We start from the raw sequence: 72089 nt of genomic DNA on the forward strand, positions 1-72089 counted from the left end.
AATCATATTACATACTAAAAAACATATCCAGAATATGACCATATGTTACACAAGACACTGCAAAAATATGATCTTCCTTGCCAAATGTTAATCGTCTGTGTCTCTTCTCTGTCAGTCCCTCCATTGGTTACCTGTATTTTACCGAATTAATATAAAATACTTTTACTTACAAATAAGCCTAGTAACCAAACTACATATCTTCACTTATCTCAGAATATCTCCCAACCGACCTCTGTTCTGAACAAAATCTCCCATGCACATCCATCACTTGCTCCCATTCACAATTACAGGACTGTTTTTGGGCTGCACCCACCCTGTGGAATGCCCTCACACACACAATAAGACTTTCCTCTAGTCTACATACCTTCTAGCATCCCCTGAAAACCCTCCTCTTCAGATAACCATATCAAATTCCAGAACAACCCACTTAGCCTCTATAAGTTATCCTTCCCCTATATACAGTTCACACATAACTTTAAATATTTTATTTTTCTACACCCACACATCTTACTGTCCCCAGGCCAACATTCCCGTGTGACTGGATCATACAGCCCAACAATAACCTCTGCAATATGGCTGGACCATTATGCAATAGAAAACAAACAGAATTTCACACTCCACTGAAAGGATATTATAACGTATGCAATAGTATATACAGGGCTTGATATTACCCTTTTCCTCCTGTTCCAAACAAATGTCCTGTATTTCAAATTCCAGAAAAGTTATCTCCAAGAATATGAAAACAAAAGAAATAAAAAAACATCTTATAGTGTAGTAAGTTTAGATCATAAGGTTCTCTATAAGAAAGATCAGTCCAGAGTCCAAACAAAACAGCCTTTAACTGTGAATACTTAGACTCAGCCAGGAAAACACCCAGGGGTAAATATACTAAAGTGAGAGTTTTTAGAAGTGAGTTTTAAAAGTGATGTTGCCCATAGCAACCAATCAGATTCTACTTAACATTTAGCTAGCACCTTCTAGAAGATAATAGCTATAATATGATTGGTTGCTGTGGGCAACATCACTTTTAAAACTCACTTCTACAAACTCTCAATTTAGTAACTTTACCCCCCAGTGTGTATATTGCAGCCAAATATTCGTGATGCTTTACATCTAACCAGATGTTTCATACAGTACATATAATGGTATCTTTGTAGCCATATGGTCATCCAGATAAAACGGAATCGGTATGAAATACCGATGGACGGGATGCAGGCTGTCAGCATCCCGATGGTTAAAAATCCCGACAGGGGAACATTAAGTAATGTTCCCCTGTCCTATTTACCCTCTAACCCTCCTTTCCTGTACCGTAATACTAACCCTCCCTACCCCGCACCCTAACCCTCCCGGTAAGTGCCTAACCCTAACCATCCCCACTTAATCCCTAACCCCAGCCTGAACCTAACCCTCCCTGCCTGGAGCCTAATGCTAATTCCCCCCTGGCCGGCAAAAAGTCCCCCCTTCACGGATGATGCTCACCTTTCCACGGTGTCCTTACGATCGGGATGCCGTCTGTCAGTATTCCGAGTCATGTCAGGATTTCGGTGCCTGTGTTGTCTCGCCGTTTGGGATTCCGATGCCAGGGTTCCGGCAGACAGCATCCCGCTTGTCAGGATCCTCACCGCATCCCGATAAAACACCTTGTGCTCATAATGTGCAGGTACAACTACAAAGACTCACATACTGTACAGTATATGCTCACATGTATGCTTACATATGTCAAATTCAGTAGGTTCCCATAAAGGTTTCTTTAGATGTCCTCTTGGAAATTCCTTTTATGGACTAACAGACTCAAATCCAATATTATAAGTATGAATATTTATTTGAACAAGTGCCATAAAACATAAGCATATTAAAATAAAAATGAATAGCAATTCCCTGCCAGTACAGATCTTGTAAGACAGCTGATATAAACAAAGTGCAATAAAGGGACCCCGATGTTCTCACCTCGTAACACCCGCTTCTAGTAGTAAGAAAGAGAAGTATTAGAACAGAGGACATGTTCTAAAACTGGAGGGTGGTAGGTTCAGGGGAAATTTGAGGAAAAATTACTTCACAGAAAGGGTAGTGGACAAGTGGAATAGCCTCCCATCAGAGGTGGTAGAATCTAAGACAGTAGAGCAATTTAATCATGCATGGAATAGACATACGGATAAATAAGGGTTGAGGTAACAATATGTTTAAAAATGGGGCAGACTAGATGGGCCAAGTGGTTCTTATCTGCCATCAATTTCTATGTTTCTATGTTTAGTACATGGCTTGAAGCTATTCTAGGGAAAAACACTGCACCACCAACGCGTTTCAACTTTGTAAGTCTTTATCAAGGTGATGGTGTTCTGGCCAAAGTAATCCTTTTATTATAAAATAGGTCCTACCCCTATAATTAGGGAGACAGCTTAATTTGATCTCTTCCAACTCTCCTTTCTAACCCAACTTTGTGTGGGAGGGAAATATAACCTTCCTTACCTATAATTTAGGTTTTAATATCAAGAATTAGTAAGTAAATACAGAACTTCACTTACCTCCGGTCCACGATTGTTAACCCGTTTGCTATGGAACCCACATTCCGGCCAATCAGCTAATTCTATTCAGCGATTACAAGGGCTATGTACATGCAGCTTATTAGAAGAGATGTCATTGTCTGTATCTTCCAGCTTGCATTCCAAAGTTATACCAGATGCAATGGACCTCGTCTATTGCACTAGACAGACCAGTCTCTAGTGAATGGTTCTTCATGCTGTCTTAACATAGTGTATAGGGGAACAACAATAAATATAATAAGGGGGGCACATTTATTCATTTTGGAGGATGTAAACCTTTGTTTATATTAACCTAATCCACTTTTATATTTAAAAAAAAATCATCATATTTCCCAGGTAAAAACATTAATACATATTATAAATAAATAAAATATAAATGTTCATAATCAGTAAAAATACATATAAAATCATCATAAAATACAAAATAATACTTATCCATAAAATCATTAATATTTCTATAATAATGATTAAAAAACTCATTGGTAATAATGTTAAATATTAACAAACAAAATCTTCAGATTTAAAATCATAGGATGTTCTCCATCTAGTTTTACTAATAACACCCAACATTGAGGCCATATGGGATGGTCAATCACTTGTGAGATGGAGTCGATGGAACATGTGTACACCTCATTAAAATGGTTAGATAGATTATGTTTTTCAAAGCCTTTTTTGATGTTCCAACTATGTTCACCCCATCTTTCTCGTAAAGTGTGTGAAGTTCTCCCTATATATTGGAAATTGCATTCACATTGAATGAGGCAAATGCAATTTTTACTGTTACAAGTTATGAACTCTCTTAAAACATGTCCAATAGATGTGGTTTTAAATTCTAGCACTTTGTTAGATGTTCCTTTATGATTTTTGCACATGATGCAATCTCTACATTTATGGAAACCTACTGTATTGATGTGTCCATTTCTTTTTTTGGGTATTAACAAGACGATTTTTTAACTATCCGCTCTACTGTAAACAAAAGACACGTATTCCGGAATGATCATTTTCAAAATTGGGTCCTTAATATGTGCCAATGTTTTTTTATTGCCTTTTCTATACTTTTGTATTGGCCATTAAATTTTGGAATAAAAGGTAATGTTTTTTTCTTTGATGTGATAGTTTCTTTATATTCTAAAAGACTGGATCTATCCACACTTCTCATTTTTTCTACTGCCTCTTCAATTTAGATTGTATCATAACCCTTCATTTTCATATCTTCTACTTGAGTATTCAATATCTCTACAATTTCTTCTCACTCTTTTAATTTGGCTCTTTGGAACACTTTTTACCATGTAGGGTGATGATTGCTGGATACTGGGATGTATGTATTATTATCTGTTGGTTTGGTGAAATTTTTAGTTTGTATGGTGTTTCCTCTGATATATATACAGTCAGGTGCATAAATATTGGGACATTGACAGAATTTTCATATTTTGGCCCCTATTCATCACCACAATGGCTTTGAAATGAAACAAACAAGATGTGTTTTAACTGCAAACTTTCAGATTTAATTTGAGGGTAATTGCATCCAAATCTTGTGTAGGAATTACAACGGTTTCTATATGTGCCTCCCACTTTTTAAGGGGCCAAAAGTAATGGGACTATCAACTCAAAAGCTATTTCATGGACAGGTGTGGGCTATTCCCTCGTTATTTCATTATCAATTAAGCAGGTAAAAGGTCTGGAGTTGATTCTAGGTGTGACATTTGCATTTGGAATCAGTTGCTGTCGACTCTCAATATGAGATCCAAAGAGTTGTCACTATCAGTGAAGCAAGCCAACATTAGGCTGAAAAATCAAAACAAACCCATCAGAGAGATAGCAAAAACATTAGGAACTCTTTATCTACAAAAGAAAGTACAATGCTTAGGTACAGAAATTGTATAAATAAAAATGATTACAGATTACATAGACAAACACGTGTTGCATTTTCAAAATAAAAAGGGTCATGGGAGTGCTTAGACGACCGATGTTCTGATCCTGCATCTTCAGACACAGCAGCGGATTAGAGAAGCCGGCAGGAGGGTGGCATCTTTTACTTAAGATGCCTCCTGCAGATATTGCACATTTTCGCCCAGCCTGCTAATTACAAATACACAGGGGCTGTGCTTGTCCGTAGCTCTCTAAATCAGGCCCTACATTTTTATATGGACCTTGTCCATGCACTCCTTATATCCAGCTCTCCACACAGGTGTAATTAATACATGCAGTATGGCAAGGGGCTTTTTTAAGTGCCACAAATTAATTAAATTTATCTCTAAATAGGCCTCAAATTTTAGATTTTAGTATTATTACTTCTATTTTAGCCTCAATAGTCTCATGACAGCAGCTATGTCCATTGTTCTACCATAGAACGTTATCATCTATTTAGAGCACTGGTGGGCAATAATCAGCCACAGTTTTGCTATTTGGCCATGTTAAAACTGTGGCACGGCATGCTGGGATATGTAGTTCATCAGCAGCTGGAGGGCCACTTTTTGCCCAACCCTGATTCTAATCTTCTCCTCTTTGCAGTTGTCCTTTCTATTACTGTAATGACTTGAAAAATCAAATAGTGGCCCATATAAATAAACGTATACATACCAACAGTAAATAAAGGGGGGCATGCATGCTAAATGAGAATTAAGTATCATTTTAATATGTTGGTCATGTCTCGCAACAGAGACCCCAGGATCCTACCCCATCACTTACCTTTGTGGGCACCGACCCGCAGTGTCTCGCGGGTCCCACGATGTGCAACGGTCTCTTCTCCCTCTGGTGTGGGTACCGCTGCTGTCCTCTCTCTGACGGGTACCGCTGTCCTCTCACTTCCACGCCGCCTCCTGCTGACTGCTCCGGCTCCAATACTCACATGCTGGAAATACTGCCCTCCGGTCCATGGGTGTGGCCATCTTGGTTTTGCCCATGTGACTTCACTACTACCAATGAGGATATTTCTCCTTCTTTCTCAGCCAATTAGCGTCATGTGGATCCTATAAAGGATTCCCTGTTGCACTCACAAATTGGCAGTGCAACAAGTCCCTAATGCTGGCCATACATGGTAAGATTTTCTGTCCAACCATCCAACTAGTTGGAATGAAAATCTGGTAAGGTATGAGAGAAAATGACAATCAGCAATTTGCTCCCAAATGCAGGAAAATGGACAAAAACTGTTGTTTGAACAAATTGTTTAGAGCAAACATTTAACAAACTTATCTGAACGACCATTTTAATCTATTTTATGGCATTTAGGAGCAAATTGCTGATCATCATTTACTCCCATACGTTACCAGATTTTCATTCCAACCAACCAACTAGTTGGATGGTTGGACAGAAAATCTTACCGTGTATGGCCAGCATTAGTCTGACTAAGTGAGCCTCTTCACTGAGCTCCGTGAGTATTAACTACCATCCATCAAATACTTCTCCAAACGGCTTCCCAGCCACTCCAAGCATTCCGTACTGCCACCATTCTCCAAACGGCTTCCCAGCCGCTCTAAGCAGTCCGTACTGCCACCATTCCCCAAACTGCCTCCCAGCCACACCAAGTAGCTCCCGTGCTATTACCATTCATCTTATGGCTTCCCAGCTGCACCAAGTAGCTCCCGTGCTACCACCATTCACCTTGCGGCTTCCCAGCCACACCAAGTAGCTCCCGTGCTACCACCATTCACCTTACAGCTTCCCAGCTGCACCAAGTAGCTCCCGTGCTAACACTATTCACCTTATGGCATCCCAGCCACACCAAGTAGCTCCTGTGCTACCACCATTCACCTTACGGCTTCTAAGCTGCACCAAGCAGCTTCCATGTTGCCACCAGCTTTCAGCCATGGGGGCACTGTTAATGGGGGCATACTACTGGGGACACTGCTAATGGGGGCACACTACTAATGGGGGCACTGCTAATGGGGGTACTGCTAATGGGGACATACTACTGGGGGCACTCATAAGGGGGCACTGCTAATGGGGGCACTACTAATGGGGCACTACTAATGGGGGCCTACTACTGGGGGCACTACTAATGGGGGCACTGCTAATGGGGCATGCTACTGGTGCACTACTACTCTGGCTCTACTACTGGGGGCACTGCTAATGGGGCATACTACTGGGGACTCTGCTAATGGGGGCACTACTACTGGGGCACTGATAATGGGGGCACTGCTACTGGGGCACTAATGGGGGCACTGCTAATGGGGGCATACTACTGGGGGCACTGCTAATGGGGGCATACTACTGGGGGGCATACTATTGGGGCACTACTACTGGGGGCACTGCAAATGGGAGCATACTACTGGGGCACTACCACTGGGGGCATTACTACAGGGGGCATAACTTTTGGGGGCACTACTACAAGATGCATTACTACTGGGGGAATTACTACTGGGGGCATTGCATAGTGGCCCCTACTACTAAGGGAACTGCATAGGGGCATCACTGCTGGGGGCATTGTGTAAGGGACACCACTGCTGGGGGTATTGTGTAAGGGACACTATTGCTGTGAGCATTGTATAAGTGGCACTACTACTGTGGGCATTGTATAAGGGGCATTACTACTATGGGCTTTGTGTATATGGGGCAATACTGTGGGCATTGTGTAAAAGGGGCACTACTGTGGGCATTGTGTAAAAGGGGCACTATTGTGTGTTGTAACATAAATAAGAGACACTACTTTATGATGTAATGTGAATCAGGGCACTATGGAGCTCATTCAGTGCCGCTTGCGAGCGCACAGCGAATGCAAGCGGCTCAATGTGTGTGAGCTGTGCATGCGCCGAGTCCGGCGTGCGCATGTGGGAGCCCTGCTGAGCGACTGAAGGTCAGTTGCTATGGGGCTCGCAACAAGACGGGGTGGCTGTCGATGTTTATTGACAGCTTGCCCCATTTTGTGGGTGGGTAGGGGGAGTGGCCGGACAAACGCAGGTGTTCCCTTAGGAACGCCTGGCGTTTGTAGGAGGGGTTACTGACATCACTACTGATGTCAGTAGTGGACTTCCTGCTCTATTAGTGCAGGAAGCCTACTTGAGCTTGTGGCAGCTAGACCCTACCACAGGGTCTCGTCGCAAGCCCGTTGGTCGCGAATCACGACTGTCTCCAGCCCGCTCGCACAAGTTGTGGGTGGTCACCCACAGCTTTGCGAGCAGCCGGAGACCAAAAAAAATAAAATAAATAACACGTCCACATGCCCTGTGAGCGGCCGCCAGCAGCGACCGGCTCTTAATTAGAGCTACTGGCGTGTGCTCGCTCTGAATGTGGGCATTTTTTTTTTTCTCCTGCAGCTCGCTAAGCTGTGGGAGATCACCCACAGCTTCTACGAGCGGCCAGGAGACCGTCGCGATAACCGCGACCATTGGGCTTGTGATGAGACCCTGGGGTAGGTCTGGTAGGTCCTGTGTTTGTCCGACCCCCCCCTACTCGCCCACAAAATGGGGCGAGCTGTCAATCAACATCGACAGCCGCCCATCTTGTAGCGAGCCCCATAACGACTGAACTTCAGTTGCTCAGCGGGCTCATGCATGCGCACGCCGGACGCGGCGCATGAGCAGGGCTTTAACATCGAACCGCTTACGAGCGCTGTGCGCTCGCGAGAGGCTCTGAATCAGGCCCTATGTGCAATGTAATGTGAATAAGATTGTGCACTGTGACTCCTTGGGCTGTAGCCCACTTTGTAAACAAGTACTGTGATTCTGCTGGCCGTACCCCACTGGGTGGGTGGGAGAGCCCAAGGACAATACCATCTTGCACTACCTTTCATTTCTGCCACTGCTGTGTGCAATGCTTCATAGATGTGGTTTAAACTGTGGTGTCTGTGTCGCTGCTCTGTCACTTAGTAACCAGTCAGCTCACTGCAACCTTTGGCCAAAAATTGTGAAAACAATATTATAAGCTGTGAGGTGGTCTAAATTAGGGGAGTGCAGCGGCCACTTTTCGTGTTTTGTGTTTTGGTTTTGGATCTTTCTTCGTGTTTTGGATCTGGATTGGTTTTGCCAAAACCATCCTTCCGTGTTTTGGGTTCTGGGTTTTGTGTTTTGGATCTATATTTTTTGGGAAAAAAGCATAAAAACAGCTAAAATCACAGAATTTGTGGGTTTTTCTGTTCCTATGCTATTATTAACATCAATAACATTAATTTCCACTCATTGCCAGTCTATTCTGAACACCTCACACCTCACAATAGTGTTTTCATGTCCAAAAGGTTGCACCCAGGTAGCTGGATGACTATGCTAAGCGACACGAGTGGGCGGCACAAACACGTGACCCATCTAGGAGTGACACTGCAGTGGCAGACAGGATGGCAGTTAGAAAAACTAGGCCCCAAACTGTACATAATGCAAAGAAAAAAAAGAAGTGCAAGATGGAATTGTCCTTGGGCCCTCCCACCCACCCTTATGTTGTATAAACAGGACATGCACACTTTAACAAATCAATCATTTCAGCGCCAGGGTCTGCCACACAACTGTGGCTGAAATGATTGGTTCGTTTGGGCCCCCACAAAACAAGCTGGCAATTAATGTGTCCCTGCACAAACTGGCTCTACGGAGGCAAGATGTCATCCTCATCCTCCTCATCCACCGATTCCTCACCCTCTTCAGTGTGTACATCCTCATCCTCACAAAGTATTAACTCGTCCCCACTTGAATCCACCACCACAGGTCCCTCTGTACCTTCTGGAGGCTGGTCTCCCTGGAAGAGCTGATAATTCATTTTGATGAACATCATCTTCTCCACATTCTGTGGAAGCAACCTCCTACGCCTTTCGCTGACAAGGTTCCCGGCTGCACTAAACACTCTTTCGGAGTACACACTGGAGGGGGGGCAACTCAGGTAAAATAGAGCCAGCTTGTACAGGGGCCTCCAAATTGCCTCTTTTTCCTGCCAGTACAGGTATGGACTGTCTGACATGCCTACTTGGATGCTGTCACCGATGTAATCCTCCACTATTCTGTCAATGGTGACAGTATCATATGCAGTGACAGTAGACATGTCAGAAATTGTTGCCAGGTCCTTCAGTCCGGACCAGATGTCCAAACTTGGTCCTGCCTGCCCTGCATCACCGCCAGCGGGTTGCTTAGGATACCTAAGTTTTTTCCTGGCAGCCCCAGTTGCGGGAGAAAATGAAGAAGGAGCCGTTGACGTGTCACGTTCCGCTTCAGCTGACAGTGTGTTCACCAGCAGGTCTTTGCACCTCTGCAGGCTTGTGTCGGCCGGAAAGAGAGACACCACATAGGCTTTAAACCTAGGATCAAGCACGGTGGCCAAAATGTAGTGGTCTGATTTCAACAGATTGACCACCCTGGAATCCTGGCAAAGCGAATGAAGGGCTTCATCCACAAGTCCCACATGCCGAGCGGAATCGCTCTGTCTTAGCTCCTCCTTCACTTTCTCCAGCTGCTTCTGCAAAAGCCTGATGAGGGGAATGACCTGACTCAAGCTGGCTGTGTCTGAACTGACTTCACGTGTGGCAAGTTCGAAGGGCTGGAGAACCTTGCACAACACGGAAATCATTCTCCACAGCGCTTGAGTCAGGTGCATACCCCCTCCTTTGCCTATGTCATAGGTGGATGTATAGGCTTGTATGGCCTTTTGCTGCTCCTCCATCCTCTGAAGCATATAGAGGGTTGAGTTCCACCGCGTCACAACCTCTTGCTTCAGGTGATGGCGGGGCAGGTTCAAGAGTGTTTGCTGGCGCTCCAGTCTTCGGCACGCAGTCGCTGAATGGCGAAAGTGGCCAGAAATTTTTCGGGCCACCCAAAGCGTCTCCTGCACGCCCCTGTCGCTTTTCAGAAAATTCTGCACCACCAAGTTTATTGTGTGAGCAAAACATGGGACGTGCTGGAATTTGCCCAGATGTAATGCCCGCACAATATTGGTGGCGTTGTCAGATATCACAAATCCCCAGGAGAGTCTAAGTGGGGTAAGCCACTGGGCGATGATTTCCCTCAGTTTCTCTAAGAGGTTGTCGGCGGTGTGTCTCTTACTGAAACCGGTGATACACAGCGTAGCCTGCCTTGTAACGAGCTGGCGTTTCTGAGATGCTGCTACTGGTGACGCTGCTGCTGTTGCTGCGTAAGGTGATGCATCTACCCAGTGGGCTGTCACAGTCATATAGTCCTTAGTCTGCCCTGTTCCACTTGTCCACATGTCCGTGGTTAAGTGGACATTGTGTACAACGGCATTTTTCAGGACACTGAGGACACTTTTTCTGACGTTTCTGTACAGTCTCGGTATCGCCTGCCTAGTGAAGTGGAATCTAGACGGGATTTGGAACCGGGGACACACTACCTCCATCAATTGTCTAAATCCCACTGCACTAATGGCGGATACCGGACGCACGTCTAACACCAACATAGCAGTCAAGGCCTCAGTTATACGTTTTGCTTCAGGATGACTGCTGTCGTACTTCATCCTCCTCGCTAAGGACTGTTGGAGGGTCAATTGTTTAGTAAAAGTAGTGGTGTTCCTACTTCCTCTCTGGGATGATGAACGACTCCCAGCAGCAGCAACAGCAGCGGCAGCAGGAGGCGTAGCAATGCAGGATCCTCCAGAGGAATCCCGGATAGGAGAGTCAGTCATGCCAGTGACATGGCCTGCAGGACTACTTCCGATCCTGACTAAGGAGGAAATTGACGAGGAGGGAGTTGATGGTGTGGTTTGCAGGCGCTTGGATACAACAGGACAACGGGATTTAGGTGTCCCTGGACTGCTTACGGTCTTAGCCAAAGTTTCTGAACTTGACAGTAACTTTTTATGAATGCGCTGCAGGTGCCGTATAAGGGAGGATGTTCCTAGGTGGTTGACGTCCCTACCCCTACTTATTTCACCTTTACATATGGTACATATGGCAAGACAGTTGTTGTCCGGATTTGGATAGAAATATTGCCAGACCAAAGAGGTGGAATGTTTGGTCTTCTGCCCAGGCATGACCGTGATGGGCTTTTTCATCCCACGGACAACAACTGTCTCCCCCGGAGCCTGATTTAAACAAACCACATCACCATCAGAATCCTCCTCGCCAACTTCCTCCTCAGCGCCAGCTACACCAGTATCCTCATCCTGTTGTACTTCAACAGTGACATCTTCAATTTGCATATCAGCAAGTGGACTGTGGGTGCTCCTTTCAGCACTTGCAGGGGGCGTGCAAATGGTGGAAAGAGCCACCTCTTCCCGTCCAGTGCTGGGAAGGTCAGGCATCGCAACCACCACCACACTTGGACTCTCCTTGGGGATTTGTGATATCTTCTTAGAAAGCACAGTTCTTCGCTGTGCTTTTGCCAGCTTAACTCTTTTGATTTTTTTAGTGGGAGGAGGGCTTCCATCGTCATGTGAAGCTGAACCACTAGTCATGAACATACTAGGGATCGACCTTAGCCGTTCCTTGCCACTCCGTGTCGTAAATGGCATATTGGCAAGTTTACGTTTCTCTTCAGCTGATTTAAATGTCTTTTTCAAGGTCATTTTCCTGAACTTTGCCATTTGGGATTGTATGTGCCCTCTACTATGACATTGGGCATCGGCCTTGGCAGACGACGTTGATGGCATGTTATCGTCTATGTCATGACTAGTGGCAGCAGCTTCAGCACTAGGAGGAAGTGGTTCTTGATCTTTCTCTATTTTATTTTTATCGGAGAAAGTTTGGTCCTCCATTTATGTTATATCGATTTGATATATACGTGCGGCTAAACACAGAAAATTATTTTTTTTTTGGTTTGGACTGGAGTGTACTTTGGGGGTTACAGCACCCTTTAACGGTCAAGCCAGCCGGCCCTTATGACACAGGCGCACTCTTGGCACTACTTTGTTGATGCACGTGCGGCTACTGCGCACACGATTCACAAACACAGAAAATAATTTTTTTTTTGGTTTGGACTGGAGTGTACTTTGGGGGTTACAGCACCCTTTAATTGTCAAGCCAGCCGGCCCTTTACTTATGACACAGGCGCACGCTTGGCACTACTTTGTTGATGCACGTGAGGCTACTGCGCACACAATTCACAAACACAGAAAATAATTTTTTTTTTGGTTTGGACTGGAGTGTACTTTCGGGGGTTACAGCACCCTTAACGGTCAAGCCAGCCGGCCCTTTACTTATGACACAGGCGCACGCTTGGCACTACTTTGTTGATGCACGTGCGGCTACTGCGCACACAATTCACAAACACAGAAAATAATTTTTTTTTTGGTTTGGACTGGAGTGTACTCTCGGGGGTTACAGCACCCTTAACGGTCAAGCCAGCCGGCCCTTTACTTATGACACAGGCGCACGCTTGGCACTACTTTGTTGATGCACGTGCGGCTACTGCGCACACAATTCACAAACACAGAAAATAATTTTTTTTTGGTTTGGACTGGAGTGTACTTTCGGGGGTTACAGCACCCTTTAACGGTCAAGCCAGCCGGCCCTTTACTTATGACACAGGCGCACGCTTGGCACTACTTTGTTGATGCACGTGCGGCTACTGCGCACACAATTCACAAATACAGAAAATAATTTTTTTTTTGGTTTGGACTGGAGTGTACTTTGGGGGTTACAGCACCCTTTAACGGTCAAGCCAGCCGGCCCTTTACTTATGACACAGGCGCACGCTTGGCACTACTTTGTTGATGCACGTGCGGCTACTGCGCACACAATTCACAAACACAGAAAATAATTTTTTTTTTGGTTTGGACTGTACTTTCGGGGGTTACAGCACCCTTAACGGTCAAGCCAGCCGGCCCTTTACTTATGACACAGGCGCACGCTTGGCACTACTTTGTTGATGCACGTGCGGCTACTGCGCACACAATTCACAAACACAGAAAATAATTTTTTTTTTGGTTTGGACTGGAGTGTACTTTCGGGGGTTACAGCACCCTTTAACGGTGAAGCCAGCCGGCCCTTTACTTATGACACAGGCGCACGCTTGGCACTACTTTGTTGATGCACGTGCGGCTACTGCGCACACAATTCACAAACACAGAAAATAATTTTTTTTTGGTTTGGACTGGAGTGTACTTTCGGGGGTTACAGCACCCTTTAACGGTCAAGCCAGCCGGCCCTTTACTTATGACACAGGCGCACGCTTGGCACTACTTTGTTGATGCACGTGCGGCTACTGCGCACACAATTCACAAACACAGAAAATATATTATTTTTTTAGCACTTGGGGGGAGCACCCCTGATGGACAGAGCACCCCCTGGACAACACTACAGCACTCCTTTAGGACTGGGACACTGCACAGGACTTTGGAGTGGACACAGCCCCTATGGAGAACTGACTGCACAACACAGTCCAGCCAGCCCCTATGGACTTTGAAGTAGTGGACACAGCCCCTATTAACAACAGCAGCACAGCACAACACAGCCAGCCCCTATGGACTTTGAAGTAGTGGACAACAGCAGCACTACACTACACTACACTACACTACACTACACAGCCCTAACTCCCACCCTCCCTCTTCACTGTCCACAGCCGAGTGAGAAAATGGCGCCGACGCGGGTACCTTATATAGGATCCAAAACCCGCGAGACTCGGAAGGCGGGATGATGACGTTTTGCCTCGATTTCAGATCCGAGTCAGGCGGGAAAAGTCGAGCCTGACTCGGATCGGACTCGGATCGGGGGGGCTCGGGGGGGTTCGGATTTCAGAAATCCGAACCCGCTCACCCCTAATACATATATATATATATATATAAATACATACACACACACACATATATATATATATATATACACGGATGCACAGCCAGAGACCTAAGCTTTCCCCTTTACATAACCGCAGCACTCCATGGACTTCAATGAGATGACCACACCACAATGTATAATATTACCAACATTAAGCCTTGTGCTGTGGTTAGTTCCTTGAAGTACACGGACTGCTGCCACTCTTCTGCATTTGAGATATATATATTATAGATATGTATATACATCTATAAAATATATATATACACATGACACAGCTGCTCAGCCCCCCTCTCTGCCCACAGTGCCTACCTGCCTGAGCAGGTTACACTTACCTTTTGATGCAGCTAATGCTTTTGCTCCTAACTCCTGGGCGCTGCAGCGGCGGGTGGCGGGTAGAGGGCGGCGGGCGGTGGCTTATCTGGAAGCAGAGCCATGAGGTCACTCACAGCTCTGCTCCGCAAAGGCCCATGGGTGGAGTGGCCGCAGCTGGGCATGCGCAGCATGCCCTCCCATGGCCATCGTCTCCCGCTGTAGCCAATAGCCAGAATGAGCTTCTATGCAGAGGCTCATTCTGACCTGGCTCACAGGCAGTCAGCGTGTCACCTGACCGGCTGACTGCTGTACTACCCGATCGGAGCTGAGCTCCGATCGCGGCAGCAACGGGAGGGGAGGGGGAGATAGCGGCGCAAAGGGGGGGGCAGCATCACAGAGGGGGCGGGGGCAGTGTCAGAGCCCTGGAATGCCCCAAGGCTTTCCAGTCGCCCCTAGGCATTTGGTTAGACTGCCTATGCCTAGGGCCGGCTCTGGCTGCCACTTGATATTTTGTGGGCACGTAGCATTCAATTCCCAGTGTGCCATTCATACCCTGTTCCAACACTGGTCATGCCACTCAAGTTGATGACCCAATGGCTGGTCGAAGCTTTTCAGTGGGTCCTTTATGCCTCGGTCCGACACTGTTTGGGATGTAAACAGACACCACCTATATAAATGAAATCAAATGCTGATTTAATATATGTTATCACAATGGGGACAAAAATACATATTTAAAGGCTGCACCTAAGAATGATGAGTGGATAAACAAACAAGTCAATTGCTGTGCTTATGTCTGGCACCCAATGCCATCCAACCCCCTCAGATAAGATCACACTTGGAGAATAGGCAAATATTTGCAGAGCTTATCAGCTAGACTGTTGTGCTGAGTACACATCGGCTGACATATCAATTCAATTGAACAGCGGATATACTGTGTGTGCGTCGGCCCGGTGTGTACAGACGCTATGTCTGTGAACAACGTCGTTCACAGATATATCGCGTCGGCTGTGCAGCACAGCCAATGGTAAGCATATCTGCATATTGTGGCGTGTGTACCGGCGGTGAGCCGCCCGCCCTTACACTTTCTCATAGGCAGACGGTGACTGACAGCACAACTGGACGGGCAAACATAAATGTCCGCCCAGTTGTGATGTCAGCCATGACATATTGGGCCAATGATTGGTAAGTGTGTATGCACTTACCAATCATCATATAGGATGACGGTTCGGCCGAATGTGTACCCATCTTAAATGGACAGAAAAATACAATAGTAATTAAATTGTTATTAAACAGCGTTTGGTCATGAGACAAAATGTTATAAGTTTATCACAATGGTCTTATGTATACTATTATCATATCTTCTGTCAGCAATTTTCCAAGTTATTTTGTGACTTTAAATACTGGACCCTAGAACCTAATAATATCAGCAAGGACATCTACTAAGTCAACAACTCCTCCAGTTCAATAGTCCACCTTATGTTCAGTTATGTTGGTAATATGCACTGTGCCTGATTCAGCAGTGCTCCTAAGTGCACTACTGAGTGCAGATTCACGATTATCGGGAATCTGCATGTGTACAGGACTCATTCTGCACATGGTCAGAAGGGGTCCTGCGTGATCGTACGCAGGCCTCCGTATGTTTCTGCCTGATTGACAGGTAGAGGTGTTTACTGGGAGATGCTGGAGCGTGGTCGGCCTGCTTTCCCAGAATTAGGGGTGTGTCGCCCACATTCTCCGGGAATAGAAAGACCAGGACCTGCTGCATTTGCATTTTTAGCAAGGATGGAATTGCAAAGCGGCTTGTGTGCGGCTTTACAATTACGTCCTCTACTGTATCACCCCTTGTGTGTGTGTATATACTGTGTGTATATATATATATATATCTATATATATATATATATATATATATATACACATGTACATGTACACACACAAAAGAAGATTAATCTTAAACTGGGTACATAGTAGACGATCACCATACGATGTGATGTTCGTCCAGATTTCCCTTGGACTCCCGGACAAACGATATTTAGTGTATACACACTGTGCAATCTAACAAACAAAATATCATGCGCCGTTCGGGACTTCCAAATTGCTAGATCATTAACGATATATATTGTTTGCTTTCTAAACAACTGACAACCATCTTAAAGATTTCTGGGCAAATTTAAATAGGGGCCTGTACATTCCATAGGGTATAAAAATCAGGCACCATTTGGTTGCTGATTAATGCTGCTGCTGCAAATGTCTGTCCAACGATCCAGCCACAAAATGGAGGAGGGGATGTTGCAGAGAGCGCCTTTCAGATGACATCCATATCGGCCAGGTCAGACACATGTCGTTTGTCGTTCCGTAGAACGAACACCCTGCACGAGTTACTGTAAATACTTGACGAGATTGTCAGATTGAGCCGCATTTAAGGATGACCTGAAGATGCGAGGGACGACTTCACGGGAGCGCACATAGTGAGTACACACTTGACAATTTGAAGGATTTTTCGATCCAATCCATCGGAATCGGGCAAATCGTGCAAAATATAGTTAAGTGTGTACCCAGCTTTAGACACTTATGATCCAGCCCCTTCAGTTGACACAGTTGAAAACCCTCACTGTAAAAAGGAAGTAATTTCTAATAATCAAAAAAAGAGCAGCACCTAGTGCAATAAATTCATAAGTAAACACCAATGTGGCATAAAAACACATAGGGTGGGATGTACTAAACAGAAAATACAAACCAAAAAGACAAAACCTTCAGTTTTCAGAGTTTTGGCCGCATTTCCCATATATATACCAAATTCCGGAATGCATTACTTTCTGGAGCTTGGACTCGGTGTACAATGCCAATTATAGATGGCGTGGTCCAATCGAACACTATAGGCTTCTTTTTGCATTGTGCCTTGAGAAGGATACAATCGGATCACTCCCAGTGTCCCCCCTGGGTCACAAACCAAGAAGTCCTTTGCAATTCTGTGCAAATCATTGCAATTCTAGGTACATACCAGACTCCCTTCCCCTTCAAATGACTTTTTTTGCCCTTTGGCTCCCTTACCTGTGACCAGCTGCTCCAGTGTTAATATGGTTTTTGTTTTAGTCAGTCAGCCATTGCTATGTGTGGGACTGCATCCAGTTGCTTCAGGCATCATCACCATTAAATCTTTGCCTGATATTGGGAGTTTGGCAAAAACAAGGTACGTGGGTGGAACTACCATGTGACCAGGCTTTGTTTAAACTTGCCCTCAGGTGTTACAAGGTTGTAGACCCTGGCTCTAAATGTACAATCTTGACAACCTTGGTCACTGTTAGATTTAATTAGACAGCTTGATAGAAAATAATGGATAGGAATTGCTAAGGGATATAGGCCCTCATTCAGAGCCGCTCGTTAGCGGCAGTACGCTCGTTCCGAGCGATGTTTGCACATCTGCGCATGCGTACGGTTTTTAGTACGCATGCGCGAACCAGTCAGTGCGGCCAAAAATCGTGTGTACGCTATATAGCGAGTGCCTGCTATTTTGAGTGACAGAATGAGGCGTATGTGGGTGGTAACAGGGGAAGGTGCTTGAAAACGGGGAGTGGAGATCCGAACGCAGGCGTGCTTAAAGGTCAAAACGGGCGTATTATGGGTGTGCATAATTAATACAGCAGCGTCATTGACCACGTCACTGGGTTATTTTATAGCCAGAACTGCTCGCAAATTTGTGGTAGCAAACACCAACCACAAGAATAGCGAGCAGTTCATACGCTGGTCGATGTACTCGATTAATCTAATAAATAGCGGACATGACGTATGGTGCGAGCGGCCAGGGGGCGTTTTTAACAAATAAACGAGCGTATGTTTTGCTCGCTCGTTCAGACTTAGAGGTGTGAACAGACTGCAATGTGCGAACGGATCATTTGAATAGCCAACCCTTGTTTTTGAACGAACGACCGCAAATAGCGAACGGCTCTGAATGAGGGCCATAGTCACCATCCAGGCGCAGACAATGCCGACGGACAACATCCTGGTGCTGGAATCCTGACAGCAATCAGAATCCTGGCTCCAGGATCCCGACGGCTGAGGTCCTGAGGGTGCGTATTAGGGTTAGGTGCTAGGGAGAGGGTTAGAGTTAGGCTGTGGGACGGGAGGGTTAGGATTAGGCTTCCGGTATTCTCACCGCCGGCATTATCAGCGCCGGGATTGCATACTCAACACATTGCTACTAGGGGTGAGCGGGTTCGGATTTCTGAAATCCGAACCCCCCCGAGCCCCACCCGATCCGAGACAGATCCGAGTCAGGCTCGACTTTTCCCGCCTCGATACTTTTCGTATCTGAAATCGAGGCAAAACGTCATCATCCCGCCTTCCGAGTCTCGCGGGTTTTGGATCCTATATAAGGTACCCACGTCGGCGCCATTTTCTCACTCGGCTGTGGACAGTGAAGAGGGAGGGTGGGAGTTAGGGCTGGCTGGGCTGTGTAGTGTAGTGTAGTGTAGTGCAGAGTAGTGTTGTGCTGTGCTGTGCTGCGCTGTGCTGCTGTTGTCCACTACTTCAAAGTCCATAGGGGCTGGCTGTGTTGTGCTGTGCTGCTGTTGTTAATAGGGGCTGTGTCCACTACTTCAAAGTCCATAGGGGCTGGCTGGACTGTGTTGTGCAGTCAGTTCTCCATAGGGGCTATGTCCACTCCAAAGTCCTGTGCAGTGTCTCAGTCCTAAAGGGGTGCTGTATTGTTGTCCAGGGGGTGCTCTGTCCATCAGGGGTGCTCCCCACAAGTGCTAAAAAAATAATATTTTTTGTGTGTTTGTGAATTGTGTGCGCAGTAGCCGCACGTGCATCAACAAAGTAGTGCCAAGCGTGCGCCTGTAACATAAGTAAAGGGCCGGCTGGCTTGACCGTTAAAGGGTGCTGTAACCCCCAAAGTACACTCCAAACCAAAAAAATATATATTTTCTGTGTTTGTGAATTGTGTGCGCAGTAGCCGCACGTGCATCAACAAAGTAGTGCAAAGCGTGCGCCTGTGTCATAAGTAAAGGGCCGGCTGGCTTGACCGTTAAAGGGTGCTGTAACCCCCAAAGTACACTCCAGTCCAAACAAAAAAAAAATTATTTTCTGTGTTTGTGAATTGTGTGTGCAGTAGCCGCACGTGCATCAACAAAGTAGTGCCAAGCGTGCGCCTGTGTCATAAGTAAAGGGCCGGCTGGCTTCACCGTTAAAGGGTGCTGTAACCCCCAAAGTACACTCCAGAGCAAACCAAAAAAAAAATTATTTTCTGTGTTTGTGAATTGTGTGCGCAGTAGCCGCACGTGCATCAACAAAGTAGTGCCAAGCGTGCGCCTGTGTCATAAGTAAAGGGCCGGCTGGCTTGACCGTTAAAGGGTGCTGTAACCCCCAAAGTACACTCCAGTCCAAACCAAAAAAAAAATTATTTTCTGTGTTTGTGAATTGTGTGCGCAGTACCCGCACGTGCATCAACAAAGTAGTGCCAAGCGTGCGCCTGTGTCATAAGTAAAGGGCCGGCTGGCTTGACCGTTAAAGGGTGCTGTAACCCCCAAAGTACACTCCAGTCCAAACCAAAAAAAAATTATTTTCTGTGTTTGTGAATTGTGTGCGCAGTAGCCGCACGTGCATCAACAAAGTAGTGCCAAGCGTGCGCATGTGTCATAAGTAAAGGGCCGGCTGGCTTGACCGTTAAAGGGTGCTGTAACCCCCAAAGTACACTCCAGTTCAAACCCCCAAAAAAATTATTTTCTGTGTTTGTGAATTGTGTGCGCAGTAGCCGCACGTGCATCAACAAAGAAGTGCCAAGCGTGCGCCTGTGTCATAAGTAAAGGGCCGGCTGGCTTGACCGTTAAAGGGTGCTGTAACCCCCAAAGTACACTCCAAACAAAATAAAAAAATATTTTCTGTGTTTGTGAATTGTGTGCGCAGTAGCCGCACGTGCATCAACAAAGGAGCAGCGCCAAGCGTGCGCCTGTGTCCCATAAGTAAAGAGCCGGCTGGCTCATTTCTTAAGGGTGGTGTAACCCACAAAGTGCACTACTCTCCAGCAAAAAAAAAAATATTTTCTGTGTTTAGCCGCACGTATATATCAAATCGATATAACATAAATGGAGGACCAAACTTTCTCCGATAAAAATAAAATAGAGAAAGATCAAGAACCACTTCCTCCTAGTGCTGAAGCTGCTGCCACTAGTCATGACATAGACGATAACATGCCATCAAGGCCGATGCCCAATGTCATAATAGAGGGCACATACAATCCCAAATGACAAAGTTCAGGAAAATGACCTTGAAAAAAACATTTAAATCAGCTGAAGAGAAACGTAAACTTGCCAATATGCCATTTACGACACGGAGTGGCAAGGAACGGCTAAGGTCGATCCCTAGTATGTTCATGACTAGTGGTTCAGCTTCACATGACGATGAAAGCCCTCCTCCCACTAAAAAAATCAAAAGAGTTAAGCTGGCAAAAGCACAGCGAAGAACTGTGCTTTCTAAGAAGATATCACAAATCCCCAAGGAGAGTCCAAGTGTGGTGGTGGTTGCGATGCCTGACCTTCCCAGCACTGGACGGGAAGAGGTGGCTCTTTCCACCATTTGCACGCCCCCTGCAAGTGCTGAAAGGAGCACCCACAGTCCACTTGCTGATATGCAAATTGAAGATGTCACTGTTGAAGTACAACAGGATGAGGATACTGGTGTAGCTGGCGCTGAGGAGGAAGTTGGCGAGGAGGATTCTGATGGTGATGTGGTTTGTTTAAATCAGGCTCCGGGGGAGACAGTTGTTGTCCGTGGGATGAAAAAGCCCATCACGGTCATGCCTGGGCAGAAGACCAAACATTCCACCTCTTTGGTCTGGCAATATTTCTATCCAAATCCGGACAACAACTGTCTTGCCATATGTACCTTATGTAAAGGTGGAATAAGTAGGGGTAGGGACGTTAACCACCTAGGAACATCCTCCCTTATACGGCACCTGCAGCACGTTCATAATAAGTTACTGTCAAGTTCAGAAACTTTGGCTAAGACCGTAAGCAGTCCAGGGACACCTAAATCCCGTTGTCCTGTTGTATCCAAGCGCCTGCAAACCACACCGTCAACTCCCTCCTCGTCAATTTCCTCCTTAGTCAGGATCGGAAGTAGTCCTGCAGGCCATGTCACTGGCATGACTGACTCTCCTATCCCGGATTCTTCCAGAGGATCCTGCATTGCTACGCCTCCTGCTGCTGCTGGGAGTCGTTCATCATCCCAGAGAGGAAGTAGGAACACCACTACTTTTACTAAACAATTGACCCTCCAACAGTCCTTAGCGAGGAGGATGAAGTACGACAGCAGTCATCCTGAAGCAAAACTGAGGCCTTGACTGCTATGTTGGTGTTAGACGTGCGTCCGGTATCCGCCATTAGTGCAGTGGGATTTAAACAATTGATGGAGGTAGTGTGTCCCCGGTTCCAAATCCCGTCTAGATTCCACTTCACTAGGCAGGCGATACCGAGACTGTACAGAAACGTCAGAAAAAGTGTCCTCAGTGTCCTGAAAAATGCCGTTGTACCAAATGTCCACTTAACCACGGACATGTGGACAAGTGGAACAGGGCAGACTAAGGACTATATGACTGTGACAGCCCACTGGGTAGATGTATCACCTTACGCAGCAACAGCAGCAGCGTCACCAGTCGCAGCATCTCAGAAACGCCAGCTCGTTCCAAGGCAGGCTACGCTGTGTATCACCGGTTTCAGTAAGAGGCACACCGCCGACAACCTCTTAGAGAAACTGAGGGAAATCATCGCCCAGTGGCTTACCCCACTTAGACTCTCCTGGGGATTTGTGATATCTGACAACGCCACCAATATTGTGCGGGCATTACATCTGGGCAAATTCCAGCACGTCCCATGTTTTGCTCACACAATAAACTTGGTGGTGCAGAATTTTCTGAAAAGCGACAGGGGAGTGCAGGAGACGCTTTGGGTGGCCCGAAAAATTTCTGGCCACTTTCGCCATTCAGCGACTGCGTGCCGAAGACTGGAGCGCCAGCAAACACTCTTGAACCTGCCCCGCCATCACCTGAAGCAAGAGGTTGTGACGCGGTGGAACTCAACCCTCTATATGCTTCAGAGGATGGAGGAGCAGCAAAAGGCCATTCAAGCCTATACATCCACCTATGACATAGGCAAAGGAGGGGGTATGCACCTGACTCAAGCGCAGTGGAGAATGATTTCCGTGTTGTGCAAGGTTCTCCAGCCCATCGAACTTGCCACACGTGAAGTCAGTTCAGACACTGCCAGCTTGAGTCAGGTCATTCCCCTCATCAGGCTTTTGCAGAAGCAGCTGGAGAAAGTGAAGGAGGAGCTAAGATGGAGCGATTCCGCTCGGCATGTGGGACTTGTGGATGAAGCCCTTCATTCGCTTTGCCAGGATTCCAGGGTGGTCAATCTGTTGAAATCAGACCACTACATTTTGGCCACCGTGCTCGATCCTAGGTTTAAAGCCTATGTGGTGTCTCTCTTTCCGGCCGACACAAGCCTGCAGAGGTGCAAAGACCTGCTGGTGAACACACTGTCAGCTGAAGCGGAACGTGACACGCCAACAGCTCCTTCTTCATTTTCTCCCGCAACTGGGGCTGCAAGGAAAAAACTTAGGTATCCTAAGCAACCCGCTGGCGGTGATGCAGGGCAGGCAGGACCAAGTTTGGACATCTGGTCCGGACTGAAGGACCTGGCAACAATTTCTGACATGTCTACTGTCACTGCATATGATACTGTCACCATTGACAGAATGGTGGAGGATTACATCGGTGACAGCATCCAAGTAGGCATGTCAGACAGTCCATACCTGTACTGGCAGGAAAAAGAGGCAATTTGGAGGCCCCTGTACAAACTGGCTCTATTTTACCTGAGTTGCCCCCCCTTCAGTGTGTACTCCGAAAGAGTGTTTAGTGCAGCCGGGAACCTTGTCAGCGAAAGGCGTAGGAGGTTGCTTCCACAGAATGTGGAGAAGATGATGTTCATCAAAATGAATTATCAGCTCTTCCAGGGAGACCAGCCTCCAGAACGTACAGAGGGACCTGTGGTGGTGGATTCAAGTGGGGACGAGTTAATACTTTGTGAGGATGAGGATATACACACTGAAGAGGGTGAGGAATCTGTGGATGAGGAGGATGACGATGACATCTTGCCACCGTAGAGCCAGTTTGTGCAGGGACAGATTAATTGCCAGCTTGTTTTGTGGGGGCCCAAACTAACCAATCATTTCAGCCACAGTTGTGTGGCAGACCCTGGCGCTGAAATGATTGGTTTGTTAAAGTGTGCATGTCCTGTTTATACAACATAATGGTGGGTGGGAGGGTCCAAGGACAATTCCATCTTGCACCTCTTTTTTTTCTTTGCATTATGTACAGTTTGGGGCCTAGTTTTTCAAACTGCCATCCTGTCTGCCACTGCAGTATCACGCCTAGATGGGTCACGTGTTTGTGCCGCCCACTCGTGTCGCTTAGCATAGTCATCCAGCTACCTCGGTGCAACCTTTTGGACATAAAAACACTATTGTGAGGTGTGAGGTGTTCAGAATAGACTGGAAATGAGTGGAAATTAAGGTTATTGAGGTTAATAATAGCATAGGAGCAGAAAAACCTACAAATTCTGTGATTTTAGCTGTATTTATGCTTTTTTTCAAAAAAGTACAGATCCAAAACACAAAACCCAGAACCCAAAACACGGAAGGGTGGTTTTGGCAAAACCAATCCAGATCCAAAACACGAAGAAAGATCCAGATCCAAAACCAAAACACAAAACACGAAAAGTGGCCGGTGCACACCCCTAATTGCTACTGACACTGCTGCAAAATAGCTGAAGCAGTTTTTGAAATGTACTTGGCTTTTAGTCAATGGGCTCGATTCAATTCAGTGCGATGCTGAGTAGTCCCGGGAGGGAGCTCCCGCAGCTATCCAATTCATGTGCTGTCCGACTAAAGGATTTCTTCTCGTACCCCCGAGGGTGCAAGGAGAAATCAGACAAAAGTGCTGGCCGCACGGCTGTTTTCCTGCTTAGCGTGGCGCTAACAACTGCGCCAGCCGGCACTTTAGTCGGAGAATGCAGATTCTCGTGATTAAACACCCATGTTAAGTCGCAAGAACTGGCATTCTCCGACTTAACTGGCAACTGACGGACCAAACAGCGCAGTGAATTGAATTGAGCCCAGTGAGTATGCTACAGCACTGAAAGCATATGCTGTATTTTCCATCCAGAATTCTTCACATAAACCTGCATTTTCAAACTTGCAAAAGTTGGACACTATACCAATAAGACCTGTGCCTTTAACTCTAAACTGGTTGAATCGCAACTTATGCCAATATGAGCGCAGTTGGTCGATGTTTTAAGTACTGCGCATGTGTCTGAGTTGCACTGTGCATGCATTCCATGGCTACCATACGGAGACGCCAATTTCATTTGCACGCAGGGAGTGTGGATTTTAGCGGGCACGTTCCTGGGTAGTAACAGGAGAGTTGCTAGGCAGACGCAGGTATGTCGCTGACAGCGGCTACGTCTGAAAATGCACAACTGCATGCACTACACCATACTCAGGGGCCCATGTATCAGCAAGCTTTATCATATGCGACAAGTTTTAAAACTCTAAATAAAAAAATTAAAAAAATTAAAAATAAATGAAAAAAAACAAAGACAAAAAAACCCCCCAAAAATAAAAAAAGTTTTAAAACTCGTTGAGTATGAAAAATCGTGTTCCAGCTAATCAGCTCCCAACTGTAATTTTTCAAACAGATGACAGTTGGGAGCTGATTAGCTGGAGCACAATATCATACACAACGAGTTTCAAAACTCATTGATAAATGGGCCCCTCGGATGGAGAAACTGTATTAGCCATAGGGCTGGTGCAAGTTTTGATGGTGCATCTGATGCTGCGTCCTACAGTGCGTCTAAAGATGCTCTGAGACGGATTTGTGCCACCGAATGTCGCTGCACGTGGGAATCTCACTATTCTCTAAATCATCTGCGGCATTAGCATAAAGATGCAGCAGTGTACGACTCAAATTCAGGCCCTGTGTGTTCAGATAACTGACCTGTTGTTGTACCAATTCTTATTTCTGCACACAGGGCCTGATTCAGAGACGGACGCTCTGAACGAGTGCTCGCTCTGAATCAGGGTGGTTTTTTTTTGTTGGGCCTCCTGGCCGCTCGCATAGCTTTGGGTGACCACCCACAGCTATTGCGAGTGACCAGTCTTGACCATTGCGACCATCTGGCTTGCGATGAGACCCTTGTGGTAGGGTCTCGTGGCCGCAAGCCTCAGAGAGCTTCTGGCTCTAATAAAGCTGGAAGCTCTCCCACTGACATAACTGGTGATGTCAGTGGGGCCACCCCCAAACGGCAAGCGTTCCTTCAGGAACGCCTCCGTTTGGCCAGTCACCCCCCCTGCCCGCCTACCAAACAGGGCGAGCTGTCAATCACCAACAGCTCGCCCCCTTTGGTGTGAGACTCGGAGCGACGGAGCACCCATCGTTAGCCGGGTCTTGCGCCTGCGCACGACGGAGCCGGCTCCGTCGTGCGCATGCCTAGTGGGCAAACATCGAGCCGGTTGCGAGCGCTCAGCGCTCGCTACCAGATCTGAATCAGGCCCTCACTTCATTGTGGCATTTCATGAGAGAGTGTATTGGTAGACAGTATATCATGGGGTGAACTAGGTGGATCTTGCACATGTATTTCGTACACAGTAACAGAGTGAGTAAGGGGACTGGGTGAAGAGAGGACAGGGCAAGAGAGCTAACTGAGAGAGGACAGGGGGATGAGTAAGAGGAGGGCTTGGGGACAGACTCAGGTGACGGGAGGAGGGGGGGTGAGTAAGGGAAGGGTGTGGGGGGAGGACAGGGAGGGATATAAAGGAGAGAGTTGGACAGTGCATGCTGCAGTCTCTCACTGTCGCTGATTTGCAGACTAAACATTGGGACAGGGAAATTTATAGGGAATTTGAACCAGGAGAAAGCAGGCTGAGACCAGGGAATCTGGAGCTGTAAAGTGGAAGCAGTGTGCTGAAGAGAAATCAAGCAAACAGCTGGAAACTCCTTTACTGCACGATCAGCTGCCCGAAGTAACTCCAGAGAGGGATGGTGCCTGCGATGAGCCCGGGGGTCTGTCTGCTGACAGGTAACTGACTGTGGGCCCTATTCACCATCAGGGGGCCATATGTAATTCATCATTGATCCGGTGCGGGGACAGCTGCTACAAAAAGCATCTGTCCCCGCGGTAAGTAGCCCAGCTACAGATGTAGCTGCGTTACTTACTTGCTTTGGGGATAGAAGAACAAATAGAAAAAAATGTGAATATGGAACAGGTTAGTGAATACCGCCCTTGACTCTGGGCCACATCATACTGATAATTAATCTATCCATATATTAGTCCAAATATAGATCAGTGTGGATTTTTTTTTTATATGAGTGTGCAAACTAACACAGATGTGGCATTTTCACTCTTATTAGAATAAGGGGTATATTTACTAAGCAGTGTTAGGAGACTGATTGGCTGGTACCTTATTACTTTTCACTCTGTCTCCTAACACTGCTTAGTAAATAGACCCCTTAGAAACAGTTAACATAGTCGCAATGGTACCCTAAGGGGTATATTTACTAAAAGGCGATTGGCGATTTTAATCAATTTAAAATCAATGAAAATCAATGAAAATAGATCAACATATATGTTGTGTTTCTAGAGCTAAATTACACATTTACTAATACTTTATAAACCAAATAAAAAATTGTCTTTAAGTAAATGTGTGATTTAGCCCAAGAAACATGTTGATCAATTTTCGTTGATTTCAAATCAATCCAAATCGATTAAAATCAACCTCCAAAGTGTCAGGTTTATGGTATTTCTGATGGACTAGTGTATGTTGTTCAGTTTTAGCAATGGACTTCTGAAAATGTGTGTGTGTGCTCCTAATTTTATTGTCTGTTGCAGCTATTCTTGCCATATGGATGAGTCCGGTCATTGGTGATATTGAGCTGATCCCAGCCCGACCGTGGCTAAATGGTTCTGTCACATTTATTGTCACTGGTGTCCAGGGGCGGATCCTGTTCTCGAACTGGTACAGAGGAAGTGATACAAATGCTGACGATCAAATTTTTAGGTTGCAAAGTAACCTAATAGAGCCAATAAAAGGGAAACGTTTCTTTGAGGAAGCCATTGGGTTTTCTAATGGCTTTTTTCAGATTGTAAATCTCCAGAAAGACTTTGAGGGCCCTTACACAGTCTCGATCCAGACAGATACTGTGCCGAAACAGTTCACAGCACAGTTAACAATACTTGGTAAGTATGTAATATGGCTGTAATATTTTATCCTTTGTTTTAAATACTTTTAAATATTTAAATTATACTTTAAACATGTTTAATATTTAAATATAAAAAAAAATAAAAATTATTCTAGTTAATAGCATCTGTTTATTACAAATAATCTGACCACTGTATGAGTCAAATCATATCTTTGTTTTAAATCTAATATTTTAAAGGGATTGCCCACCTCTCAGGGATCTACTAACTGTGTCCCCTACTTTGTGGTTACTGTAATAGACTGCGACTAGTAGGCCTGTACCATCGGTACAGAGACGCCTTGACATGGCCCGGATGACTTAAACATATCTTTGCAAATACAGTATATGCAACAAAGATGTCTGGATTTCTATTATCACGTAGTATTCAATTATTGTTGCTGGTCTTTTGCATTGTGCTGGGGGGAACATTTTTTTTGGCCTTGTCTAGATTAAACCCTTCCCTTTTCATGCACCTTTGAAAGAGCATTACGTTGATCTGAGCAGTCACAATTTTATATTACACACAGATATACACGCTGCTATTCCAAGCAGACCTCTGACATTCACAAACAGTACCTCTCTAGCAATGAGAGGGTTATCTTTTTCTATTCTCACCAACAAGGGTCAGCACCACCAAACAAGGGCTTCTGGGGTTCTTTAGAGCAGTCAAGGACATACATTATACATTTAATATACTCTATATAAAAACGTGATGTCGTTAGAATACCGACGTATGGAAAGCCGTCTGACGGAATCCCGGCGTCGAAATCCCGACTTATTACTAAAGATAGGTGTCAATATACCAACGCCTATCTTTAGCCCGATGATGGAATCCCGACAGACAGCTCCGAATGAAGGTAAGCAGGGAGATTTAGCTGTTAGCCATGAGGGGGGGAGGGTTAGGTTTAGGCACTGCCGGGGGGGACTTAGGGTTAGGCACCCCTCAGGGAGGATTAGTGTTAGGCTAGGGGAAGGGGGGTTTAGGGTTAGGCACCACCCGGGGAAGATAGGATTAGGCACCCCCCCAGGAGGGTTAGGTTTAGGGTGCTGGAAGAGGGGGGTTAGGTTTACGCACCATCCCTAGAGTTTTATGGTTAGGAACCACTGAGGGAGGGTTAGAGGGGGGAGAAGGGTAGGGTTAGTATATGTACCTGCCCCGTTGGGATTCTGGTATGTCGGGCTTCCGGCATCAGCATTTCATCAACCAGTGGCTATACAGCCACCAGGATTTCATACCCAACCCATAAAAACAATAAAGGTATAACAATTCAACTACAAACTTACATTGGCGTTATATACTTTGGCCGTGAAATGGCATGGAAGGATGGACAACTACATCGATTTTTCCAAAGTCCACCCCCTCCGTCTTAGTAGGATGGCCTTTGGAGGATGACTGAGTTTTAACAAAATGACAAGCTCCATACTATCCTATTCTGGGCCGTAGGGAAGGGTGTGCGAACGGTGCCATCCCCAGGGCACAGGGCCTTGGGGGCAGCGCCGCCGGTGCCCCACAGCATTTGTATCTGGCGAGCAGGTCACCTGGATTTGCCCCCTCGCGACCAGTAGCGCTGCTGCTCGGGGTGGCCAAGGGATGCTCCGGGCATGCACCCTGCAGTGTGAAGAGCTGCCCAGAGCGTCTGGCCAGCTCTACACTCCCATGCAAGGGGTGGGGACGGCACAGGGTACCGGGGAAAACTGCACTGACGCTGAACCTGACTTTGGGGCATATTTATTAATTAACGGGTTTTAAACATGATAATTATATTTTTTTAAGGTAAGGATTGCCGACAGTTATTCAAAATCACATGGAGGGACAGGGGCTGTGATAGAAGCCCATTCCTGCAATGTGTAAAGAGACCGCTAGTGACATCACTTTACTTCCACATTTGGGCCAATTTCTTCTATACAGGTGCTATGTGCATTTTGGTATACTATGTTTAGAATTTACATAGAAGCGCAAACTATGATGGCAGATAAGAAGCAATCTGTTCATCTTTTTCAATCCATAATAAATTGATCCATTTGTTTATATAATTAATTTTTATATTATAAGTATACCTTATCTTATACAGCTTATACCCTTTTATAAAGGAGGGAACAGAGGTGTGTCAGGACCACCCACTTTGATTGGCAGGAGGGCTAATCTTGGTGTAGCGTCCATAGAAATAAACCAAGCACCCAAGTTCCTCCATGGTCCGGCTCCACCCCTAGAGGAAGTAGGTGAGGCCTTCAGGCAGTGTGGCCCACTGGGGGTTTCCCCTGTACACCTGTGGGCAAGTTCGACCTTGATCATAAACAAAAACATAAAGCAATAGATGCAAAAATATATAGACCAGCCAAGCCAAGGAAAATGGGGATGGCATATTCTAAACCCTATGTACAAAGTCGAGGGATAGTATAGCATGGGACACATATTTGAATACAGCACATAGTTACGAGACCCTTGAATAAAAGTAGAAAGATAAGAATTGGTTTTGTCGCACATCACAGGTGCTTTAATGCTCTAAATTGTTGCAGTTACTATTCAGTGGTTTTAGCAGTGATTTTCAAAATTGCTGGCAATTTGTGACAATATATATATATATAAATGACTGAGGACCTGATTCAGCAAAGGACGGAATTGCAAAGCTGCACACAAGCAGCATTGCAATCCATGCCGACGGAGATCCTAGCCTCTTCCCCCCCCCAACGACGGTGGAACACCTCTGTTTTGGGAAATGGTGACTGTTGCCGCCCCCTGCCTGCCCAAAAACATCAGCAGACTGTCAATCACCGGTAGCCAGCGGCGGCAGAAGCGCAGACACATTCTACCTGTATTTTTTCAGAAAATTAGAGAGAGAAGTGGGCAGACGGGATTCACATGGATGTTAGTACATCCATGTGATATTTCCTAAATTCCCAATAGGAATTTAGTCGAAAATATCACACTACAATCACATTTTAAGTGCAGATTGTAGTAAATAGGGCTCTTTATCCCTTTGGTTCACCCAAACCCTAACCCCAATTTTGACCTCACAAGTGCTATAAAAGCCCAACCACTTGGGAGCTGGGTGGGCGTGAGTAGAGGTGATGAGCGGTTTCGTGAGTTTCCTATTGTGATTTCTGAGAGGTGTCCTGTGGGGGTTTTTTTGTTGCTTTTTTGCTTATGTGTCTGTTTCACTTGCTGTTTAGTCATATATTATGTCTAAGTTCTGTCTGTGGATGTGAGTGTGGTGTGAGTACCATTTATGTAAGTGTAAGGAATCTTGTTTATTTTTCACATACTTACAATTACGTCTTCCATTCCAGATAGTACAGGGCAAAAACATTATATGGAACCTGGAGAGAGCGAGAAGGACAGCTCACGGCTTGAAGATAAGGAAACATGCCAGGTGGTTAAGCACCTGAAACAAAGCTCAAGATTTCAAAATAAGCTAGATTAATTTGGTCCACATGACAGCTGCTTTAAATAGTCTCACTGGTGTAGTAAAGGAATTAAACTCTAATTTACAGCAACACAAACACAGCACAAAATAGTTCCATCCAGTGACACAAGAATGGGCAGCTCACCTGCCACAAGTTCACAAAGGAGCTGATCTCGACTATATATAATTTAAGTTACGAGCACAGTAATTAACACATAGGGTTATTTTATGTAATAAGTTTAGGAAGAGAATATGGTTTGAGAATATACACAGGGCAAACATTGCATGAGGTCCATGGAGATGGGTGTCCAAATCGGCGGGTTGGGGGTGTGGTACCGGAAATTCCATCATCGCAAAGCTTTTCTTTACATTATGATGCTGGGAGTGGGGCCACAATGACGCAATTCATAGCGAAACGCGTCATCATGTCCCCCAGCCCACATCACCGGAGAAGTGATGGTCTGCGAGAGGGTTGCACACTGCAGCAGCCACAACATCGGGATATTCTGGGAGCATAGGCAAGTGTGGCGCAGGGACGTATTACCATACACACCTTCTAAGAGGTCATTGGGGTGAGCGGAAAGGAGTTGATAAAAGCCTGTGCGAAAAAGATGCTAAAGTGCAAAAGTCCACAACTAGCTATCTGTAGTGTGACATCTAAGTTGTGCCTTGCGTCTCGCACTATATGGCGTATAAATGCTAGCTGAATGAGGATCCACCTGTATACCAGGCAGTGTTTTGCAATGCCGCCGCATTTTCAGTAGTTTTGGACACTGAATTTTAAAGGGCAATTATATTCAATACAAAACCAGCTGCCCTAGGCTAAAACAAGTATAGCCTCCCTCCATGTTTATATGTCCTGGAGGCTGCTGGAACCTTATCATACTCTCTGTGTTTTATGCCCCCCAACATTTATGAAGCCCTTCCTATACCGCACAACGTGCTTTATGCCTCCCCCCAATCACCCCCAATGCTGTTTCACTATACAGGTGGTGGCAAACTCACAAGTATACTACTTACTAGAGTCATTTACCGCAGGTCCGCACTGCACAATGTGCTTGCCATGTGGTCTTGCCACAGCTCCTCCCAGCTTTGCTCAGACAGTCACTGGCACTGCATGATGAGTCAGAAACAAGGAACAGGGAGGGAGGAATGTCCTCGGTTCGGCCTGAAAGTGTGGGGGGCAGGCTGCAGCATTGGCATATTGTAACTGCTGAGTACTGAGCACTCAGCAGTTACATTAAACCAATTCTGACAGCAGCGCAGATGGCACTTGGCAGCTGGCGCCCCCTCTTGGCTGGTCCCCTAGGCTGCAGTGGCACTGATTACCACTTTAACTTTTAGCTGGCTAATATGTTTTAATATTGAATAAGGTCAAGAACATCTATCAGAACATCATAGCATTGCTACTTTGCATTTCCTCAGCAGCACCCCCACCCGGTGGCTGTAGAGTGGGGCAGCTGCCGGCCTTCCTGATCAACAGCATACCTCCCAACATTTGCTGGGAGGGAGTCGGGACCTGCGCGCGCCTTCAGTGCGTACGTCCAAAAAGGGGTGTGGCCTAACCGTAAAGGGGGCGTGGTCAGATGACACGCCCCCATTTACATCACTAATGGGGCGTGCCCAGCATCTCCGAGATGCTGGGCAGCCCCCGGGCTTCCCCCGTACTCTCAATAGATGCTGTGCGCATGCGCACAGCGTCTATTCTACCTCTGCATACACGCTGCTCTGCATAGCAGAGCAGCGTGTATGCTTCCCCCAACTTCCCCCCCACCACGGGACACTGCGGCCCGCGGGCGGGACAGTCCCAGAAAAACGGGACTGTCCCGCTAAATGCGGGACAGTTGGGAGGTATGCAACAGTGATTGGCTGCATGGCAGACACTGGGGGAGGGTGTAATGATACAGAGGGGCCAGAAAATCCCTCTGCGATTGGCGGCGGTGGGAAGATCATCTTCCGTCAGCCGCCCAGTGGGCGTTTCTGACTGGTCGCATTGTTTGAGACCATTTCAGAGAACCCACAGCATGGCGCGGTCGCAAATTATGTGACCATGCCAGGCAAGTGGTTAAATCCAGAGGTTAAAACTAGAGATGAGCGGTTCGGATTCTGTGGAATCCGAACCGCTCCGAACATTGGGGATCCGAGTTCACCCGAACCCTGTTCGGGTGTTCACCGCCTGACTCGGATCCCCGTTCGGGGCCGAACGGCTGCCGCTTGATGTCGGATTCTCACTAGAGAATCCAACATCAGGGCTCCTATTGTGTAGGGCAGAGCGCTGTGATAGCGGTCTGCCCTACACAGACACAAACATACAGCCACCAGCGGCAGCTGTGTGTTTGTTACAGCAGTCAATGAGAGTCACACAGACTCTCATTGGCTGCTGCATGGAGGGAGCTGGCTGGAGCTCACACATGAGCTCCGTCTTCTGGCTCCCTCCTCAGTTTTTTTTTTTTACTTGTGTAAGGGCCGGGGGTGCTACTGGGGGGGGGTCTGCTACTGGGGGGGTCTGCTACTGGGGGTGTGGGGGGCCATACTACTGGGGGGGTCTGCTACTGGGGGGGTCTGCTACTGGGGGGGCCATACTACTGAGGGGCCTGCTACTGGGGGGGCCATACTACTGGGGGGGGCATACTACTGGGGGGGCCTGCTACTGGGGGGGCCTACTACTGGGGGGGCCTGCTACTGGGGCAGCCTACTACTGGGGGGCCTACTACTGGGGGGGCCATACTACTGGGGGGGCATACTACTGGGGGGGGCATACTACAGGGGGGGCTACTACTGGGGCAGCCTACTACTGGGGGGGCCTGCTACTGGGGCAGCCTACTACTGGGGGGGCCATACTACTGGGGGGCTGCTAATGGGGGGCATACTACTGGGGGGCATGCTAATGGGGGGCATACTACTGGGGGGCCTGCTAATGGGGGGCATACTACTGGGGGGGGCATACTACAGGGGGGGCTACTACTGGGGCAGCCTACTACTGGGGGGGCCTGCTACTGGGGCAGCCTACTACTGGGGGGGCCATGCTACTGGGGGGCTGCTAATGGGGGGCATACTACTGGGGGCATGCTAATGGGGGGCATACTACTGGGGGGGCCTGCTAATGGGGGGCATACTACTGGGGTGCATGCTAATGGGGGGCATACTACTGGGGGGGCCTGCTAATGGGGGGCATACTACTGGGGGCACTGCATAGGGTACCCTACTACTAAGGGGACTGCATAGGGGGCACCACTGCTGGGGGCATTGTGTAAGGGACGCCACTACTGTGAGCACTGTGTAAAAGGGGCACTACTGTGGGCATTGTGTAAAAGGGTCACTACTGTGGGCATTGTGTAAACGGGGCACTACTGTGTGTCGTAACATAAATAAGAGACACTACTTTATGGTGTAATGTGAATCAGGCCCTATGTGCGGTGTAATGTGAATAAGATTGTGCACTGTGACTCCTTGGGCCGTCGCCCACTATGTAAACAAGTACTGTGATTCTGCTGGCCGTACCCCACTGGGTGGGTGCACTACTTTTCATTTCTGCCACTGCTGTGTGGCAATGTGTCATAGATGTGCTTTATACTGTGGTGTCTGTGTCGTTGTGCTGCTGCTTTGTCGCTTAGTAACCAATCAGCTCACTGCAACCTTTGGCGACTAATGTTGAAAACAATATTATAAGCTGTGATATGGTCTAAATTGACTGGAAATTAATGTTATTGAGGTTAATAATACTCTAGGAAGAAAAAAAAGACCAATTTATGTGATTTTAGCTTTTTTTGTACATTTTTGTAAAAAAATCCAAATCCAAATCCAAAGCCAGTCACCGCAGATTGGCAAATCCAAATCCAAATCCAAAGCCGGACGACGAATTAGAACCAAATCCAAATCCGGCAAAAATGGTCCGGCGCACATCCCTAGTTAAAACCAATGAAGGTGCAGCGGTTTTGAAAAGTGCCGTATAACATATTTAGCCCTTTGACTCCATTCTCGCATGGTTCATACGGAGGGAGATGTATTATAGCAGCACTTAACATGCCGCTATATCGCTTCCTGCTTCGCCTCTTTACCGATGGCGAAGCAGGAAGCTCTAATGATGAGATCTATGAACATCTCATCTGCCGGAGCGGGGGAACTCCCCCCTCCGGACAGCTGATTTGTGCCAGAGCAATGCTTAATTGCTCTGGATTCCGCGGCAAGTTTGAATGTTAATTACCCCGATACTTAATACATTAATACACCCCTTAGGCAGCAGTCATAGTTGCCTCATGTAAGGTGATTAATATTATCTTTCAATTAACTTTTTTTTTATTTTGTATTTCTTTTGTAATTCTATTTTGTAAGTTTTTTTCTGAAACATTATTATGTACTCTTATGTTGAATAAATATTCCCTTTATCAGTCTGTGATTATTTGCTTGAAATAACATAATTTCCAGAAGAGATACTGTAGATTGCTCATCTAACTTATACTTAAGATTGTGAGTAGAAGAAATAATAACGAGTCAGCTATTTCATGCAAATTTGCGCCATTCTGTAATGAAGGTACAGGTTTGTAGCGGCCGTCTTCAGTACGTGGTGGCGGTTACTGGGGTTAGAGTACCAGGATGAGTGAAATGGACAAATTATGAATAGTGTAATTAATAAGTACCTGAAGAACCACAGCGGTCTGGTTCCTTGACAGTGCCATATACAACTGAGAAGGGGAATTCCTAATTCATGAATCTACTTCTTGCTCACAGTAATAAGCCACTAGAGTCATCTTGATGCACTGAAATACAGTACAAGGGCTCAAATATCACAAGATTTGATCTATTCCATCAGTCTTAGGGATAAATTTACTAAAGTGTAGAGTGTTAAGAAGTGGAGATGTTGCCCATAGCAACCAATCAGATTTTACTTAAAGGGCCCCATACATCTGCGACGGATCATCGCAATGTAGCGATTCTGTAACCCAGCATTGCAGGATCGCTGAAATCCAACATGTTGGATTTCACAGATATGCCGATCAACGATCAAAAAATTATCGTGATTGGCACATCTGTGAAATTTAACATGAAGAATTCCACCGATCCTGCGACGGGTCGCGGAACATCGATGGCCGTCGGTCGAATCGGCGCTTCAGATCCCATCACTACATCGCGACGATCCGTTGCAGATGTATGGGGACCTTAACATTAAACTAGCACCTTTTAGAAGATAATAGTTCGAATCTGATTGGTTGCTATGGGCACTTCTAAAATTCTCACTCTAGTAAATTTACCCCTTAGTGTTGGTCTATAGTTGGCAGAAGAAGCCACAAATAACTGCGCTGTTACATATTAAAAATATCCCATTTGAACTAGAGATGAGCAGGTTCGGATCTCAGAGATCCGAACCCACCCGAATTTAGTAGATCCGAGTCAGATCCAAGCAGACTCGATTTTTCCCACCTGACTCGGATCTCAAACCGAGGCAAAACTATAGAGACTGAAATCTCGTGGTTTGCAAGCTTTCGTCTCTATGATCAATGTAGTATATAAGGGACCACGTGACGGATGCCATATCTCTTCGGCTGTGGAGACTGAACAGGGAGGGTGGGTAGTGTAGGGCTGGGAGAGGTGCTGGTGCTGTCTGCTGTGTCCTGGGCTGGTGCTGATCCATTCTGGCCTGGTGCTGTCACTGTGCTGTCTGCTGTGTCCATCTGGGCTGTTGCTGATCCATCTGGGCTGTCTGTGCTGTCTGCTGTGTCCTGGGCTGGTGCTGCTGATCCATTCTGGTGCTTTGCTGTCTGCTGTGTCCATGTGGGCTGGTGCAGAACTGCAGATACATCTGTCCTGGTGCTGTGTCCATCTGGGCCCAAGTTCTTCACTCAAAAAAATATATAAATAGTCAAAAAAAAATCAATCAAAGTGTCTTTTATGTTTTTCTGTGTGTGTGTGTGCTTGCGTGTTAGGCTTAACTGCAGTACCACACAAGATCCAGCCAGCAACCCAAGTTGCAACCTAGTGCTACCAGACTCCAGTATCGATTCCTGCCTGTCTATACCTTCTAAAATTGTCGTTATTTAGCGTTATGAGTCGCACAAGAAATAAATGCTTTCAGACTTTGAGTGTGGTTCCAAAGCACAAAAAGTTATTATTCAATATAAAAACAGATGGTTACACGCTGTGATCTAAATACAATTAGTGCAAATAAATTATACAGACCCAAGGTATAGTCGTTACATATGCAGGCGCTCTGGACCCAGATCCCGGCATCAAAATAGAAACCTCCGTCAACAGCAAAGCAAGAAGACTGGCATCCAGGTTTAGAGATCCCACATATTGGACCTCATTCAGAGTCGGTCGTTGCGGCTGCACGGTCGTACGCCACCGATGTTTGCTAAACTGCGCATGCGTAAAAGTTCGCAATGCGCGTGCGCAAACTAGCTGCTACGATCAGAAATTTCGCTCTCCTTGAACACTGCCAGGTCGGTAGTTTGATTGACAGGATGAGGCGTTTGTGGGTGGTAACAGGGGAAGGTGCTTGAAAACGGGGGAGTGGAGATCCGAACGCAGGCGTGCCTAATTATGCGAACGGCGTTTTATGGGAGTGCATAAATTACAAAGTAGTGTCATGGCACATGTGACATGGGAGGTTTTACACTGACATGATCGTAGAGCTTAAGAGAGGGTATGGTCAACCTTAAGCTCTACGACCAGTTCCGATGGTTCCTGATGCTCGCGATTAATCCTTATATGGCCGGAGATGACGTGTAATGCGTACGAGAAGGGGGGCGTATTTTTTGTGTTCCGACCGCTTCCTCCCCTTGGTCAGCCAGCTAACGATCCGACCTTAGGGACGCAACATGCGAGTGCATCATTTGCATATCCGACCCCTTTTCCAGTACGACCGTGCGGTCGCAATGACCGACTCTGAATGAAGTCCATATACTCTAGCAGAGATAGGCAATACAATAGAACAGTTTGGCATCAATCCATTGGTTCTTCCTCCTGGTTCTTCTGTTACAGTATAGTTCATAGGTCAGTTCGTATGGACACAATCCAGCCTCCAACAGCTCTTTGTGTCCTGTTTCCCGCTGCATAATAAATCTAAGCTGGCTACATTACAGAGTACATTTTAATGTTTAACTCTCTATGGTCCATAGTTTGCAGACACATGTTGCGATCTTCTCACCGATGGTGCCGGAAGTCTGCTAAGACACAGTGGATCAGAAAGACACAAAACAGTGTCTGCTTACCATGTACTGAACCTTAGATATCAAATTACATTTATTTCACAACATTAATAATACTGAATAAACCTTGAATATTACACTTTAATGCTAGGGAACCTTTTTATGTAAGTGTGCAGTGTGTAAGTATTGGGGTTTTGGGAAAAGACGCTAGTTAGTGTTGTGCGACTACGTGTTTGTGGAGTACACCATGGTACGTGTTTTGCAGGGTTGATCATATATGTTTTAGTGACGGTCTGTATTTATATAATGAGGACTTTTAACATCTTTCTATTGCGTGGGAATCGCACGACGCTAAATAATAGCATCGCCATATGTACTTATAATGGGCAAGATTCACTAAAATGGCACTGGGCAGCCAGTCGCAAAATGGTGTCTCATTGCCATTCGCAAAATGGCGTTGTGCAGATTTAATTTTAAACCGATCCTGTCTCCCGTCTCACTCCCTATCATGTGTCATATCATACACATATATGGTATTATCCTGTACGCTGTGCTCTCACTCCCTATAATGTCATATCATACACATATATGTTATCAGTGTTCTCCCCAAGCTGTTTTCTGTGGGCGTATCGCCCGGCAGAAACAGCCTGCTGCCCGGCACTTTTCCCCGCTGACCCCCACCGACCCCCGCTGTGGAACATTGGCCTCTGAAGTGACCGGAGGCTAAAGAAGCCTCCGATCACTTCTGAGGCCAGCATTCCCAGTAATGCACTGCGCGGGTGACGTCATGACGTCACCCGCCATGTGAGGCGCCTGCACCGCGTGCCTACTGGATCTAGTTAGATCCAGTCAGCGCGCGGCAGCAGCAGCGGCGGCGAGCAGGAGAGCGGCCAGCAAGTCAAGGTAAGTGCTGGGGCCGGGACCAGGACCAGTCTGGGGGCACTATTTAAGTCTGGGGGCACTGCATAAAGGGGCCAGCCTGGGGGCACTGCATAAAGGGGCCAGCCTGGGGGCACAGCAAAAAGGGGCCAGCCTGGGGGCACTGCAAAAAGGGGCCAGCCTGGGGGCACTGCAAAAAGGGGCCAGCCTGGGGGCACTGCAAAAAGGGGCCAGCCTGGGGGCACTGCATAGAAGGGCCAGCCTGGGGGCACTATTTAAGCCTGGGGCACTGCATAAGGGGCCAGCCTGGGGGTACTGCATAAGGGGCCAGCCTGGGGGGCACTGCATAAGGGACACTTTAAAGCTGGGGGCACTGCATAAGGGGCCAGTCTAGGGGCACTATTTAAGCCTGGGGGCACTACATAAGGGACCAGTCTGCGGCACTACATAGGGGCACTACTTCAGCCAGGGGGCACTGCATAAGGGCAAAGCTAAACTACAGGGGGCAATGCATAAAGGGGAAAACTACAGGGGGCACTATATAAAGGGTACAAATACAGGGGGCACTGCATAATGGGCACTTTTGACTGAGTGCCAGTAGGGGAGCAGCCTGAGACATGTCGGGCTGGATTGGTCTGGGAGATACCACTTTTCCCGGTGCGCGCATAATTGCGAAGGCCCCCACCCGGCTACTTTTGGATGCCACCAGGCTGGAAAAAATTTCTGGGGAGAACACTGGTTATTATCCTGTACGCTGTGCTCTCACTCCCTATCATGTGTCATATCATACATATATATGTTATTATCCTGTACGCTGTGCTCTCACTCCCTATCATGTGTCATATCACACAGTCAAAGAGTCAGGGTAGAATCACCAACGTTTCGATGCCCCTACTTTATTGCATCGTCATCAGGGTAATAAGAAATAACAAAAGAAGACATACCTATATACCGTCACCATCTCACCCTCCACACGCGGCTTCCGGCGTCAGGTATGCAGCACCCACAGATGACGTCGGCATCCTGCGTCCGTTGCCATGGCTACCAACAATCACAAACAACACATCACATGATTATAGCGAATAGTGAAAATCAACCTTTAGATGCATAATTCATTATACTTGACATTATAAAGTTAGGCCATACCTAATTACTCTAAACACAAGGTCTAAATACAAATAAAGACCATTATACATTAACGACAGATACAGGCAAGATAATACACAATTAAAATCAACATAGTTATTTGGAAAAACCGGAGTCTATATATGGTAGCATATTCGATCATATTTATATTAAATGTAACCCAATGCAGCCATTATACTGCTGAATCGATAGCACTAACCACAAACATGTAGTGATTGCCTTTAAATGTTATATTATACAATACTAGCTACACTAATCATGAATCACATGTTGCAATAAAGCAGGAAGAACTCATACTCCCTGAAGTCAGTTTATGTAAAGCAATGCAAGCCCAGTCTATCATTGAGCCCCCTGGGCACAAGAGTCCTCAATCTATGAATCCATCGGGACTCACATTGCAATAGCTATTTTTGTCTATTTCCACCTCTAACTGACAAAGGTACAGTATATGATCAATGGCCATATATCTTAATTGTGCTAGACTATGGCTGGATTGCGCGAAGTGGCGAGCCACAGATTGGTCACTATGTCCAGAGTGAATCGCGGATCTGATGGCAGATCTATGCAAAGCCATCCGTTCACGCAATGTTCTTTCAGTTTTACCAATGTAATACAAATCACATGGACATTTAATTAGATAAACTATAAACCTCGACATGCAGCTCAACCTGTGGTTTATAAAAATCTCTTGCCACTATATGGATGGCAAAAACTATCCCCTGTTATCAAATAATTACAGGTGGTACAGTTAAAGCATTTAAAACATCCATTTTTTTTTCTTAAAAAAATTATCATCTTTGGTTTTTCCAGAGGGCGGGCCTCTCGAGGAGGACGCAAGGAGAGACAGCCCCCCAGCAGCTTCTGTTGAACCAGCACCGAAAGTGGAGACACCGAGGTGGTGGGACCAGGGGATGAAAGTGGGTGAGCTAGGCTACAGTTAGCAGCGAACATCCTCACACTTACCACATCTCTGCCTGAAGCCAGACCCGGGTCAGGCGCATCAGACATGGGATACAGAGCGGCAGCGACCGGCGTGGAGTCAGCCGGGGAGCTACGCACTGCTGGGAGTCACACGCCCATTGAGGCGCTGTTGGAGGCCGGACCCGCGATATCAGGATCTGTTTGCCGAGCGCGGATGTGGAGACAGCCAGGGAGCCGTGTGCTGCTGGGAGTCACGCGCCCATTGAGGCGCTGTGGGAGGTCGGCCCCGCGTTGCCAGGATCAATAAGTTGGCCGAGCACGGGCAGCAGAGCGGCGGTGGCTCACGTGGAGTGGCGTGGCTGCTTGAGATGTCCATGCCAAAGGAGACAATTGCTGGCAGCGGTGGTCCCTGACACGGGCGTGGAGACAGCCGGGGAGCCATGTGCTGCTGGAAGTTACGCGCCCATTGAGGCGCTGCGGGAGGTCAGACCCGCGCCATTAGGATCAGACAGCCGAGCACGGGCAGCAGAACGGCGGCGACTCACGTGGAGCGGCATGGCTGCTTGAGACGTCCATGCTAAAGGAGATAATTGCTGGCAGCGGTGGTCCCTCGGGGAAAGCTAAACATCAGAGGAGAAAGGGTCGGAGAGGAAAGCGGAACGATATGTTCATAATAGAAGTATTGGTGTAATTCACGTTGAAAATATAGGGCGCTTATATAGGGGGGTGAGTGATCCCGGAGGCCAGCGGGGAAAAGCTGAGCTAATGACTAAAAAATGACTGTGTTGTTACTGTTGAAGACAGTGTGAACTTGGTCTCCCCCCCCTATTTTTATAGGATCTGCTGCTATAAGATCTGATTTTAAAGTGGTGTCTTTGAGTGGATAAAGGATTAAACACTCCTGTTTGATAAATTTGGACATGAACTATAAAGTAATGGATATTATCAAATGCAGTATGCTGGAGACACTTTAAAGGCTCATATTTAAATTGAGAAAGCATAAAAGTCCTTCCCTGACCAGAGATAAACAGCTATATAAAAACAAAAGTCTAAAAATATTATTAGATGTAAATTATTATATTGAAGAATGTAAATTGGATCAAGTGCCTATGCAGGAAGGATATGATCACTTCTATGAGTGTTAGATAAGTTAGATCCTAGGTGTATTAACCAGCTAATACACAGTTTGACATATAGAGCTCCCCCTTTTTTTTTTTTCTTTCTCTTCCAATTGTTGGATAAAACTAACAGACAAAGACCCCACATTAAATAAAATATAAGAACTAGGGGAAGTCCCGAAATGAAAAAATACTTGGATAACCCAGGAAGTAATAAAATGAGGAAAAATATAGCAACAAATCCGAGACGGAGTGTTCCACATTCTCCTAAAAATGTTTCTATAACTTCTGAAAATCCGGATAATACAGGAACAGAAATAGGTTCAAATGTAATTAAATCTGAAGAACTCGCAAGAGAAGTATCACAAATCCTAATGCCATTAATCGAAAAAAGATTTATTCCAATGATAGAGCAAGAATTTGACTCACTGCAAGAATCATTGAATATAGTAATTACAAAATTAGAGTCTAATACAAAAAGAATTGATTTATTGGAGCAAAGAGTGAGCGATATGGAAGATTTAATGATAAATCTACAAAAACAAGCCTTAGAACAAAATAAATTAGCTAAAGCTCTAGAAGAAAAAAAACAGAGGATTTAGAAAACAGAAACCGCCGTAATAATTTAAGATTTGTGGGAATTCCAGAATCAATAAAAGGTCAAGATCTGATGAACTTACTTCAAAAAGAATTGATAAAATCCCTCATACTAGAGGAAGAGTATGGCGAGATTATAATCGAAAGAGCTCACAGATTAGGGCCGGAAAGATCGGAAGGAGTGGAAAGACCTAGAGCAATAATAGCTACATTTTTGAACTTTAAAGATAAAGAAAGGATTTTGAGAGCCTATAGGAAAGTCCCAAATTTGATAATGCCTGGAAGAAAAGTACTAATTTTTCAAGATTTTTCGGCGCAAGTTTCGAAAAAAAGAAGGGAGTTTTCATCAATTTGCTCTATGCTATTTAAACTACATATACGTTTCTCCTAGATGTATCCAGCTAAATTGAGGTTTTAAACAAATGGTCAACAATTTATGTTTGAGGAAGCAGATGAAGCAAAGAAATTTGTTGAACAAATGTTATAATAGATATATGTTAGGTTTACGCAGTTAAGTGAACTATCTCTGTTTAGATAAAATGGTAATGTAATTTTTTGTATGATTTTTAAAAGAGAGAAACACGAAGATCAGTTAAATACATTTGTTAGAAATCTGGAGGAAAATTTAGAAAAAAAGAGGATTGTTATTAGATTGGTTAATGAAGTGGGTAACATGAGGAATGAGGGTATGAATAAAGACAACAAGAGGGGAAAGCGCTATAGAGAATATAGAGGGAAAATAAAAACAAAAGCAGATATAGGGGTAAATATAGAAATACAGGGACAGACAGGAATTGGATGTAATGAGTAATAATAAGATAGAAGATATAAGTTTAAATCATATTATGAGAGTAATAACATGGAATGTTGAAGGACTTAATACGCCCATAAAAAGGAAAAAAGTGATAAATCAATTGAGAACACATAAACCAGATATAGTTTTTGCGCAAGAAACCCATTGGGACCCAGGGAATCTTAAGGGGTTAATGGGAAATTGGATAGGTGAATGTATAACAGCTTCATATAATAAAAAATCAAGAGGGATGGCAATAATATTTAATACAAATTTGCATTATACTATTGATCATAAAAAGGGAGATCCAAAGGGTAGATATTTGTTGTTGGATATTAGGATAGGAGAGGAGAAGTTTACATTGTTAAATATCTATGCACCTAATGAATCCAATGAGCAGTTTTTTTACATCTCTTTCGCAGCTATTTATACAACGGGATACACCAAATTTAATAATGGGAGGAGACTTTAACTGTGTGGATGACTTCAAAATGGATAGATCGAAGGTATCAAAAAACTATAATGACGCTAAAAATAAAATACAAAGCATTAAGAATCATCATTCGCTAGTAGACCCTTGGAGATCACAAAACCCCAGTGAAAAAAAATTTTCATTTTACTCACACCAAATAAATCCTTTTCTAGGTTGGATTATATATTGGTAGTAGACCACCTGATTTGTCGAGTGGAGAGTACGGAGATTGCAGATATCTCCCTTTCGGACCATGCATTAGTGGTAACGAATATACAATTAAAGATTCCTAGAAAAATATTCAGATGGCGCTTCCCAATATATTTAGCGCATTTGCAGGACTTTCAAAAATATCTTAAAACAAAATGGGAAGAATATGAGAAGGACAACATAGAATATAGAGAGAACCACAGGATATATTGGGAAGCAGCAAAAGCAGTGATGCGTGGGCACATAACATCATATATAATCCAAAAAAAGAAACAGCATAATCTAAAATTTGAACAATTGCATAGAGAAATGGTTAAAGCTTTTCAAAACTATACGGAAGTACCTAACAAAGCTAATCGAGAGATATATATAGCTTCGAGACAGATATTAGAAACGTTTCTCTGCACAAAAGCACAAAATCAAACAGATTATATGAGGAATAAATATTTTAGATGGGGTGGAAAAGCAGGGAGAATGTTAGCAAATACTCTATGTCGAGAATTTATAATAAAGGGAAAAAAGAGCCAATAACAGCTTTTTAGAGATCAGACGACAAAATAGTTACATACAGGAAACTCAGATATAGGGAAAATATTTTTTAAATATTATGAATACCTGTATAAAGAAATCCCATTTGAGAAATTACAACAGGAGTTATTTCTTAATCAAGCGAAAATACCGAAATTATCAGAATCACAAAGAGAGAGTCTTAATGAAGACATCACAGAAAAGGAAGTTAAAGAAGTAATAAAAGCAAGTAAAAATTATAAGACCCCTGGTCCGGATGGATTTAATGCGGAATTTTATAAGATGTTAGAGCCACAATTAGTACCATATGTGACAAGGTTATTTCAAAAGATTTATAAAGGAAAGTGGTATTATCCACAATTCAATATTGCTAGTGCAATAATAATAATCCCAAAAGTAGGAAAACCAAAGGAAGAAGTAAGTTCATACCGGCCAATTACGTTACTAAATCAAGACTTTAAATACATAGCTAAAATTATTGCGAATAGATTACAAAATAATTTACCCTCACTTATAAAAGAGCACCAATTAGGATTCACGCAAAATCGTTACTCGGTAAAAGGAATTAGAACAGCTATAGCTACTGTAATATCATCAAAAGGGATTGATTACCCTAAAGAACCAAATGTATTATTAAGTTTAGACGCTGAAAAAGCTTTTGACAAAATATCATGGCAGCACTTGCAAAGTATTTTGGAACACAGGAAGTTTGGTTATAATTTTGCACAATTTATAGAAGGTATATATACAGAACAAAAAACCACTATTATTATTAATGACACTAATAGTTTACCTTTGTTAATGAGTAGAGGCACGAGGCAGGGATGTCCTTTATCACCTTTATTATTTAATATTGCGGTAGATCCACTGATACGTACAATAAATAATTGAACTAAAGTTGAAGGTATAAAAGTAGGAACACATGAGATTAAAATCACCGCTTTTGCGGACGACTTGTTATTATTTGTTTCAAACCCATCAAAATCTATTCCACATATATTTGAAATTATATCACGTTTTGTGGAACAGTCAGGGTTTTCAGTTAATTGGGATAAATCAAATGCAATTCAAATTCATAAAGAAAGTAAGGTGGACTAGGGGTCCAATATTGAATTGGATGACTACATCAATAAAATATTTAGGGATACAAATACCAAAGGATATAGACAAATTATATGAGCTTAATATGGGAAAAATAGTTAAAGTGGTTATAAATGATTTGAAGAAATGGCAAAATTGACCTTTAGCATATATGGAAAAAATAAATATGATTGAGATGATTATATTTCCAAAAATATTATATCCAATTCAAGTCCTACCAGTATTGATATCTGAGAGAGATGTAAAAGTGCTGAATAAAGAATTTAGGAAGTTTATTTGGGTAAACAAGAGTTACCATATAGCTTTAATTAAAATTCAACAAAAGGTAATAGAAGGAGGGTTACATTTTTCCAAAATCAAAACATATAATATAGCAAGCATAATTAGGTATATAAGGGATTGGATATATAATAAAGACAAATATGCGAATACTAAGATCGAACAAGCATTTATTGTAGATAGGTCACTTGTATCTTTCCTACATAACTCAAGAGCAGAGATAGCGATGGAAATACAAAATAATCCATTGTTAATGACAGTATGGAAAACATGGAAAATTGTAAGAAAACAAATAGGGTTAAATGATAAATATACATTGTTTTTGCCATTTGTTAATAACATATAATTTCAAGGGGGAAAGGCAGCAAAAGTATTTGAAAGATGGAAAACTAAAGGGATTACAAAAGTAGGAAATTTAATAAAATTAGAGACTGGTAAAATGCTAAAGAGTGAGGAAATGAGGAGAAAATATGAATTGCCCGCAATAGATCAGTTTTCCATCTTCCAAGCTATGCATTATGCCAAGGAGGTATTGCAAGAGTTGGTGGAGAAGGATATTAATAACAATCTGGATAAAATTCTCAACCAACAAGTAATAGGGAAAAAGGCAATTACACGATATTATAATTTGTTAAGAAATGAAATAGATACTCCCAGGGTGGGAAAAGGTATAGTAAGATGGCCGGATACTTTTCCGAATGTATCAGAAGAGAGGATATTAAAACGTTAGAATACTCTAATAAAATTATAAAAGCAATATCATATAGAGAAATTAATCTGAAGATATATCATAAAGGTTATATATCACCCCAAAGGAGATATAAAATGGGGCTTGCAGAAACAAATGAATGCCCGAAATGTAAAATATTTAATGCCTCATTATATCATTGCCTATGGGAATGTGAGGAGATAAAAAAATTTTGGGAACAGGTGCAGAAGTTTGCTTATACGCACTTAATTGATTATATCCCAGGGACAGCACAATGGGCAATATTGGGGATAATGGAACCAGAATTAAAATATAATAAAGGAAGTAGGGAAATGCTTACAATAATTTCATTAGTAGCAAGGAAGTGTATATTACAGAATTGGATAGAATCAAAACCTCCATCATTGTCTTTATTTTTGAATAAATTATTTTTTGTGTTTCAGATGGAATGGATAGAAGCGGCTATTCAAAGGGAGAAATATATTGAAAAGCTGTTTGATATATGGGAGGGATTTATTAATTCACTGCCAATGGAGTTAAAAATGCAACTGCATAAATGCTTTCAGAATTCAAACTGGTATGGGAAAAGAATTATTGGGGGGGACCCTCCTATAGATATTTTGGGAGGATAGGAGAATAGGGGATAGAGGTGATTAACGTACCGGTACAAAATGAAATGTCATGAATGAATATGTGATTAGACTATTCCTTCTATTTCTTATTTTATATTTGACTAACCGAATTGTATTCTCTGTAATGACTTTTGACCTAAGAATATTGGAGTGTAATACTGCCCATGTTACCTACTTGTTTTAAAATGTGAAAGTGAATAAAGATATATAGTAAAAAAAAAAAATTATCATCTTTAGCCTTGTTATAAGTACTGATGTCTGTTTTTACAACCCAATCACGAATGTTACGTCCTCTGGTGCAACAGGGCATCAATCGACTGTCACACAAAATTAGATCATCATCCGAGGTGATGATCGGCCACAATTTATTTGCAGTTCTATCAATATTACCACTTTCAACATTAAAGTGAGTAACCCATGGCATCCTCCCCTCCAACTGTTGTCGCACTACAGGGGTTAGTAGATGCTCCCTCGAATTCTGTAAGGCTCTACCTTTAGCTGATTCCAGTAGTGGTCTATCGTACCCATGCTGTATAAATTTGATGATCATCTGATCAATTTGTGCTATAGCTTCCATACGGTCACTACAAATCCGCAACGCACGTACGAACTGAGTACGGTATACCAAATTAAAGTGGCTTTGAGTGAAAACTAGACGCATGTAAAATAGTGTTTCTATCTGTAGCTTTACTGAATAATGTAGTAGCTATCTTGTTATCTAAAATGCTGACCATAACATCGAGGAAACTAACTTTCTCCGAACTAATATTGTAAGTGAACTTAATAGGACTCCCAGTCACATAATTGTTTATTAATTATTCAAATTCCTCAGCGGGGCCTGTCCAGATTACAAAAAGATCATCTATGTATCTGGCATAAAAATTTACTTTGCCGGACACATAGGGATCATTAAAAAAGATGTCCTGCTCAATCTGGAACATTAAGGCATTCGCGTACGATGGGGTCACATTGGACCCCATTGCACAGCCCGATAGTTGTATATAGTAATGGCCATCGTGGACAACATAATTTCTAGTCAGAATCATAGACAGTATCTCAACTATCAAATCAACATTAGGTCCAATATACAAAGGATTATCTACAATTAGTTTCTTAATGGCTAATAAACCCAGATCATTCGGAATCACCATATACAAGTTGGAAACGTCTATACTACATAGTAGACAACCACTCAGGACTGTATTCAATGTCTGCAACCTGTTAAAAACCATTGTGGTATCCAACAAATACATTGGATGATTCAAAATGCATGGTTGTAGCAGAGCATCAATATAGACAAAATTCGGCTGGAATAGAGAACCCCGGGCCGATATTATCGGTCGTCCCGGAGGATTCTCTAATCCTTTGTGCATTTTTGGTAAAGTATACATTAAAGGCACTACAGGGTCGGAGAAGGGTAGGAAGACCACCCCGACTGAGGAGACGATAATTTTTAATTTATCGTCTCAGCCTCTGATATTGAAGTAAAGGTCCAGAGTCCAGTATTATCATTTGTACCAACCACAAAGTTCAACCAAATGGAGTGGCAAATAGAGAAATACCGATTGAATTGTCAATGAAAGATTCATGAGTACTTTAATGGTACAAAAGCAATACCTCGAGTGAGAGAGTCATCTGATATACCTAACCAATTAAGAAATTTTTTTACCACGTTCTAACTTTGAACCGAATTCTAACAATGCGGCAATAAAGACCTTTAATCGTATTTTGGAAAAGGATGTGTCGAATACTATCTCACTGGTACCTATGTTAAATTTGTAAATAAACCTTTTAATACATTCCTGCCTATAAACCTCTAAGATTCACCTGCCTAGAACCTCTAAGACAAAACCTGCCAGTACCTTCTAAAACCACAAGATGTCGCTATTTTTATTATACCATTAATGAAATACCAAGACAGTTGATTAGCGGTCCAAAGCGCTAAAGATTATTATTCAGGTAAAAGTACAGATGTTACAACGCTATGATCTAATAATGAGCGCAAATAAATTGTACAAACATTAGGTCATAAGGTACAGTTAAAATACATGAAACGGTTATTAAAGATCAAAATACAATGAGCAATATGAGAGAGAGAGAGAGAGAGAGAGAAAGAGAGACACATTAAAATACGATGAGAGATATATCAATCTCTGCTGAGAGCACATGTTCAAGATGGCTGGTGATGGAGTGTGTGTGTGTTTGTTTGTGTGTGAGGGGGGGTTGGGAATGCTTCCTGCCCTATTGTTCAAACCGCATGGTCTACAAACAAACTCCATTATGAAGCTACCTCATTGAAATCTCCCATAATGCCATAGTTTATTAAATATGCACGCTGGATATCATATGCCAACACATCGGGCAAACACTGCACCATTTAATATTCCAACATATACAACACAAGCTGATTCCAATATACAACAATACCATCCTACCACAGACCTCATCCAGTAGTCATTAGGCCGTGGGGAGGGGGAAGGGCCGAAGCACATGTTTTTCCTTTGTCTGCAAGCCTCATGATCCCTAGGCAAACTCCATTCTGCACCAAGCTGCAACTCCGCAAATCATCCATCAATGACCACAACCACAACAAAGACAATATACCTATCTGACCCACACAACACCACAACTGGGCAGAATCACAATTTCCCTTGTTCACCCCACATGGAGGCAAGCCATCTCCAACAAACCGCAGACAACATACCCATCTGACTCACACAACACCACACGGCAACCACCCACGACCATTCAAAGCTGCCATCAATTCAACCTCCACGATACAACACTGACACCACCCTATGATCACATTCATGAGTATACAACACACACCAAGCCCATCTCTCCCAAGCAGAGATACCGTTCAAGCACATGGCAAGGCCCCAACACAGAACACATGGCAAGGCCCCAACACAGAACATATGGCAAGGCCCCAACACAGAACACATGGCAAGGCCCCAACACAGAACACATGGCAAGGCCCCAACACAGAACACATGGCAAGGCCCCTACACAGAACACATGGCAAGGCCCCAACACAGAACACATGGCAAGCTCAATCAACCAGCATCAATCATTCACAAATGGGAAGGCAAACACAGAACACATGGCAAGGCCCTAACACAGAACACACCAGAGGATCTCAATCAACCAGCATCAATCATTCACAAATATCACAACAATTCCACAATCAATCCCTTTCCTGCATGCTGACAACAGACCACTGTACCCTACAGTGCAGATGAAAAGCACAGACCAGACAACACATCATCCACTGCATGCCAACACAGACCCATGAATATCCTTAGAAAACTACAAACCACACACCATGCTAAGCTAATAACAGATTAACACCAAACATAGCTACAGACACCCAAATAGGCTAAATATTGCACATTTTATACTCAGCTATAATAACCCAGAGGAACTGAGACCCATTCTTCCGTTGTCTGGTCAGGGAGTGTACCTCTCTCTTCCTTCTAAAATCTGCAAGTGTGTCTGCTAAACTGTGTTTTCTCAGGATGTGCATGCTATGTTCCCGCCCCCTTTTACCTGTGAGGTCATCAGAAAGGGAGTATCCTTTTGGGTTACCTGAGACTACTGTTAATTAGATTCTACTCTCAGCTAGCTAGCTCTATTGATTAGACTGGAATAACCAGTCCTTTGGAGAAATCTGTTACAGGGCATTTATTGGACAATTCCAAATGGATACAAAAGGTCTCCAACCTCCTTTTGTATCCCCCAACATGCAAATCTAAGCTGCTATGGAAAACAACAATTCAAATAGATATTTTCTCTAACATTCATATTTCATAGCCGCATGTTCTGATCTTCATATTGATGTCACCGGAATGCTGTGGAAACAGAGTCGATCAGTACGGTTCCACACACAGTTCAATTGTCATTTACTAAGCCATAGTTACAGAAAACATTCATTTCTTAATTATCCTTTTTGCGTTACGGGACCATTGCTTTTAAATGTATGTATGCGGGGAAAACACCACTGAATTGCGTTGTGCGTCTGAGGGTCGGTGGGGCACTCAGCGAGCAGCACTAAGCTGGAAGGGCATCTATGTGTGTGTGTGGCCATGCCAGTATGATTTTGGGAAGGATCACTAAAAAAACTGACTGTATTCTGTTTAACATTGTGTGTATGAGTTGCAGGGAATTTTGCTACTTTTCAAATATAAGTCTGTGTGATATTATAAAGTCCACGCATGATGGGCCACATGTACACACACACATATATATATACATATACACATATACAAGCACACATTTATTTTTCTGATGTTCTTAAACTGCAATTGCAAAATGTGTTTATACAGTGAATTTAATTCTCATACAGGAAGAAGGCTTCCAGCTGTGCTGTCGGAGCCTCCCTGTCTAGTCTGCCTGTGTTTGAGGAAGGCTGACTATGTACCTTTTGTTTACAAAATAGTGCTGTGAGATTTTATTTCTAAGATGGAGTCTTGGCCCTTTACAAGACAGCATTGCGCAGATTCCAATTGCAAACAGATTCTGTCTTCGCCAATTATCCGGTTTTGACACCTACTATCCGTGGCAAGAGGTCTAAGTATAATAATAATATGTCTCCAGGGGAATATAATGCATTACGCAATTTGTCAGAACGGACTGACATTGACATTGATAAAGGCGGGGCAATTGTCATTCAAGATCTGGACAATTATAAGAACGAGATTGCTAGACAGTTGTCAGATTCATCTGTGTATAAGAGGTTAGATAGAGACCCTACTGATATTTTCAAAAATGAATTAACTTTTATTACAGGATGCTGTGAAGGAAAAAGCAATATCTCAGTCGTGTGATTCCTTAATACCTAAGACCCATGTAGTGCCTTTAATGTATACTTTACCAACAGTGTACAAAGGATTAGAGAATCCTCTGGGACGACTGATAATATCGGCCCGAGGTTCTCTATTCCAGCCGATTTTGGTCTATATTGATGCTCTGCTACAACCATGCATTTTGAATCATCCAATGTATTTCTTGGATACCACAATGTTTATTAACAGGTTGCGGACATTGAATACATTCCCGAGTGGTTGTCTACTATGTAGTATAGACGTTTCCAACTTGTATACGGTGATTCCGAATGATCTGGGTTTATTAGCCATTAAGAAACTAATTGTAGATAATCCTTTGTATATTGGACCTAATGTTGATTTGATAGTTGAGTTACTGTCTATGATTCTGACTAGGAATTATTCTGTCCACGATGGCCATTACTATATACAACTATCGGGCTGTGCGATGCTGTCCAATGTGGCCCCATCATATGCGAATGCCTTCATGTTCCAGATTGAGCAGGACATCTTTTTTAATGATCCCTATGTGTCTGGCAAAGTAAATTTTTATGCCAGATACATAGATGATCTTTTTGTAATCTGCACAGGCTCCGCTGAGGAATTTGAATCATTTATTAATAAACATAATGTGACTGGGAGTCCTATTAAGTTCACTTACAATATTAGTTCGGAGAAAGTTAGTTTCCTCGATGTTATGGTCAGCATTTTAGATAACAAGATAGCTACTACATTATTCAGTAAAGCTACAGATAGAAACACCATTTTACATGCGTCTAGTTTTCAACCAAAGCCACTAAAATTTGGTCTACCATACTCACAGTTCGTACGTGCGTTGCGGATCTGTAGTGACGTATGGAAGCTATAGCACAAATTGATCAGATGATCATCAAATTTATACAGCGTGGGTACGATAGACCACTACTGGAATCAGCTAAAGGTAGAGCCTTACAGAATTCGAGAGAGCATCTACTAACCCCTGTAGTGCGAGAACAGTTGGAGGGGAGGATGCCATGGGTTACTCACTTTAATGTTGAAAGTGGTAATATTGATAGAACTGCAAAGAAATTGTGGCCGATCATCACCTCGGATGATGATCTAAATTTGTGCGACAGTCGATTGATGCCCTGTTACACCAGAGGACGTAACATTCGTGATTGGGTTGTAAAAACAGACATCAGTACTTATAACAAGGCTAAAGATGATAATTTTTTAAGAAAGAAAAATGGATGTTTTAAATGCTTAAACTGTACCACCTGTAATTATTTGATAACAGGGGATAGTTTTTGCCATCCATATAGTGGCAAGAGATTTTTATAAACCACAGGTTGAGCTGCATGTCGAAGTTTATAGTTTATTTAATTAAATGTCCATGTGTTACATTGGTAAAACTGAAATAACATTGCGTGAACGGATGGCTTTGCATAGATCTGCCATCAGATCCGCGATTCAATCTGGACATAGTGATCAACCTGTGGCTCGCCACTTCGCGCAATCCAGCCATAGTCTAGCGCAATTAAGATATATGGCCATTGATCATATACCTTTGTCAGTTAGAGGTGGAAATAGACAAAAATAGCTATTGCAGTGTGAGTCCCGATGGATTCATAGATTGGAGACTCTTGTGCCCAGGGGGCTCAATGATAGACTGGGCTTGCATTGCTTTACATAAACTGACTTCAGGGAGTATGAGTTCTTCCTGCTTTATTGCAACATGTGATTCATGATTAGTGTAGCTAGTATTGTATAATATAACATTTAAAGGCAATCACTACATGTTTGTGGTTAGTGCTACCGATTCAGCAGTATAATGGCTGCATTGGGTTACATTTAATATAAATATGATCGAATATGCTACCATATATAGACTCTGGTTTTTCCAATAACTATGTTGATTTTAATTGTGTATTATCTTGCCTGTATCTGTCGTTAATGTAAAATGGTCTTTATTTGTATTTAGACCTTGTGTTTAGAGTAATTAGGTATGGCCTAACTTTATAATGTCAAGTATAATGAATTATGCATCTAAAGGTTGATTTTCACTATTCGCTATAATTATGTGACGTGTTGTTTGTGATTGTTGGTTGACATGGCAACGAACGCAGGATGCCGACGTCATCTGTGGGCGCTGCATACCTGACGCTGGAAGCCGCGTGTGGAGGGTGAGATGTTGACGGTATATAGGGATGTCTTTTATTGTTATTTCTTATTACCCTGATGACGATGCAATAAAGTAGGGGCATCGAAACGTTCGTGATTCTACCCTGACTCTTTGACTGTGTTTTGTGAACCGAGTGCCACCAGGAAGATGTTGTATATGGCTCCTTGACGAGGAGACCTATGGAAGGCACTGAGCAGTTATATCTATATATGGGAGTGCCGTCCGTTTGATTATATATATATATATAATTATATATATGTATATATTAGGGTGAGCGGGTTCGGTTTTACTCGGTTTTACTCGGATCTTTTTATTGGCAATCGACGAACACGTGTTTTGGATAGCGAATAAAATCGAGACGAATTTGCGGTAAAGTGGCGATAAGAACCGAGTAAAACCGAACCCGCTCACCCCTAAAATACATACACAGTACTACAATTATACATATACTCAGGAAAAGTTTGCAGCCACTTGAGCATCCTGATCGAGCAGCAGGGCAGGATGCACCCTACCACCGGGCATCTGCTCTGCTGCCACCCTATAAGGAGGATCCCTCAGTATCACCGTGCTGTGAGCTGCCAGCACAAAGCACAGTGCCTGCTATAAGTAAATAGTTCCATCTAATGCTGGGAACATTGCAGGGCATAGTGTACCACCACGGAGCTGCACCTAGGATACCATGCCAGCAGCACCAGTTAGAGCCTCATTGCTGAGCGCTGTAGCTCTTCTCAGCTGATGATACTGCTGCACCAGGCTGGAGTCATCACTGTCACTCAGGCTGTCCTGGTCCCTCTTCTCCAGGCTGCTGCCTCTTCCTCCTTCTCCAGGGTCTGGATGAGCAGCACAGTGAGTATGCCACGAACGCCAAGCAGGTGCACCTGGCCGGCCGTGAGGACATGAAGTCACCAGTGTCAGACTGGGACACACCAGAGAAGTGCAAGTAATTAGTGCTCAAAGTTCCCAATAGTTATAGGTAAAATACTATTTATTCCATAATGGAGCAGATTCAATTAGCTGCGGAATTTACCCCACAACTATTTACCGGCCTAAATTCCCACGGAGCGGGGAAAAGCTATTCAATTAAATAGCCTTTTTCCCGCACCGTAAAATCGAAACTCGCGGAAACACACTGATTCCGTGTAAACTGCGGAATCAAAGTGTTTTTTTCCTAGCGCGTGAGGCCGTTTTGGTCGTTTTTGCACGGATTTTACCTCGCACCTACGCGAGCGGAGTCTCGGGGACTCCCGAGCGAAGAATCCCCGCTAATTGAATAGGTCCAGTGCGGCAATTAGCTGCAGGGTAAATCCTGCGGCTAATTGAATCTGCCCCATAATGTACCAATATTGCAGAACAGTTTTTGTATAACAGCGCCACCTACTGCTCCGTTTGTGCATTTTTAGATTTTATTTTAACCTCTGCACAAAAGCTAAGGTGTAACGTGCACCCGTTACCATTAAGGCTATAATTACAGAAACTTCCATAAAGTTCTGTTGAAAGCTATAGCTATACTTAATAACATAGGGCCTGATTCAGCAGAAGACGGTATTGCAAAGCCGCACACAAGTGGCTTTGCAATTCCGTCTTGCAAAACTGCAAATGCAGGAGGTGGTCTCTCAATTCCCCTCAAGGTTTTTTGAGAGATGCAGCAATAAGTGAGAGATTACAGAATAATTACTGTATCTATAATCTTAATAAATATGCTGATCTACAGTTAGGGGTCTATTTATCTATTTTCAGGGATAGCTGCAAATATTTAGTATCCCCTGAATGTATTAAGGAGTGATAGCAGCAGATATCTGCTGTGGTCCCTCCATTACCGCCAGAAGTATCAACCCCCAAACTCTATGGGGGATGTGATACTGTCAGATACCGAGCTCCAAGCTGCGAAGCTTTCCGGAACTTGATCCCCGCAGCTTACGCCATCTGAAGATGGCCTATGGGCTACACATCTTTAAAATTACCGGGAGAGGGTTCCATAGGAACCGCCACAAGCAATGACCGTCGCACATGTGTAGTGAGTATACATTACATGCGTAGCAGGGGCAAACGCAGGATTTTTATGGGGGGTTTCCACATAAATATATATTTGCATACACATACATAAATATACACAGTTCCGTAACTAGGGTAGTGTGACCTGTGCCATGGCACAGGGCACTACAGGGCAGGGGGCGCTATTTCGGCCTGTCAATTTTCCTGTTTATTATCATTCTTTATTGTAGCTTCCTCTTCTTTTATCCCCAGCATTTCCTGGCTGCCCCAGGAGTACCCCTATCTCTCCCCTGGCCCTTCCCCATAAAGCCATGCCCCTTTTTCAGGTGCACTATCTTATGTCCCTATTTAAAAAATGGAGGGGGGTTCCAATGCTCTCTCTGGCACAGGGCACAAAAAAAGTCTAGTTACGACACTGTATATACATACACACATACATATATATATATATATATATATATATATATATGTACACACCACTAGTGCACACAGGGGGGGTTTGTGAGTACCCAGAAACCCCTCCTGACTGACTGGAGAGCAGGCACCATCTTCTTAAGCCTCGCCCCCTAGCGGCAAAATGCTGTAATATGCGGGTCAATCAGGAGGAGGCGAAGTCAATGTGATGTGATTCCATTACAATCGCATAATTTGGCTCCGCCCTCTCCCGATTGACCCGCGAATCACAGCATTTTAAAGCTAGGGGAGGGGCCTAATGACATGGTGCCAGCCTGCCAAGTACCGTCCTTATCAGATCTACAACCTGCAGCTGCTGCAAGATAAGTGTGTGTGTAATGTATGTGTGATATACAGGAGGTGTGTGTGTGAGGTATGGGTGACATATGTGTGTGAATGTATTATTTATACACAGTATATACACAGTATAAATGTGTGTGTGTGGAAACCCCCCTGTAAAAATCCTGCATTTGCCCCTGCACACATACATATGTCACACATACCTTACACACACACAAACAAACATATGTCACATACATTACAAAAAACTTACCTTGCGGCAGATCTGATAGGTGTGAGGTTCTGGTTCTGTTGTAGTCCAGTATTCCAGGGTTTGTGAGGCTGAAGTGAATTGCAGGCTGAAGTGAATTGCAGGCTGAGAAATAATGTCCAGGGAAACTGCAAGTGGAGGCAAGGCAGGCTTGGACTGGGCCACCAGGGATTCGGGTGATTCCCCGATGGGCCCCGCTGCTTCATAGCCACGCCCTCAATCGCGGGTGGGCGGGGCCTAGCGCTGGTCACCGGAGCTAGTTTTTTTGTGTGTCTTTAGCACTTGCTTGCCGGGCTTTGTATATCCCAGCGGCAGGTGCGTGTGAGCTAGATCAGCCCCTCTCCCAGGCCCACGTGGAGGCAATCTGTGACCAAGGGTGAATCCCCACTTAACCCATCCCCGGCACGAGAGACAAGCTTCCCAGGCTGTTATTATGACACTGGCTGTGGATCTTGGCTCTTCAATGAGTAGAAGGGGGCGGGCCGCACATAACAGTGTGAGGTAGGAACAGTCTGAGAAGTCTGCCACTGAGAAGAATGACAGCTAACACAGCCCAGATCTGGGGAGAGGTGAGTCCACTGTCTGTGTGTCAGCAGTGTGATGTATGTGTCAAGCAGTGTGATGTATGTGTCAAGCAGTGTGATGTATGTGTCAGCAGTGTGATGTATGTGTCAGCAGTGTGATGTATGTGTCAGCAGTGTGATGTATGTGTCAAGTGTGTGTGCAAACAGGGCGTCAGGAATATGTGCAGTGATTTATAGTGCAGCACGGAGGGGGTGAGTTTGGTTCAGCGTGGAGAATTTTGTAAAACACATTCCTTTATTAGCACTGTTTGGAGCTGGGAATACATTGAGATATCCCCCCTTAAGCAAATGATTAATATATAATTGTAATACTTTATATCATTATAAGAAGCAGAAGAAATAAGGGCAAGGAGCCTAAACAATTAGTAATGGATATGCCCTTTATAATCAAACTTCCATGCCAGTATATCACTGAGCAACTGTTTAGAATAATATCTCAATACTGAGTATATGGCATTTCAATGCCAATACATAGCTGTTCCACTCCATCAATATAACACTGCCCAGTCTATTAGATTATTGCTGGTTTGTAACTTTAATAATAATGACCCCTTATGTAATGTATCTGCATATGTGAGTAGCCGCAAATAGGTCTACCTAGTTGATAATAATTAAGTATGCCCATACATAAATTTTATAAGGGGTAGTGATTGTGCTGCTGTGATATTATTGCTTACAAACATTATCTACAGTATTTATAGACTCTCAAAGGCTACTAGTCAAGTCAAACTTTATCTACTAATATTCAGGTATTTGTACCATTTAATGGGTCTGTCGAAATCAAATAATCGGATATGATCACTTGCAATTATTATCTGACATTCTGTGTCAGCACAATTGCTATATGCATAAATATGGTGGTATAGCTATAGGGTTTTGATCAGGGCCTGGAAACACAGGTTGTGGGTGTTTGCAGAAACTTCATATACCAAAACAATTTGCCTGTGACAAAAATAATTGAAATGTACACAGAAACTAGTATGTTCAAAAGAAGTTATCTAAATTTAAATTAGGAGTCATTGTCAAGAACCTGCAAGTCATTTGCAATTGTAAGCCTCTTTGTTTAGTACTATTCTGCCCAAAGGAACTGGAATTTAGACTGTGAATAGGTTAATCAGAATGTGGCACCTTTAAGCAGATGTGGCTCTCTCTTCTCCCCTGCTTGGAAGTGAACTTTGCTTTTTGTAAACACATTGTACTGTAGTTTAAAAATGTCAGAAATATATTTATATTAGGGGTGAGAGGGTTCGGATTTCTGAAATCCGAACCCCCCCGAGCCCCGCCGATCCGAGTCAGGCTCGACTTTTACCGCCTGACTCGGATCTGAAATCGAGGCAAAACGTCATCATCCCGCCTTCCGGGTCTTGCGGGTTTTGGATCCTATATAAGGTACCTGCGTCGGCGCCATTTTCTCACTCGGCTATGGACAGTGAAGAGGGAGGGTGGGAGTTAGGGCTGGCTGGGCTGTGTAGTGTAGTGTAGTGCAGAGTAGTGTTGTGCTGTGCTGTGCTGCTGTTGTCCATAGGGGCTGTGTTCACTACTTCAAAGTCCATAGGGGCTGGCTGTGTTGTGCTGCTGTTATTAATAGGGGCTGTGTCCACTACTTCAAAGTCCATAGGGGCTGGCTGGACTGTGATGTGCAGTCAGTTGTCCATAGGGGCTGTGTCCACTCCAAAGTCCTGTGCAGTGTCCCAGTCCTAAAGGGGTGCTGTAGTGTTGTCCAGGGGGTGCTCTGTCCGTCAGGGGTGCTCCCCCCAAGTGCTAAAAAAAAATAATATATTTTCTGTGTTTGTGAATTGTGTGCGCAGTAGCCGCACGTGCATCAACAAAGTAGTGCCAAGCGTGCGCCTGTGTCATAAGTAAAGGGCCAGCTGGCTTGACCGTTAAAGGGTGCTGTAACCCCCAAAGTACACTCCAAACCAAATAAAAAAATATTTTCTGTGTTTGTGAATTGTGTGCGCAGTAGCCTCACGTGCATAAAGTAGTGCCAAGCGTGCGCCTGTGTCCCATAAGTAAAGAGCCGGCTGGCTTATTTCTCAAAGGGTGGTGTAACCCACAAAGTGCACTACTCTCCAGCAAAAATAAAAAAATATTTTCTGTGTTTGTGTGCGCCTTAGCCGCACGTATATATCAAATCGATATAACATAAATGCAGGACCAAACTTTCTCCGATAAAAATAAAATAGAGAAAGATCAAGAACCACTTCCTCCTAGTGCTGAAGCTGCTGCCACTAGTCATGACATAGACGATAACATGCCATTAACGTCGTCTGCCAAGGCCGATGCCCAATGTCATAGTAGAGGGCACATACAATCCCAAATGGCAAAGTTCAGAAAAATGACCTTGAAAAAAACATTTAAATCATCTGAAGAGAAACGTAAACTTGCCAATATGCCATTTACGACACGGAGTGGCAAGGAATGTTTAAGGTCTTTCCCTATGTTCATGACTAGTGGTTCAGCTTCACATGACGATGGAAGCCCTCCTCCCACTAAAAAAATCAAAAGAGTTAAGCTGGCAAAAGCACAGCGAAGAACTGTGCGTTCTAAGAAGATATCACAAATCCCCAAGGAGAGTCCAAGTGTGGTGGCGGTTGCGATGCCTGACATTCCCAGCACTGGACGGGAAGAGGTGGCTCTTTCCACCATTTGCACGCCCCCTGCAAGTGCTGAAAGGAGCACCCACAGTCCACTTGCTGATATGCAAATTGAAGATGTCACTGTTGAAGTACAACAGAATGGTGGATACTGGTGTAGCTGGCGCTGAGGAGGAAGTTGGCGAGGAGGATCCTGATGGTGATGTGGTTTGTTTAAATCAGGCTCCGGGGGAGACAGTTGTTGTCCGTGGGATGAAAAAGCCCATCACGGTCATGCCTGGGCAGAAGACTGGCAATATTTCTATCCAAATCCGGACAACAACTGTCTTGCCATATGTACCATATGTAAAGGTGAAATAAGTAGGGGTAGGGACGTTGACCACCTAGGAACATCCTCCCTTATACGGCACCGGCAGCGCGTTCATAAAAAGTTACTGTCAAGTTCAGAAACTTTGGCTAAGACCGTAAGCAGTCCAGGGCCACCTAAATCCCTTTTTCCTGTTTTATCCAAGGAATCGGTGGATGAGGAGGATGAGGACGACATCTTGCCTCCGTAGAGCCAGTTTGTGCAGGGACACATTAATTGCCAGCTTGTTTTGTGGGGGCCCAAACGAACCAATCATTTCAGCCACAGTCATGTGGCGCTGAAATGATTGGTTTGTTAAAGTGTGCATGTCCTATTTATACAACATAAGGGTGGGTGGGAGGGCCCAAGGACAATTCCATCTTGCAACTCTTCTTTTTCTTTGCAGTATGTACTGTTTGGGGCCTAGTTTTTCAAACTGCCATCCTGTCTGCTACTGCAGTGTCACTCCTAGATGGGCCACGTGTTTGTGCCGCCCACTCGTGTCGCTTAGCATAGTCATCCAGCTACCTCGGTGCAATCTTTTGGCCATAAAAACAATATTGTGAGGTGTTCAGTGTTCAGAATAGACTGGAAATGAGTGGAAATTAAGGTTATTGAGGTTAATAATTGCTTAGGAGCAGTAAAACCCACAAATTCTGTGATTTTAGCTGTTTTTATGCTTTTTTTCAAAAAAATACAGATCCAAAACACAAAACCCAGAACCCAAAACACGGAAGGGTGGTTTTGGCAAAACCAATCCAGATCTAAAACACGAAGAAAGATCCAGATCCAAAACCAAAACACAAAACACGAAACGTGGCCGGTGCACACCCCTAATTTATATATTTTTTCATCACAAATACACTAAATTACATACTTACACATAAACACTTGTATGTGTAACCACATGCGTACACTTGGACATTCATGGGCGTCATCAAATACATAGATGCGAACACATACTTACATATAATCATAAATATACACACATTGATAGTTGTATATATACTTATTTAAGTGCCCATGGACGCACATGAGCTTACTGAGGTATATACACCTTCTCAAACATTTCCTTAGTTTAAATACAGACACACATTAGCGACCACAATCATATACACATATTTACACTTATAAAAGGGTCCTTGCACAATATGGTTTATGTTAGAAATATAAGTTATAATATGAAATGCATATATTTGATATCTAAGGCATAGAGCAATATAAACATATCATGTTTAGTATCCAACTGATGCTCTGTTTCTTTGCATATTTCCGTTTCTGACAACGAGGAAGCCACATCGTGTGTTCCCGAAATATGGATCATCAAGAGATTATGGTTTTATTTGGAAATGTTGTATGCAAGAAAATAGCTAGTTTAGATTAATTATGCAGAGGGAAGACTACACAAAGAAACAGCTCCAAGACCTAGCCATGCCCCTAACGACATCATATGAACTGTCCAATGAGAAAATTAAGCTGGAACAAGAACCAATCAAACAGTGTTTGTCTGTCCCCATTGTGTTGATACATCTTGTACGAGTATATAGGTTTGCGCAATGGACTAGGCCAGTAGTCGTTACTTGTTTGACGACCATAGACGTCAGGATTGATCGGCTGGGACCTGGTACCAGTGCACAAAGCGTATGTATTTGGCTGTAACTTTGTATGATAATTTACTTGCGCTCATTGTCTAGATCAAAGCGTGTATTATTTCTTTTTGTTGAATAATAAAACTTTTTGTGCTTTGGACCCACAATTTGACTGGTTTGCAATTATTATTGTGTGCAAAGCTAAACAGTGACTTTAGAGGTTTATGGATAGGTAGGATTCCATAGGTCTATGTACTAATAATCACAAAACTACTGCGATTATTATATATCCTTATTGCAGGGGATATTTTTTAATTCTCAGGAACAGTGGTTGCGGTCACCGCTGTCCATGTGAATTATATCCCTGGAATTTAGTAGAAGTCTTTCATGTTTGTGAAAGACTTCTCCAGGGGAAGCTGACACTGCGCCTGTGCATAGCGTTAGCTTCCAGAGCCGTGCAGGGGCTGCGAGAGAGAGATTGAAAGAGCTCTTTCCTGCACCTGGAACCTCCATAGACTTAAAACAGTTTACACCATCTGAAGATGTGTAAACTACTGGGGCCAAACTCCGAAAAGCTTTGCTGTTTATAGTTTGGTACATAGGGGTCAGATCATAGTCCCTATTGATAATAATGGGGACTGTGATCTGCAGCGCTAATTAGCACTTTGCCGGAGAGTTCTGTGAAATCTTCTGCATTGTGCTATTATAAGTACAATATATAAAATTATGCAGAAACTGCAGTATCTACATATTTTATGTAAAAATATACAATACTGGTATCCACAAGGATGTTTAGCCTTTATTTTACACTTTAAAAAATAATAAACATAAATAAATAAATATATATCTTCACCTGCACTTCACATTTTGTTTACAAGTTTATTTTTAATACAGTATTTTGCTGGTTTGACATATTGGAGAATTATAGAACAGCTCCTGAAATTTTGAATGCATATCTAGTAAAAGATCATTTTTAAAAACAGATACTAAAATATAATAATGATCCCTGGAATTCTGAACAAGAAAAGGTGATCAACCCAAAGTTTTCTTTTTTGGAATATGCCTTTTCCTTTGTTGTATATATGAGAGCTGAGTCTGTGAGACAATATATGTATAACATTAATGATAATAATTTAAAATAAAGTGCATAGCTGAAAGGGAGTACTCCCTTTGCAAGCCAGATGTACAAGATGCCCGCCTCTGGACTCCCGTTTGTAGCACTTGTATTTCAGCTTCTCATACCTAAGCTCGTTTGCACCAGTGGTTCGCATGCTTGATGATTGCATGATAAAACCACAGTCCACAGCAGAACTTCCTATGATGCAGAGGGTGCCAAGATGGGGAAAAGGGGTCTTCTAGAAAAGCTTTCCACTAAATTTAGGATTATGGGTGCTTGATTCGCATCCATTGAGCCACAATAGAGGTTGGTCACTGATATTACTATATAAGCCCCGGCTCAACGTCAGGATTCTAATTCATCCCAAAGGTGTTCAATGGGCTTGAAATCAGAGCTTTGTACACAGCGGGAAATGGTCATGCTGAAACAGGACCGGCCTTTCTCAAGCTGTTGCATCAAAGCTAGAAGCTCACAATGTTCTGGAATGTCATTGTATGCTGTAGCATTAGGATTTCCTTTAACTGTAACTAAGGAAAGTCAAATTGTGAAATACAGCCAAAGAACATTATTCCTCCACCACACTTTATTGTTGGCAGCACACATGAAGGTAGGAAGAGCTCTCCTGGCATCCAGTCATGCTTCAGCCCTCGCCTGCCCCGTTCTCTGAATGGAATCAGTAGCATTTATCAAATCCTGACGCTGGAAGCCCGGCGGGGGTGAAGATACCAACAGCGGATTTAGGTAAGTAATGCTAACACTACCACCCCAACCCTAATCCTTACCTCCCCCCTAGTGCCTAACCCCCCACTAAGTGCCTAAACATAACCCCCCCATCCCCACAGCCTAAACCTAAGTCTCCCAGGGGGGTGCCTAACTCTTGCCTCCCCCCGGGGGTGCCTAACCCTAACAACCCCTTTCCTTAGCCTAACCCTCCCAGGAGGGTGCCTAACCCTAAGTCCCCCCGGGAGCCCTGAAACCTAACCCTCCCCCCGTGCGGCTGTCCGTGCCCGGCTTACCTTTGTTCGGTATGCCGGGCATCGGGCTCCCGGCGTAGGTCTAATGACAGGCGTCGGGATTTCGATGCCTGTCATTAGTACCCTGCCAGGATTTGACATGTCGGCATTTCGACCATCGGCTTCCTGTCTTCATCCCCTCTGAATGTGGGCGGCTGAGCTGTTGTTACTCCTAGAAATTTCCATTTCACAATAGCACTTACCAGTGGCAGTTACTGCAGGGTAGAAATTGCACAAACTGACTTGTTGGAAAGATGACATATTTTTAAAAAATTTTTAGACCATAGGTGGGCATCCCTGTATTAAATTCCCCATTGCCTCTGGGCCCATGGCACCACCGTTGACTGTTGCCCGTCTGTCCACCAGAAACATAGTCACACAACACACAATGACCGGCATACGCTAGGACCTAATATATTTCAACTTCAATTTAGATCCTGATTCTGGATGTCAACTAATGATGCAGCGCAGCATCAGCGAGTGGGAGGAACTTGGCACGCTATAGTCACACTATAATCTTGTCCTATCTCTGCTTTGTCTGAGGGCTGCAGCTGAGCTGCATGTTGTGATTCATGTTGTGTCTGGCGTTGTATAAGCTATTTAATGGTGAAGTTAGGACTAATTATTTCAAAATGCAAGAAATTTAATTTATTGATGAAGCAGTTTATTTAAATGTTTGAAAGGGCCAGATTAACAATGGGGCAGATGGGACTACAGGTCCAGGCCTACACATAATAGGCCCATCATCATGGCAGCATGATGTTGACAAGCTGCCCAGCTGGCCACATAGTTGACCATAAATCATAAGTATCCACATTTTATTTCCATTTTCCTCACAAAATGATTCAAGATTTCTTTTAAACATTGAGGCTGATCATGTAGGTGGTGCACACACCCACATGGCACTGGCAACACCCACATGGCACTGGCCACACCCACACAACACTAATACATAAAGAGTAGGGATGGGCAGATTGACTCACTGTACTGAGTTGAGCCTCATGGCTCAACTCAGTGGTGTGTCTCGAGACAGTGTCTTTAGAGCTGTAGGAAGCAGAGGTGCCGAAGACTCTGAGTGAGTCGCTGACAGCTCCGCCTCCTGCAGCCCAGCACTGCAGATCAAGGTTCTGCACTTACTCTCCTGAGTCAGTGCACTCCCCCGAGTCCTGGCAGTAGCATTGCGACTCAGAGTGAGTTGCTGACAGCTCCGCCTCCCTACACTGCTGATCTGATCTGATCATATTTCTGATCTGACGCAGTGTAGAAGTATGATCAGGACGAATCAGCAGTGTAGGGGGCGGAGCTGCCACTCACTCTGGCTCCCACTGATGGAGAAGCTAGGGAGGTGGGTGTCTCAACACACCAAACAGTGAGTGACTCAAATCATTCGAACATCTGAATGATTCGAGTCATTGTGTTGAGATACTCACTAGCCATCTCTAATAAAGAGCTCTTCCGCTTTCTTGTCTCAGGCCCATATGGCTCTTGATCCAGCCTTGGTTTGGGGTTAATAATTAAACGTTATTGCTGTTTACCAAACGTGAATGCTATTCAATGTCAGGACTTGTTGCAAGCAGGGATTGATTGTTTTTTTTTTACCCTTGCAGAGTCCAACATTTCAGGACTCAAACAAGCAACAGCAGGTAGTGAACTCTATAGGAGAGAGGGACAATCTGCTGATTGCCCTGATTCTAGTGGGGCAGTCCCGATTTTGGGTGACTACCCTGCTCAGTCAGGACTTTATCCTTACTGCAAGGGCAGTTGGAAGGTACTACCCACTAAGCTGCGTGCACCTAACAGTAGTGCACACAGGATTGTTAATGTATTTGTAGTATTCACACTGGTTGAAATTATATCCATGCCCCTTTCACTGTACCAGAGGGAAAGAAGAATCACTCAAGTAAGGTGACTGGAGCATTTTCTCTTCTTCACCCCTCGAACCCCCATCAAGCTTTTCGCAGCCACTGCCTTCAGTGGGCCCCTCTCATTGCATTCCCCCTGTGGGCCCTTAATTCCCCAGTCCGACACTGAGGTAAGGTGCAGGGTAACAGCTGACTCAGGTACTCAGGCAAGGGATAGGCAATGGAGGAGGCAGGAGCCAGCGGGGCTGGAGCAGGCAGGGTGAAGCAGGCTAGGTAATGATCCCAACAGACAGGTGAATGAGCACAGGAACTCTCTCTCTCAGCCCTCGCTGAGAAACACGTTGTACTGGCAATGAGAGGAAGCTCAGCACTCCCTTAAATACCCAGTGCTGCACTGTGACAGGCCAGAGAGAGCATGTGACACACCAGGATAGGGCGACTAGGTCACATGACCAGAGGCAAGATGGCGGCGCCCATGCCAGAGCGGAACGGAAGCACCACCAGGCATAACCAGACCAGAGTGACAGTATGTCTGCACAGGACTACGCACAGCCAATGCGCCCCGCCAGATACCAGCGCCACCGCCAGGTGCCCCTCGCCATAGCGTCCACACAGGTAATACCTGCCGGCCAGCATGCCAAGGAACCCTGGTCGTGATAGTACCCCCCCCTTATGGGTGACCTCAGGACACTCACCAGGCTTTTCAGGATGGACAGCATGGAATTTCGTGATGAGTGCAGGAGCATGGATATCCCAGGCATCAGTCCAACAGCGTTCTTCCGGGCCGTAACCCTTCCCATCCAGAAGGTACTGTAATCGACCCCTGCAGACACGAGAATCGAGAACTTGGGAGACCTCGAACTCCACACCTCTAGCAGTCTGGATACGAGGGGGAATAGGGAGAACTTTGAGGAACTTGTTTAGGATTAATGGCTTAAGTAAGGAAATGTGGAAGGAGTTTGGAATTCTTAAGTAAGAGGGAAGCTGAAGGCAATAAGCCACAGGATTGATTATTTCTGTGATGGAAAAGGGTCCGATGTAATGTGGGGCAAACTTCATGGAAGGGACTCTGAGGCGTAGGTTCCGGGTGGACAACCAAACCTGGTCTCCAACTTTCATGCAAGGTACCTTCCTTCACCTCCTGTCTGCTTGTAGTTTGCAGCGAGAGGACGTCTTCTCCAAATCAGTGAAAACTCAAGCCCATATGGACGCAAATCTCTGTACAGTATCCTCTACGGCTGGAACATCAAAAGTTGGCAGGCTCCGGAATTCAGGTACTCGAGGGTGAAGACCGTAAACCACCTGGAATGGAGTTTGATTCGTAGAGGAATGATATGAGGCATTGTGCACGAATTCGGCCCAGGGCAGTAACTCGGACCAATTGTCTTGGGATGATGACATGAATATTCTTAGAAAAGTCTCATGGTCCTGGTTGACTCTTTCTGTGGATCCATTATTCTGTGGGTGGTAGGCTGTGGAAAAATTGAGTTTTACTTGCAGAATGGTACATAAGGCTCTCCAAAACTTTGCCACAAATTGAACGCCACGATCTGAGACTATTTCCTCAGGGAGTCCATGCAGGCGGAATATGTGCTGGACAAACAAATGAGCCAAATCAGAAGCTGTGGGTAATTTCTTTAGAGGGACATAATGGGCCATCTTCGAAAATCGATCCACCACTTGGTCAGTCCGTTACAAAGTCCATGGAGAGGTGCGTCCATGGTCGTGATGGAATGGGTAGAGACAACAACTCACCTGCTGGGGCTTGACGGGAGGACTTGTGCTGGGCACATGGGGTACATGAAGAGACAAACTCCAATACGTCAGTCTTCATCGAGGGCCACCAGTAGGACCTTTTCAAAAATTCCAGGGTCTTCCGAGTACCAGAATGACCTGCGAAGCGTGAGGAGTGAGCCCATGTGAGCAGCTGCTTCCTTAACTCTGGGGCCACAAAGGTTTTCCCAGTAGGAGGCTGTAGCTGTGTGGTAGCAAACACCCTTGATTCCAGCACGGGGGTACTGCACGAGGTTTCAGTATTGTTGTCATAGGGAAATGATCTAGACAGAGCATCTGCTTTCTGATTGAGGGCTCCAGAACGAAAGGTCAGAGTAAAGTGGAATCGAGCAAAGAATATTGCCCATCGGGCCAGACGAGGACTTATACACTGGATATTTTTGAGGAAGAGGAGGTTTCTATGGTCGGTGAAGACAGTAAAAGGGAATTTAGCGCCTTCCAACAGGTATCACCACTCTTTAAGTGCCAGCTTAACTGCCAAAAGTTCTTGATTGCCAATAGTGTAGTTTTTTCAGCAGGAGAAAACTTCTTGGAGAAGAAGCCACAAGGATGAACTCGGTTATCCTCATAATGTTGAGATAGAACTGCTCCCACTGCCTCCGAAGATGCATCTACCTCCAACAGAAAAGGTCTATCCACGTCTGGTTGTCTTAACACTGGAGCAGTGATAAAAGCTTGTTTCAAAATCTGGAAGGCTGTCTCAGCTTCAGGAGTCCATAGAGTAGGATTTGCGCCTTTACGAGTCAATGCTGTGATGGGAGCCAACAGGGACGAAAATCCTTTAATAAAGCGCCTATAGTAATTGGCGAATCAGAGCAGTCTCTGGATGGCTTTCAATGTCTGGGGTCAGGACCAATCTAGAATTGCCTGAACCTTTTTGGGGTCCATTTCCAGACTGGAACCGGATATGAGATAACCAAGGAATGGCACACTGGGTACACTGAAGACACATTGCTCTAGTTTACAATAGAGATTTTTTTTCTTAAATGAGACAGCACTTCCTTCACATGTTTATGGTGCTTCTCTATAGAGGAGGAAAAAATCAGTATATCATCCAGATAAACGACTACGGAGACATACAACAAATCCCGCAAAATCTCGTTGACGAAGCCTTGAAAGACAGCAGGAGCATTGCATAAGCGGAAGGGCATCACGAGATATTCAAAGTGTCCATCTCTGGTATTAAAAGCGGTTTTCCACTCATCTCCCGCACGGATACGAATAAGGTTATAGGCCCCTGGTAGGTCTAATTTAGAAAAAACGATGGATCCCTTAACTCTGTCGAATAGCTCTGAAATCAACGGAAGGGGGCATCGATTCTTGACTGTTATGTCGTTAAGGCCTCGATAATCTATACATGGTCTTAAACCACCATCCTTCTTCCCGACAAAAAAGAATCCAGCACCAGTAGGAGACATAGAGGGACAAATTAACCCTTTCTCTAAATTCTCCCGGATGTACTCGGACCTTGCTTTGGTCTCTGGCAAGGATAGAGGATAGGTGCGACCTCGAGGAGGCATCTTATCAGGCAGCAATTCGATGGGGCAATCCCATTCCCTGTGAGGAGGTAAGATATTTGCTTGTTGTTCAAAAAAAAACATCAGCAAACAGTTGATACTCTTTAGGAATAGCTGGAGGTACTAACGAGACTGTTTTCCTCATAGGTCGTATCTTGGGAAGACAGGATTTCTGACACTCAACTCCCCATGAAAGAATTTGCATAGAGCACCAGTCTATCCTGGGATTGTGCAAACGCAACCAGGGTAACCCTAGAACGACTTCTTGGGAAGCCTCAGGAATCACGAGAAATTTTAGATACTCAGAATGGAGTGCTCCAATGCGGACTAGCACTGGTTGAGTCTCCTTGGTGACAACTCCTTTAGCCAGAGGATGTCCATCTACAGCTGTCAGAGAGATGGGATGATCCAGGGTAGAACAGGGAATTCGTAATTTATCAACGAAACTAGAGGTCATAAAGTTTCCGGCTGCTCCAGAATCTAGTAGAGCAGTGACAAAGGCAGGTTTAGGTTTTACATCTATGGCCAAGATCAGGACAAAGTCTTTGGAAGTTGGGGCCGGACAGATTACTCCTAACTTTATGTCCCCAGGGTCAGTTAGGAACGAGCGTTTCCCGGCTTGCGGGTACAGGAGGCCACCCGATGACCCGATTCTCCACAGTATAGGCAGAGGTTTTTTGATATTCTTCTCTGGAGAGGTGGGTATGATTCACCTGCATTGGCTCTTCATCTGTAGGAGGAGGAGATGGACGGGTTGAGGAACCAAGAGTGATGGACTTAGTACGGTCAGTTCTTTGTTTCTCGGCCTGACGTTCTCTAAAGCAGAGATCGACCTTGTTACAGAGAGAAATCAGATCATTGAGATAAGTAGGAAGATCGCGGGTGACCAAGTCATCCTTCAGATGGTCAGAAAGCCCATGCCAGAAAGCTGAGGTGAGGGCTTCCTCATTCCACTTGAGCTCTGATGCCAAAATCTGGAACTGTACTACATATTGGCTGATGGAACGGGTTCCTTGTTTCAGTGACATAATGCTAGATGAGGCTGATACAGTTCGCCCAGGTTCATCAAAAATCCTCCTGAATGATTTTACGAAGTCTTTATAGTTGTCCAGTAGAGAATCTGAATGCTCCCAGAGTGTGGAAGCCCAATCCAAGGCTGGACCAGAGAATAGAGACACCAGATAGGCCACTTTGGTTCTAGCAGTGGGAAAGTTGTCAGGCTGTAGGGTGAAATGTATATCGCACTGATTCAGGAATCCGCGGCAGAGCCGTCAAGTTTACTTGGCATGGGAAGGTGTAGTCAAGGGGATGCCCTGTAACTGGTATTATCAGGCGGAGTAGTAGAAGTAGCTATAGTTACATTAGAGGGAGACATGGAGGGTTTGCAGATTATCCTGTCGTTTGGACATTTCTTGTAGAAACTGAGCCATCTGATGTTGCATAGTTTCCAGGTTTTCCAAGCGGTCTGCAATACATCGCAATAAATCCGCTCCAGACCCCTGTCCTGTGGCCGGGTCCATGGGGCCAGTGCAAACTGTGAGGTTCTGGTGCTGTTGTGGGCCCGGGGTGGTAAATGGAGCAGACACTGAAGCAGATTTAAAAATAAACGTGGAGTTTTTAATGAGTGGCTTAACAGACACGAATGTGGCAAAACAAAAAGTCCGGGTATAGCACTAAAGTGCACTTGGGAAACTGTAGTGAAGCAATGGGAAAAAGTCCAGGTAGTGGTAACAGAAGGTAGTCCAGTATTCCAGGGTTTGTGAGGCTGAAAAGAATTGCAGGCTGAAATGAGTTGCAGGCTGAAATGAGTTGCAGGCTGAAGTGAATTGCAGGCTGAAGTGAATTGCAGGCTGAGAAATAATGTCCAGGGAAACTGCAAGTGGAGGCAAGGTGCAGGGTAACAGCTGACTCAGGTACTCAGGCAAGGGAGAGGCAATGGAGGAGGCAGGAGCCAGCGGGGCTGGAACAGGCAGGGTGAAGCA

General features: G+C 44.5%; 1 protein-coding gene across 1 annotated transcript; it reads left to right on the forward strand.

Moving 5' to 3' along the window:
- Positions 1–26504: 26504 nt before the first annotated feature.
- Positions 26505–31197, forward strand: LOC148535433 (uncharacterized). The gene is made up of 3 exons (XM_088462606.1): positions 26505–26615; positions 27426–27773; positions 31064–31197. Exons 1-3 carry the CDS (start codon positions 26576–26578, stop codon positions 31195–31197), a joined length of 522 nt encoding a protein of 173 aa, XP_088318732.1. The 5' UTR covers positions 26505–26575.
- The last annotated feature ends 40892 nt before the right edge of the window (positions 31198–72089 follow it).

This window comes from Taudactylus pleione, unplaced genomic scaffold (assembly GCF_031769625.1).
Source record: "Taudactylus pleione unplaced genomic scaffold, aTauple2 ptg000051l, whole genome shotgun sequence".
NCBI classification, from domain to species: Eukaryota; Metazoa; Chordata; class Amphibia; order Anura; family Myobatrachidae; genus Taudactylus; species Taudactylus pleione.

Excerpts from the sequence above, each read along its gene's own strand:
- LOC148535433 (XM_088462606.1), top strand. The coding sequence starts at position 26,576 with ATGGTGCCTGCGATGAGCCCGGGGGTCTGTCTGCTGACAG. Across the intron at positions 26,616-27,425 it reads GGGGGTCTGTCTGCTGACAG|CTATTCTTGCCATATGGATG; the intron begins GTAACTGACTGT and ends TGTCTGTTGCAG. Across the intron at positions 27,774-31,063 it reads AGCACAGTTAACAATACTTG|ATAGTACAGGGCAAAAACAT; the intron begins GTAAGTATGTAA and ends CTTCCATTCCAG.